General features: G+C 43.1%; 1 long non-coding RNA gene across 1 annotated transcript; it reads right to left on the bottom strand.

The window, feature by feature from the left end:
- Nucleotides 1–24,130: 24,130 nt before the first annotated feature.
- LOC118597645 lies at nt 24,131–47,036 on the bottom strand. Its single transcript, XR_004946877.1, has 4 exons — nt 46,713–47,036; nt 29,777–29,879; nt 26,721–27,034; nt 24,131–24,575 (listed from the first exon to the last, which is right to left on the bottom strand). It is a non-coding gene; the product is annotated as an uncharacterized LOC118597645 (long non-coding RNA).
- Between the last annotated feature and the right edge of the window lie 25,053 nt (nt 47,037–72,089).

Genomic DNA, 72,089 nt, shown 5'->3' with positions numbered 1-72,089 from the left:
AAGGATGTTCGATATCCTTAGCAATTATAGGAGTGTGAATTAAAACTACTTTGAGATTTCATCTTAATCCAGTCAGAATGACTAACATCAGCAAAATAACTAATAACAAGTGCTGGAGAAGATGTGGGGAAAAGTGAGCTCTTATTCATTGTTTGTGGGGTGGTAAACAGAGCAACCACTCTGAAAATCAGTGAGGGGTATTCTCAAAAAGCTAAAAATCGACCTACCATATGACCCAGCTATACCACTCCTTGGCAAACGCCCAAAGGCCTCAACACCCCACTCCACTGAGATACTTGCTCAGACATGATCATTGCTTCTCTATTCACGGTATATAGAAAATGGAAACAACCTAAATGTCCTTCCACTGATGAATGGATGATGAAGATTTGGTACACACTCATAATTAAATACTATTTATCCTTAAAGAAAAAATGAAATCATGGAACTTGCAGATAAATTGATGGAACTAGAAAACATGACACTGAATGAGGTAACCCAGACCCAGAAAGATAAATGCCCCATGTCCTCTATTATTTGTGGATCCCAGCTCGGAATCTTTAGATGTGAGCACATAACCTGGAGCAACCACAGAAACCAGCAAAGTAAAAATGTATCATTGGAGACAAGCTAGGAGCTCTGTGGAGAAGAATATTAGGACATGGGTGCTAAGAAAGAAGAAATGGAAAATTTAGGGGGTTAACTGGAAAGGGGGAAGGAGAGTAATACAGAAGGAGAGAGAGGGAAGAAAGGTAAATAACATTGGAGATAATTTTAAAAGCCTTAGGGAAATACTTTATATCTATGTATATATAGTACACACACACACACACACACACACACACACACACACATATATATATATATATATATATATATAAAATTTGAATAACATTAAGCTATTTGGAGTGATAATGCTTTCCCTTAAAAGCCATAGACTTTCTAACAAGAGCTCCAATGTCAGACACAGGAAACCTCCCTTGGAGTTGTTGATCATAAGAGTCAAAAAGACTCCCAAAATAATATAGGCTGTTGCCCATTACCCTTGGTTGCCCCTGAGAACTCAAAGGTAAGACCCTATTGCTGAAGAAGCCACATACTTCAGACACAGGTCTTGGAGAAAGTGAGTTGGAACTGACCCAGGAGCCTTCTCTAAGGACTAGCTCTCATAGTATCTGAAGGTTCTGTGGAAGCCTACAAGGGGGAAAGGCTATCAATAGTCCTATCCAGCTGTAAGTCCTACAAATCACAATGACAAGCCTGGCCAAGATATCCCCAAAGGTACAATAGTGGCATTTATGACTAGGAGGTAACCAAGAGCTATCTAATTGGACTTAAGACCCACTCAGTAGAATGGAATTTATGCCTGGTACTGTAACCTGGGCAGTTGGTGAGGCCATGAAACACAGAGAACCAACTACTGCCACTTTCCCAGACCAGTATAATTTCTAATGGCATCCTTAATGTTGATCCTTATGCCTAAAGACAAGAGTAGCTCTCACACCCCATCAAAGAATCATCTTTTTACAGCAGACAGTAACCATAATGGGAATCCACAACTGGTCAAAAGACAGAGAATAACTGACCATGGGTTGCTCAACCCAAACTGATAAATCTACAGTACAACCTCTACACCTAAGGATCAGGAACTATTGCTAAAGAAAGGAAGTAAATACTGTAACAGCCAGGGTGCCAGGACACCTACTGTGGACTAGTGTCTTCTATGTATGTCAGGGAAGATGGACTGAGGACATCTTTACTTTTTTTTTTCACAGTATTCTTTCTTCTTGTCTCTCAAGTGCCATCTCTAATATACTGAGGCTGTCTGTTTGCCTATTGTTTACTCCTCTGGTTGTCTGTAATAAACTCTGTAAGGACAAGACCACATCTCTTAGATTTAGTACTATATGGTTGTATAGTTGGGCATCTCTGAACCAACCTGAACTACATAGTGAGATCCTGTCTCAAAATATCAAAACCAAAAATGTCCAAACAAAATGCATGAAAAAAAAAACACAAAACAAACAAAACACATCATGAGCAAAGTAAAAACGACAACAAAATACAAGCTGGCAGAAAAATATCTGGAATATATACTACAAAAAAATGAATATAAACATGCAAGAACACTTAAAATTGAGGAGAATGTGGCCATAATCCTATAGATAAAAGGGCAAGGTACAAGAAGATGACACATCTGTGCATACACATACACAAGCACATGGGAAGTTGTCCAGCTTCACTCTTAAAAAGCATATATACTGTGTCAGCAAAGCTGCAAGGGAAGCAGGCATGCAGACTGTTGAACATCACCAATCTCACTCCTGTTTGATAGCCTCACTCCAGCATCTGTGGGGCCCACTGAGGAACAGCATGCCTCACAATGTCCCTCCAGCAGAAGAGCACCTCACAGGTTAGGTGCAGAAGCTCTGCTTAGCATTGCAAAAACCTGGGAATTCCATAAATGCTCACGTGTGGGAAGTTGGTTGAATAAGATCCCATACCCATACATTGGAGGTTGAAGAACCTGAGATAGAAAATTAGGAAGCTTTTCGTAACCTGAGATGAGACCAATTCTAAGATACTTTGTTAACGGCAAATACAAAAGAATGTGGAAGTTACATGATACTTTTGTATAGAGAAAAAGAATAGTAATATGGTCTGCTTTTAATTTTTATCTTGGAAATAACTTATACTTTACCTATTTGTTTGGGAAAATGATATTGAGAATGTTAGAATATCAGAAACTGCTGTAAAGAGTAAAAATGAAGTCAGCACCAGGATGACGCTTTTTGAGCATACCTTCCCATGCAGTTTTGATTTGGGGAATAATACTGTAGGATGTTTCCTTTGGGTTGGAGGAAGACTCTTGCTGTGTTGGGCAGACGGACCTATAAAGTGTTGGCCTTAAACTCATAATCCTCCCAGATCAGCCTTCTGAATATTGGGATTACAGATGTGTTCCACCATACCTGGTGAGTCACATTTTTGTCTGAAGTTTTAAAAATGAAAAGCTAAGGGAGGTGAGTGGAAGGACCAACACTGTTTGGAAACAGAAGGACACACTATTTTGTCTCAGTAGAGTTTTATGCCCACAACAAAGGGAAGAATTAATGGAGCTAGGTAAATTTCAACATAGCCCTGTGACAGTGTGTATCTTCTGAAGAAGAAGAACAAAAAAAACCATAACTTTTACTCTTCTTTGTCACTTTTTATAATAATATTAATGTAACCACTTCTAAATTTCCTCTTTGTGATTTTTTGGATCAAGAAAATGAGTACATCATTTGATTGTTTTATGAGCTAGGATTCTTACTCTGAAAGTAGAATATATATATATATGAAGAAAAAGACAGAAACAGCATTGAGGACTTGGACTAAAGTTGCATAATCAATAGAAGCAGACTATTGCAATAATATTGTGTTGAGCAAGTCTGTCTGCCCAGAGTCCTCTAACTCTGAGCCTTCATAACAACAGAAGACACCAAGACTTTGGTTTCTTGGGAAAGATCCTCGTGTAAACACACACACACACACACGCACACGCACACACACACGGTCACTGGAGAAATACTGGACAATTTGAGGGCATGCTTCCAGTCAACTCTGAGGCTAGCTGAGTCCAACCCGCAGTATCTCATAAGAGCAGAGCACTGTAGGCCATACCTGCAATCCTACAGCCTCAGTACTGGGGATGCAGAGACAGGGGGATCCCAGATCTCACTGGCAAGACCACCCAGCTAAATTGGTGAGCTCCAGGTCCAGTGAGAGACTCTCTAAAAAAAATAAAATAGTCTGATGTTGACTTCTGACCTCCATGGGCACATGCACTCCCACACACACACTAACACAGTGGCTAAAAGGGAAATCGACTGGTTGCTAAATCTGTAAGAGGGAATTTGTGGAGAACAGCTATCCATTTGACTTCACTATGTTTCTTGTAAATTGCTGCCTAATTACAAAAGGAAAGACAGAGATATTAAGGCAGAGAAGCCACAAGTCAGAGTTGCCGCCATCACTTAGGGCAAGCAGACTTCCTGCATCTCAGAAGTGGTACCCTAGGAAGAACACTAAATCTCTCAGACAGTGATTCAGCCAAGGGACACAGCCTCCATCTAACTGCCTGGAAACACCAGACTAATAAAATAGGAGGGCCATTTGAGTTTATCCTGTTTTCTGAGGTAGGGTCTCATGTCATCTAACAATGACTAGATTCTGTCAAGCTGACATGCAACCATCATAATGGTCTTGAACTCCTGACCCTCCTGCCTTCACCTTCTGTGTCCTGAGATGACAGGTGTGTGCCACATTACTCTGTGGAGTGCCACAGAGGGGTGTCATTTTGTGAAAGAGCTGGCCTGTGCTCTTCAACAGGGTCAGCTCCATGAAGGACTGAGGAGCTGTGTGGATTACAGCAGGCTATAGAGATGCGCTCACTGAGAGGAAGATGTGAACAGGCAACTGGGACCTGAGTGGATAACAGAGGACATTGTCAGACAATGGCTGAAAGCCAAACATGAGCTGTGGATTAGGAAGAAGTCCACAAAAACGTTAACTTCCCTGGATTTGAAATGAGAGTGCTCTGTATTTAACACCTTGCAGAAGTGAGCCAAAACAGGTTCCAAGAAATCTATTCACCTATGGCTAAAAACTCATGGTATATGTGTGTATACATGCAGATATAGAGAGATCATAAATAATGGTAAATATTCAAAAGCAAATTGGTCTAGGGGCTGGGGCTTAACTCGGTGATGGAGTGTTTTCTGGTCAAGTGCAAAAATGCCACCACCAGTACTGTCCCCCCAAAAAGTCCGAACAACCAAAAATAAATAACAACAACCAAAAGAAAAGAACATTCAAATCCACAAACCAGGTGATCCTTTGTACTATTCCATGTCTCCTATGAATATGAAAGTATTTCAAAATAGAACATTAAAAAGGTCAGACTTTGGGGCTGGAGAGATGGCTCAGTGGTTAAGAGCACCAACTGCTCTTCCAGAGGTCCCGAGTTCAATTCCCAGCAACCACATGGTGGCTCACAACCATCTGTAATGAGATCTGGTGCCCTCTTCTGGCCTGCAGGCATACATGCAGGCAGAACACTATACATAATGGATAAGTAAATCTTTTAAAAAATAATAAAATAAAAAAGTTTTTAAAAGGTCAGACTCTCCTTGTGGGGAATTGCTAGAAGGCAGTGCAAATGCTGGCTGGTTTATCCCACGGAGAGCCACCTTGAGCATTTTTTTTTTGGAGCGTGCGTTATTTACCCTGTGCCAGGGACTGTGCCCAGCTCTCTGCCTGCTGCTTCATTCCTCCCCACCCAGTAAGGGCAAAATGACACGGAACAATCCTTACCTCCTTTTAGAGGTCAAGCTGTCCCCACAACCCACCCTCCTCATTTATATCATGTATACAATGAACTAGATGCCTCCTAGTTCTAACAGAGTGCCTCTTATTCTTACTGTTTTCTTTCCTTGAGGTTTTTTTTTTTTTTTCCTTCTTGTTTCTGGAACGTTCTTTGCCTTCACTTGTAGCTAAATAGACATATTCTAGCTGCTTCTACAGTGAGATCAAAGAGGCAAACCACTATGTGGCTTCTTATGTATAAAGATAGCTGGCATCCACTCAAAGAGTGGTTTAAGCTGACAGAATCCCACCCGCCATGTCCTAAACCATTGTTTCTCTGAAGCATCCGACATCTCTGCAGGTAGAGCCTACAAATAGAAAAGTCTCCTGACATGTTACTTGTAAGCTTCTGATCACCCATGCTTATTCTAGGTTTGGGGAACTGAACCTCTCAGGTCACACTGTACCCCTTCACCACTGCAGATGGGGGAGCTGGGGCCCGGAAGCCCTGGAGCCCAAGGCTTGTAATGAAGATGACCAAATAAAACCAAAGCCCTACCCAGAAAGAAATTGGCACATTTCAGTTTATTTCTTCTATTCTAGGTTTAAGAGTACTGTTTCTGATTAAGAAAATCAGAGCAGGAACAAGGGACTTTAGAGAGAAATGTGCTGTCTTTTGGCAGACAGTCTTCATGACTGGGGGAGGAAAGTCCTTAGGTTTCAGAGGCCAGGCTGAGGCAGGTAGAGACTCATGCCGAAACTCTCCACCCGGTTCTTCCTGCTTTATCCAAGGAATAGGGGCCTCAAACCTTCCCATATAAACTAACTGGCTGTATTGAGTCTGAGATGAGACTTATTCCTTTTCCTAGACTGGAGCCAACCTGGGCTTGGTTAGCACACCGTCTAGAAGTACAGAGAGACAGTAGAACCAGGTGGACTTCTCTTACAGATCTGGGAAACAATTGTGGATGGAGGATACCTGTCCACCTTGTGGGGGTTGGCAGGGTAAATGTGGTGCTTATAGCATGATGCTCTCAGCTACTCATTTTAAAATTTTTAAATGTTCCTTGATAACCTTCTATCTTTCACATGTGGTTCCGGGACTAGGGACACAATGGTCAAGTAAGACCCACAAGCAATCGATGGGACAGGCCGGCAAATAGGCAGATATCAATCATGTAGTAGGTGCTGTTTTGAAGTCCTCTGGAAATGCAGGAAAGAAAGAAAGAAATCACCTCTAGTGAAGCTGGGATTGGATAAGGCAACAGAGTCTTTATTAGGGAGGTAATAGGACTGGGTCTAAAAGAATAAGGAAACACTTGTAGGAAAGAGGAGAAAGGACATTTCAAGCAGGCATAAAGTTAGGCATGAAAAACTGCATGTATTCAACTGGCTTGAATTACAAAGGAGTCTATGCAATGAGCCTACCATATTAATACAGGAAATGGAGATTGAAGCATGATTTGAGATGTCCTCATGTGCTGTGTTAAGGAGTCTGTCCTAATCATGCTCAAAGGTCATGGGATACTTGGAAGGACTATAAACCGGGAAGCTATGCAGTCAACTGTGTAGGAAGTGTGCAGGAGTGGATTGCAGAGGCTGTAAAGGGTTAAACCAGTAGTTATGAAGAGAAGGTATGAGGTTCTAAATAAGTGCGGTTTGCCTGGGAAGGGAAACATTGATCTTTAAAAACGTACATCTAATGATTAATTAGACATTAAAGAAAGCACAGGGAGCCAGGCACAGCTTCATAGTTTTATATTTTACTCTCCACAAAGGAGTGGAGGCACTCCATAGAAACAGAGAAGCCTGGATCTGAACCAGATTGGAAGACAGAATGGACAACTTACTAAAACAATATAGCAAAATTCTAAGGACCTCAGCTATGACACCATCTAGTATCTCCCTCCCTGTCATTCACAGGGCATGCATTCCAAGACACCTGGGGGATGCTGAACCCTGTGTATGCTAGTTTCTTCTGTACATTTGGAGGTATGTTTGGCCTTTAAATTAATAATAGGCTAATTTTAAACTCTAATAATACAAAACTAACACAATGGAACCATTGTAACAATGTACTGTAACAAAAATTAGTTGATAGCGGCACCGTTTTCAAAAAGTCTTATTGTATTCCATCTTTTCAATTAAAAGAATCATTTTATAGATTCTCTTCACCACATCCAAATTCCCAAGATCACTACATCTTTTGGGCCCACCTACTAAGCAAAATAAGGGTCACTGGAACATAATCATATGCTGTCATGATTCAGTCTAGTAACTGAGACGGTCACTAAGTGACTTGGATACACGTAACTTGGACAAAGAGATGATTCATGTCAAAGGAAAAATACAGAAAGATAATACAAGATGGAGTCATGTTACTCAACACTGCCAACAAATTTTAAAAGTACTATTTCTTTTTGGAGTTTTTCCATCTAAGACTTTTGAACCATACTTAACTCTAGGTAACAGAACCTGCAGAAAGCGGAACTGTGGGTCAGGACCTATGTGCATGTGCTGGTGGCCAGAAGTGGGCCAAAGATTGGTGCCAGCTGTGCCTTTCATTAGGACTTCACAGGGCCACTTCAGGGATCAGAGGAAAATTAATGCCTAACAGACCGCTCCTCGTCCCTGTAATTCTTAACCCTTTGTAGCCAGTCCAATAGCTAGACGGTTTCAGCACACAGTAGCTGGTCCAAAGCATTTAGCCCACACCAGACAGGGGCCTAATGTCAACAGGAGCAGCTTCTTCCACATCAGCCTTTTCCACCCTGGGACAGGCAGGTCTTTGGAAATAGCTCAGAAACAGGGGCTTAGATGGATTTTCCTTGCTGCTGGTCTCGGTTTCTATTCCAATGTGCTCACCCTGGTGTCTTTCTGTTGACCTCGCTTAGCGCCTCTGCACTGGGATTTCATAGTCTATAATGAATGACCTCCACTTAGACAAACCCAAACCGGCATGCTCCAAGGCCACACTGGTGTGAAAGCTGTTCATTTTACATAGCAAGTCATTTCCCATAAGTTGCCTATAAACTGCTTCTTGTGGCTTATTTTTGAAGGAGGCTGCCACCGGCTGCAGACCTGGCTCCCACATTATTCACCACCTGGTGACACACCTCCACCCTTACAAATGCTGATTTCCCTGCTGCAGGCCCTCAGGGAGGCATCCAAATAAATGCAGGACCCTGGAACTGCAACTTAACCCTGAAAGAACCATTTGCATTGTGAAAATTCTCTTGTAACTGTAAAACATTGCACATCTGTTTCATGGCCTCTCCCCGAGACTTTGGGGCACTGTCAACTGTTTCCACATCTGCCCTTCCTGTACGGTGAGGTCCTTTACCATAATTTCTTCTTGTCCGAGCACTATATAATGTCTTGGCTCTTATACACTCAATTTTCATCAGGTGGGGGCTCATTTAAATTGCGATGTTGGTTTTTATCTGAGGATTCTCCAGAAAATTCTAGAACACAACAGACAGATGTTTGCTTGCTTCTGCTGCAGCAGGGGGATCGACTCCAGGGCATATAAGAAAAAGTACTCAGAGACTGGGCTTCCCCCAGTGAGCATTTACACTAAGGTGAGTTCAGAAAATTGCTCTGCTTAGTTTGGTGTTCCAATTTCTTGATTTTATTTTTAAATTATATTTTTAGTATGAAAACAATACATAGTCATGATAACTGGGATACCTCTGTAGGTAACTGTCCAGAGGTCAATACTGTCAAATCTTTTATGTACCCTTTCAGAAATTAATTTAAATAAGTGTGTGTGTGTGTGTGTCTAAAAAAGTAGATTTTAGTGCACACATCTCGAGGTAGCATGCTTTTCCTCATCAGACCATACTCCTTTATGCCTTTCACCTTGCTAGAAATGGATACCTTGGGAGGTTGCTTCTGATTTCTTTCCCATGATCCCCTGTTGCGAACATCTCAAGCAGTCACTTCAGTGGTGCACACGTGTAGATCCTACGAGTGCTCTGGGGCAGGAAGGAGCATGGTTACATCTGTAGGCAAAGAGGCAGAAGTGGGGAAATATGCCTGGAACTGTTTGGAAGGTCCTAGTGGGCATGAGATGGGCACTATCACAAATCAGCTGTCTTAGCTCTACAGAATGCCTTTAGCTCACGCTGATCTTTCTTGTCCTTTGAAAAATCAACGTTAGGCAATGGGGTAACATACATACCAAAAAGTTGCCATCCCTTTGCCGTCTGTCTATCAGAAAACACTGATAGAAGACCTACCAAATACTCCACGCTGTATATGCATAATCTCAAGTGCCGCCGGGTAACAACGCGTCAGACACATTTCACAAAAACAAAACTCAGAGAGGTTCAGTGATTGGCCTGAAGGCTTGATCCTCATTCCAGGCAAAGCCCTACTTAATCACACACCATCTAGATTCCATCCCCTTTGTGCCATGCTACTTCAACTTCCATACTGGCAGTCTGCTTTTTAAATTAAAAATGCAAACTTTGTAAGGACAGAAATGGGGGGGGGCACTATTGGAAAGGTCCGGGAACACCTTTAATCCCAGCATTTGGGAGGCAGAGGCAGGCTTGAACTCCATGAGTTCAAGGCCAGCCTGGTCTACAGAGTGAGTTTCAGGACAGCCAGGGTTGTTACACAGAGAAACCCTGTTTCCCCCCTCCCAAAAAAAAAGAGAGAAAGAAAAAAAAAAAGAAAGGTCAGCTGAGTATGACATTTTGATCAGGCTTTGAAGCCCAACCATGATGTTTCCTGCCTTTTAACATGCCAGACCTGTAACAGTATAGGACATGAAGCCAGAGGCGCTATCATACAAGCCCCCTGCAGAAAGGAAGTCTAGAAGCCTTGATACATGGCGTTTTAGTTTTAGCTTGTCTTTGAAGGTTTGTTTTAATAGAAGACTCTTGAGACATGGCTCAGATTAAAATGGAGATTGGCAAACACAAGAGTCTCATCTTCCCAATCTATGTGATTTGACATTCCCCTGCCTGAGTTTTGATTTATCCAATCTCAGTGCATCCTTAGCATTTAACTGCTCAAGTTGTTTGTCGAGAGAATGTGGCCATATTTTAATATCTAAGGGAAACACACACTGCTTTAATGTCATAACTCATGAAACAGCTCAGGACATTTTTCTCAAGAAAGCAATATGTGCATATGCACAAAAATCTACATGGACAGGATGATTTGTGCCAGGACAGCCCCGCTGGGTGGAGACGGCGCGTCTTCCTTTCTGCTGCGGCGGAGTCACCCTGCTTCCTGCAGCACTGGGAGAATGTTGGGGACACCTGGCAGTCAGTGTCAGTGCACAAATTTCAGAGTGCCCTCACAACAAGGAGGGCATCAGGCTGGAGCCCCTGACGGTTCTCCACAGCTCCAGTATGGTAATGGGCAAGCCCAACGGTGAATAACCTAATCAAGCCATTAAAGGGAACAGAAGCCCTCTGCCCTGTTTGATTTCTTCCTATAATGATATAAAGTGCAGCTTAATGAAGTCAAAGGGTCCTGAGCCTCTCAGTGTGTCCAGGCCTTTGGAGGCAGCAATATTGAGTCTGCTCAAGGTGTTCATTACCCAGTTACTACTGCCCACCCTAGCCAGTGGGCCCTGCTTGCAAGCAGCATTACAGCTGGGACTTTCTGGGGCAGTTCTGGTTGCTATGGCCCCGCCTGCATTTTGTCTACATAAATTAGACCTTATGTAGCATATTGGCCTGTCAGGGGACTAGGAGGAAACTGTATATTGTTTCTGGCATCCCTGAGCCCTTCTGCCCCTGACATCTGCTGTGCCTGTGACAGGGAATACATTCTTGACTCATTATCCGAGCAAGTGGAATCCCACCCTGACAGGACCATTAATCAGAATCAAGCAGTCCAGCAGAAAGAGAGAGAGAGAGAGAGAGAGAGAGAGAGAGAGAGAGAGAGAGAACATGCAAAGAAGTGAGACACTTTCTAAGTTGGGCTTTGGTGTCACTCGGGGGTCTGGACAACTAGCAATCCATCTTTCTGAATGACAGCCCTGATGGATGGCATTATTTATGCTTTTGTGTATTAAAAGACAGCTCTGGCACTGGCTTGTCATTTTCACAGAGGTTTACAAAAAGTTGAAATTTAATTTGGAGGCAAAGGAGGGCAGAGATCAGAGGAGGCTGGTGAGCTGACAGTCTTCGAAGACGAGAAAGGGACCAAGGGCATCCGAGTGGGAGGGTCTACAGGGGTGAGGCTGGGCGCTGCACTGTGGACAGGTGCGTGGAGTCGGCTGCTGGTGTCTCTCATGAGCGTGGTTGGTTAGGGATCCCGGAGGCTTCCAGATTAAATTAAGCACATGTTAACCACTGTATTGAGATGAGATGTTAAAAAAAGAGATGAAAATGAAAACTGTGTCTGAGTTCTTAGGACCAAGTGTGCTTAGGACTTGAGTGCTTAGGACTTGAGTGTGAAGGAGCAATAAGCGGTTATTTCCATGACCAGAAATTGCACTGCCTGAAACTGCAATCTCAGAAGTAAAACCGGCGATGTTGTTACCTAGTGTATGTCAGGTATTAAACCATAAATGAAGGTAGGTATGTCTTCACATTGATTAAACTACTGCTATGAGCTTGTGAACCTGTATGGTGTGACTAAGGGTATTAGGTAAGAAAGAGATGGAATTACATAGTAAACATTTCTCATGCTCTGTCCTTCTCACTTAGAGTAGAACACAGGAGAAAGAGGAATAAAATATATAACTAAGATATGGCAGCAGCACACATTTATAACCTTTATTTATAACTCTATGCTTTTAAGTGAACTTACACTTCTACAGACATCTGCTTTGGGGCCCAACAACCAGAGTGCATCGTTTGCTTTAAATTAAGAGCATGGGGGGGGGGGGGAGAAAACAAACCCTTCTGTTCCTTGCTTTGCTCTTTCCTGTGATGCTGACATCCTCAAACCTTCTCCCCAAGGGAGCACCCTCCTCGAGCATCGGAGCTGCTGGAGCACTATGCCATTCCCTGGTAAGACAGCAAAGTCTAGTCTTGTTCATCAGCTACAGAGGAGATCTAGCCTGCCACTCATGTGGACCACGCATCAAGCTCCAGCCTCAACATTCGTTCTTCTTCCTTCTTGGGACTCTTCCCCCTTTCCTGGAAGGGGTATGTGGAGTTTTACTTAGCAGTCTGTTTTCCTGCAGATCCATAGCTACTGTTAGATCATGACCTTGGATGTTAGTAAGAAGGCAAGAGGATCGTTAATAAAACCTAAGCATGTGGCATGGCATCAGACTGCAAAATAGTCAACAACATAGACTATTCTAAGTCAGAATGAGATTAGTCTTAAAGAGAATGGCCAGACCAGGATAACCAAACATTTATGATGGCATCACATGCTCCTCAGCAGAATGAATCCAATGTCTAGATGAACAACAGTGGCCAACAAGTAGCCAAGTGAAGACACTGATGCCAGCCGCCAAGAGAAGCAGAATAAGCATGACCAAGAATTCTCTTAGAGGCTTTGCTAGGTTTTCTTGGCTAGAGTTTAGACCTCCTGAGCTACCCCCCATCAACTGTCTTTATTGTCAGTATGGGCTCCAATGTCAGCTCCGTCTCTTTTAGCCTTTCAAGTGTCAGTGTTCTTATCAATTAAAAAAGGATAGTTATAATTACTCATTCAAGTTGTGAAGATTAAATGTGATGACATATGTAAATTACATCACAGAAATTCTGGCACATATAGATGCTCAAAGAACATCTCAACCTTACAGGATCCAGAGCTTTAAAAAAAAAAAATCCCTGCTAGGGTTTTTCAAAAATATCATTAGTTCTCTGTGACTACCCAAGAAATAAGACCTTTGAAAAAGGCTTTGATCTTTCATGTATCTGCATAAAGTGTCATGTGGGGTTATAGACTATGTCTCAATTTAAGACTAGAAGATCAAGTATTGGAGGAACTGAGAAAAAAAGAAGGAGGCCCTTAAGATAGATATGGAAAGCAAAAACACAGTAAAGGCTTTTCCTCTGCCGGAGAGCTCCGACTCTTGCTATTTGTTAGATCACACAAGGGTGGGAGGTGGGCATGAGACAGAAGAGCGCGGCTGAGTATGGAGCATGGTCCTCAGTGTCCTACAGGGGCTTGAAAGTCTTCTCTCTAGGACAGCGAATGCTGTAGGGGTGCCCTGCAGATGTTGAGATCTAACTGTCCCTGGCATCTCAGTGTCCTCCTAACAGGAAGTTATCATATCTGTTTGACAGGGCCATCCGATTTCAGATATCACATGGAAGGTGTCTAACCCAGAATGGTGCTTGGAGCTCAGGACATCCACGGTTAGTGACATAGTCTGGTGCTTGGGAAACATGTTTGCACACATGGATGCAGCACTGACTTGGGGGGCGGAGGGGGGGGGTGGTGGCGACTCTGATCAAATGTCCTGTAAGAAAATCCTGGTACAGGTTGGATTTGCTTTCACATACTTTCTTTGCAAAGGAGTATTCCAATCTGAGTGTACTAAGAGTTTCAGTCACTCTTAAAGATGATTTTCAGAGAAAGAGGAAAAATGTCAGCTGTGGGGAGAGACTGGACAAAAAGCAGAGCAGATAATAGCAGGGGTAGGTTTCGCATGGTACTGCTTTACAAAATAAGGGGATGGAGGCAGACCAGCTTGGCCCTGGCACACATTCTTATATTCTTATATAGGTGAGGGGTAGGACTAGAGAAAGGCCAGGGTCAGGTCCTCGTGTTCTGCTGGGGACTTGCATGAACTCACCTAGGGTGGGGCAAGGCTACAGTGAGTGTGTGTGGCCAAGAAAGCCTCAGTTGTTCCCGTGCAGGAGTCCAAGTTCTGCATCCTCCCTAGCTCCATGGTGGGGCTAACAGGGAGGGAGGGGCCCCAGGAGTAGACAGCCAGTAACTCTGAGTCACCCTAGACAGTATCTGAACATCTGGATGGAAGAGCAGCCACAGGGAGGGGAAGGGGGAACCTCTTTCGGTATCCACATTAGAAGATGGTAATTAAAGGGCATTTGTATGCGTCTTGGTGTAACTGAGAAGGCAAACCTAAGGACAATCTAACATGGCGGTGAGGATCACTTGGATAAATTCCACTGTGGAGCAGCCAATTGTAATAATTAAGCATCTGCAAATGGTTTTTCAATAATCTCTTTAGTGAACTGTCTTCATTATTTTAGCAAATCCAAAAGTTCTCTTGGAGCTCTCTATTCATGCTTTGTTCCTCTTACTTAATCTTCCTTGTGATATTTTAAGCCTCTCATTTGTAAATTCTTCTACTATGTGGACATTTTGGTTTAAGTAGGAAATAGTATAGACATCGGTCTTTATTTTTTCCTGGTAGGAGAAGCAGGTGACTTCCTGTTAATCACGTGACCTCATTGTTGGTGAACTGGACAGGCGTGTCAACATCTAGCCTTTATTCCAATTTTGGATCTTCTCTGATCCCCTCCTATCCTAAACATAGTATCTAGATATTGGGCTAGAGTATAGCTTAGTGGTAGAATGCTGTAGACTCAATCCCCAGAACCACAAAGAAAGAAAGGAAAAAAAGAAGCAAGAGAGGAAGGAAGGAAGGAGGGAAAGAAGGAAGGAAGGAAGGGAGGGAGGAAGAAGGGAGGGAGAGAGGGAGGGAGGAAGGAAGGAAGGAAGGAAGGAAGGAAGGGGAGGAAAACATTTAAACCCTCCTATATGGCTTTTGTTGGAAAATGTATGTAAAGGGACAGGCCATAAATGTCATCATATTCCTATGGGCACACTGATCCAGTACAAGGAGAGCAAGGTCTAAAGTCGATGCATGGTATTGATGAAGAGTGAAAGAAAATCCACACGATGCTGGAAAATGAAGCAACCACCTCAGAAAGACACTCTACCAGAATGTATGCCCAGACAACAGCTCCTTTCTCAACAAGCTCTAGAGATACAGGGGGAAGGTACTCCTTGCTCCCATCCTCCAGCAAAGAAAGATGCACACAGAACCCAGGTGTTGGTGCAGACCCAGGAAAAAAAGCATCTGCAAAGGAACACTCCATAGAAAACTCTCTTGTGTCTGTTAGCTGCCCCCATGTGGCCAGCTCTCTGGACAGCTATGAAAGTCTCAGGCCTTTGCCATCAAAGGAACTTCTCCCTGCTTTCAGCTCAAATGTTCTACAGCCTTGGTAGCCCCCTAGGACCAACCTCAATTAGGCAAGCAGTTTGTTTCTGGGTCCCTGAAGTTCATTTGGTGGACTCAGCTGTTTACTGAGCCTCGGGAGTTATTCATTAACATCAGTGAGAAATGCCTGACAAACATCTGGCTTGTTGGGGGTTGGGCTTGGTTAATTCTACTTGGAACAGCACCAATATTAGTTCTGCTTGGATTAGCACCAGCACTAATGATGACATAAGACATTTACTTCATTAGCCTGATGAAGGGAAAATTTTGCATGTTCAGCCTAAGCCAAAAAAAAAAAAAAAAAAAAAAATAGAGCCCGGGTCCAAAACTCAGGAACTGAACCTATGGAGCGACTCAAGCTGACTGTACAGAGGTTAAGCACAGGGGCAGGCTGCAATAGTGTGCTACAAGGGAGACCCTGAGCTGACATAGGTGAGGACTAGACCTAGATGTTCCTGAAAGCTGAGGAGTGGAAAGCTGCTGTTTTGTTCCCAAGTTTAAACAACTAGAGACGTGTTTCCACATTAATACTGAAGATGCTCCAAAGCCTGGTAGGGGTGTGGAGAAATGGCTCAGAGATTAAGAGAAGTTGCTGCTCTTTCAGAGGACCTGGGTTCGATTCCTAGTACCCACATGGTGACCCACAACTGTCTGTAACCCCAATTCCAGGGATATAAGTCTCTCCCGGCCTCTGTGGACACCAAGCATACCAGTGGTACACAGACATACATATAAGCAAATTACTACTACATACAAAACACCAGAAAATGCAAATACTCCTATTGTGGAGTATTCACCAGAGAATACTGCTTGGACATGGGTTTAAGCCAATAGATAGTCTATATTAGCCAGCAACTGCACTGGGTATTGGGGATCCCACTGAGCCTTTCTCAGGGTGAGCTTTTAAGCACAAAAACCATGTCCTGGGTTGACATACTTCAGTTAACAAAAACAATTAGCAAGACATGGAACTACAGAAGCCAAAAAGCAAGGTTAGTGCATTTGAGACTTTCCCAGAACTATGGACTTTGTTTTAGTTTTGACAAGTGGTACTGCCTATGTGCTGAGTTTTATAGCCAGAATGGTACTTCCATCATGGAGTCAGTTGTGCTAAGGTCTGGGGCCCTGTTACAGAACCCAGGGAATGAAATTACCTGTCTCTGGTGCAGAGTGCCTTCCCTTCTCTCTGCCCACCATTGGCCTCAAGCACATACATAGTAGTTCTCTGTTACCTACCCAGACAGCAAACACTTACATTGAAAGGTACCAGGGATACAGCAGGGGATAGATAGGCATGGTTTCTGCGTTGCACAGTCTCTCTGTTGAAAGCTGCAAGTTGGAGAATGGGATACAGATGGAACTGCTCTTCCTTCAGAGGTTGCAAGGGAAGCTGGGTAGGCAAGACAACCCTTGTGGTTGGATGGATAGTAATAGGTAGTAGATTGAGTCTGAGGAAAGGATGGGCTCTGGGGGAAAGCATAGCTACTCAAGGTCCTTTGGGAGAGAAAGCCTAGAAGATGGAATGCTTGGAGACCACCAGTTTCACTAAAACCTAGAATAGAGAAAGTATAGACCAACAGGTAAGGGCCTCAACTCATGGTAGCTGCATGGAGGAGTTTGATAAGGTAATGGCTTTTTGAATGGTCTAACCTAGAACCACACGTCAGAAGTTCACGACAGGCAAACTTGTGATGTCCTGCGAGCCAACATGTCCACACCCCTCTTCTCATAATAAAGGTGCTCCATTCAGCCTGTGGCTCTGTGGTCCTTCAGATTCCTCTTCCCTTCTGTTTCTTCCCACCCAGAAATGACAAGTGTTGACAGCGAAGATTATGTCTCTACCCTCATTCTGACCGATACCTGTCTAGGTCACCAATCAATGCCGTCACTCCAAGAAGGCCACCAGTCCAGAGTTGTTGTTGTTGTTGTGTTGTTGTTGTTGTTTGGCTTCATCTAATACTCAACTGCCTATAGTTGCCCAAGACTCACCCCTAGTTCAAAACCCTCTCTCATCTCAACTATTTGAGAAACACTGAGGTCTCCACTGTGTGTTGATGTAAATGTACGTTGAGTCTGTTTAGACCCAGTCTGCATCAAACTTACTCTGTCTCGTCGGAAGCCATTAAGAATTCCACTGCCCTTGCCTCAGAAGGTGTTTGCCCTGGTATTTACATGTGGGATGAGGCCAGTACTAGTGTTAAATGCATCACGTGGGCCCCAGCCAATCAGCATTGCTCCAGATCTTTAGCATCCAGTGGAACGCATTAGAATAGTGAGAGTCTACCACCATCTTAAGGCTACAACTTAATTCCCCTGAATAAACAGAAAACAGCCCACTGGTGTGACTCAGTTGAATTTATTACAATTGACAATATTAAAGTTAAAAGGGGGGAAAAAAAGTTCTTCTCTGGTCCTGCTTTTCAGTGACCTAAGGAGATGGAAAGGGACAGTTGGCAAAATGGGTGATCTTGCTGTGTTTTTTTTCTCTTCGTGTTGGAAGCTGAGCCTGGAGGCCCACTGTGGCCTGTTAGCTCCGCCTGTTCCTTGGCAGCAAGAAAGGCTGGCAGGAGTGGTGGAGAGAGCAGCCACAAGATAAATTGTGGACTCTTTCCCCACTCTCCTGCCTCTGCTCTGCCGACAGTCCCTAACAGGGACTGCCCTGCCTCTATGTGAATGGCTACAGGGCATTCTGCAAATGTAAAATTTTGATAGAAACTCTAATGGAGAGGTTATGCGACCCAGTGTTGAATCTGGGATTTCTTGGAAGTCGGAAAAATCTGTTCCATGCGGTATAGTTCAGGATGTGATTGGGTAAGCTTAGGTCTGCATCGGGAGCAAGAGGTTCGAAGGCAGTGTTGCTGATGATTAAAAACAGCAGAGGCGATTCCGAGTTCTTCATTTAAAGGAAGGCCGTCTTGGGTATCAGCTGGGCTCTGCAGGTTATCCATGCCAATACTGCTGCTCTCAGTAGGCTTTAGCATTGACCGGGTGTCTCAATATTGAATGAACTGAATCATTCATTCACTTAGTTCCCATACTGTAGGGTGCTCACCATCTCTCCTTGAGAAAGGGGACAGTGGGAACAAGTAAACGTCAAGTTGCCCTAGAGGTAGGATTCAGTCTAAGTCCAGGGCTTGCTCTCTTTCTACTGATTATCCCCAAGAACAGACAAATTCGATGAACACTTGGCTCCCATGTAATCTATGAAAATGACTCTTCCGTGTTATTTTCTGGCAATGTCGAAGCACCAACCTTTCAGTCTCTCCCATTATATCACTCATTTTAAGTAGAACTCCCTCCCCACAGCCCCTGCCATACCCCTATGCTGCAAGCTATGGAGGGTTAGTACCCTTCCTATCATAGACACTGACTGGACCACCCTGGAGTGTGTGCATGTACATACACAAACCTTCTAGATGGCTAGGGTGGTTTTCACTCAGAGATACTGGTCTCAATGCTGCACAGAGGTGGGCCTAGGATGGGACCCGGAGTTGAAGGCCTGATAGATAGAGGCTTCTATTCCCTTTAGTGTAGGAAACAGCCAAGCTTCACTGTTCAGGTCCTAGATGTCTGACCTGACATGTCCTGAGCTTCCAGATGAAACAGCTGGATGCACACTCCTCCCCCAAGGACAAGTGCATCCTCTGATTGCCTTTTAAATGCCCCACACACAGAGAGTGACACCATCCTGCCCACCCTTACTTAACACTGTCCCTTCTTTGGAAGTCGTTAATTCCACTGTAAGTCTCTAGTGCTTGCTGTGAATCTAATATCTTTCCTCTTCTATCTAGTTTTATTGCTGCATGAGAGAAAATACAAACCTGTGTCTAAGGCAGGGAGGGGTGGAGCGAGCAGGGCCCACAGAGGACCTTTTTCTAGATTGTAGTTCATTTTTATCTCTAATGTATAAAAAAAAAAAAAAAGTCAAGTCTCATTGTGCAAGAATGAGTCCATTGCCAAAAGAACTTCAGTGTGTCTACATAAAGTAAGCCTCCTCCCTATTCATTTAATGTTGACCGTATTGTGCTAAGAGCATAATTACCTGCAAGCCTTGCCTATACACTGTGGATTGCATTTCGAATTCCCTTTTTACTAATCTGCATTGTTCAGGTTCCTGCACGTCTCTCCTAGTTGCCGAAGGGTATACAATATCAGAGGCTGCGTGCAGACGTGCCTACCTGAGTGGGGGGCAGGGCTGTGCAGACCGGAGTTTCATTATGTTCAAAGCCTCCAGAGCTTTCTGGTTACCTGGTAGTCTTTTGTTAACTGTCGCGGCTTCCGAACTGACCTGGTGTTTTCTACTCTCCCTTACAATTTCCCTGTGCGGCCCAATTTGAAATCATCTTTTGAGTCTGGGGTCAGTCTGGTCTTGCACACTGGATGGTCTTGCTCCCTCCACAACCTGGACATTGGCGAGGCTAGAGCCTCGAGGGTTTGTTTCTCTGCTAACTATCAATTCTGACTTAAAGTCAGTTGCCTAAGAGCTGATGTGCAAATTACCACCTCGGTAGCTTGAAACACCGGAAATGTATTCTCTCAGGATGCTGAAGGCCAGAAGTCAGAGATTTAGGAGTCTGTAGGGCTTTTCCCCCACCCCATAGGTTCTAGGGAAGAGTCCATTTGGTGTCTGCTCCAGCTTCTAGGAGCTGCCAGCTTGGCTTGCCACCCTGGTGTCTCTACCCTTTCTTTTTTCTTCCAAGCGCCTGCTTCTGGCTCTCACTTTACATGTGCATTTGGGGAATCCCCAAACAACCCAGCATAGCCTTTCTAACCAAGATCCTTGAATGAGTCAACTTTTTTTTTTTTTTTTTTTTTGGGGGGGGTTTTTTCGAGACAGGATTTCTCTGTGTAGCTTTGTACCTTTCCTGGAACTCACTTTGGAGACCAGGCTGGCCTCGAACTCACAAAGATCCACCTGCCTCTGCCTCCCGAGTGCTGGGATTAAAGGCGTGTGCCACCACCACCCGGCATGAGTCAACTTTTTAACATGTTCTGAGAATTAGAACCTAGCGGGGCCACCATTCAGCCTCTACACCATCTCCGCTCGTCCTGCCTTACCATGACGTCTGTCTCTGCCCCCTAGTAAGGCTTGCTAGTTCTTTTGAATTGAATGGCTAAAGGCATTTGTTATTTTTCTGCCCCCAAAGTGTCTTTAGTTATTGATTCCACACATGCGCCGACAGTCGTTGTGTTGTTTTTGGTTGGTTGGTTGGTTTTGTCTTTTCCCCTCCTCTGCTAGTCAAACAGCCAGTGGATTCCAACGAAGAATATTAGAGTATGGGGCTTTTTAAAAAGGTTTTTCAGTCTCATGGCTCTGACGTCTTCTGTCACTTTATTCTATCCACCCCAGCCTGTGGGCAAAACAAGAGTCTAGAGTCATGTGGGCAGTTAGAGGCTAGTCCTAGAAGTGCCGAGCCACTCTCCTGCCCACACCCTAATGGCCTGAACTCAATACTTGGCCCTCCCTGGCTTTAAGACAAGGGAGAAGTGCAGCCTAGCTGTGGAGTCAGCACGCAAATGAAAAGCTTACACATTGGTGAGCTGCAGCAACTCCTGCCAAAGCAGAATCCCTTAGGGTGATTTAGAGACATTTAAATCGGGATCAATTTTCCTTGGTCCTTAGCCAGAGTCAAGGGACTAAATCTAAGAGATAGTAGGCATTGCTCAAAGTGTGTGTGTGTGTGTGTGTGTGATAGAGAGAGAGAGAGAGAGAGAGAGAGACTGTGTGACTGTGACTATGAGTTTGTGACTGTGTGACTGTATGTGTGACTGTGTGTGTGTGTGTGTGTGTGTGTGTGTGTGTGTGTGTGTGTGTGTGTGTGTATACAGGCATATATGGTGCCTTATGAATGAGTGAGGTCCTTAAGGTTTAGCTGTGACTCAGTTTGAGTTTTTGTTGGTTGGTTGGTTGGTTGGTTTTGGGGTTTTTTCAAAGTTTAAATGCATTTCTTACAAAACCATGGACAGCTATTGAAGAGCTCTCTAAGAGACCCAAGCATTACAGACAGGTCTTACCCTTCCTTCAGTCCCTCTCTCTTGCTACAGACTGTTAGATTATATACCTACATTTAGTTCCCAAGGTACATTTCCTTATTTGGCCACTGGCTCATCCCTGAGACTAAACACCAACATCCAGCAATCAGAAGTCATTATTTGGCTACTCTGGTTAACCTGTCCAATCAGATCTTACCAATTCACCCTAGCACAGACTTCCCCTTTCTCCTTGAAAACCCACTCCTCCAGAACTGACTCAGAGGGATGCTCCCCTCAAACCCTTACAGTTATACAGCACAGTAGTTCAGGCATAAAGCCTGAAGTAAGCTGGGGGAATATAAACTTCAATCATCTTTTGCAAGGCCAACAGCCTTAACAAAGTTACTTCAACCGTTGGTTTTCAAACTTTTGAATAAGAAAACATGCACCACACAAACACATAATTTGAATACATGTTGATGTGTTTATAAGTATATACGTGTATGTACATGTATATGCATACATGTGTTCTATATACATAGATAGATTGGGAGCAACTTAATTTTCCACCCAGCAACAGGCCATGGCCTTCAGTTTGAAATCGTCAACCTAACCTCTTTGTGGTCTGTGGTGATAGTGTGTCCCCCAATATATTGTACACCCTAATAAACTTATCTGGGGTCATAGAACAGAACAGCCACTAGACAGACATAGAGGCCAGAAAATGGTGGCACACACACTTTTAATCCTATCACTTGGGAGGCAGAGATCCTTCCAGATCTCTGTGAGTTGAAGGCCACACTGGAAACCATCAGACTTGGTGACACACCTTTAATCTCAGGAAGTGATGGCAAGAGCAGAAAGGTATATAAGGCATGAGGACCAGGAAGTAGGTTTGTTAAGCTTTTAGGCTTTTGAGCAGCAGTTCGGCTGAGATCCATTCAGAAACAAAATCAGCTGAGGAGTTGGCGAGGTGAGATTGGCTGTGGCTTGTTCAGTTTCTCTGATCTTTCTTTGTTCTTATTAATAAGATGTTTTAAGATTCGTGTTACAGAGGTCTGTTTCCTCAAATGAGAAACAGGCTTATTGTAAGGGTCAATTAAATTAATTTGCATAAAGTAACCTATGCACTCACTATCTCACACATGTTGTTATTATGGTCAATGTGGTCAATGTTGTGGTTACAATGTCATTTAAAACCATGACTTGTAAAATTTGTACAGTGAGTAAGACACAGAGATAAAATTCAGACAAGGAACTATTCTCTCATCTTTGCACAGTAGGATCATTTCAATATAATTGTCCTCCTTTCTTTATTCAGTCACATAAGAAACAGTTAAGCAAAAAGACCTGTGGCAGGCACTATGACCACACTGGGGATTCAGGCAGCTTGATTATATAGAATGAGCTTGCAACCCAGGAGCCTAGCCATGTGTGGCCTTCTGAATTTACATTTGAGCTTACTAAAATGAAATAAAATTAAAATTTTACATTTTCTAGCACACTAGTTCAACAGCCATATGTGGTTGCCGCGTATAACAGCACAGATATGGAGCATTTCTCTAAGCATAGAAGGTTCTAGAAGAGAGAGAGAGAGAGAGAGAGGGAGAGAGAGAGAGAGAGAGAGAGAGAGAGAGAGCTTTGAAAGATGGATGCTCATGCTTAAAATCTAGATGAAGTGAAGAAGAACTCAGGTGGCCTCCCCATTTGGAAAAGACTCAATAATATTTCACATTCTTAAGCAGTGCCACCCACTGGCCTAGCTCACAGCTTCTTCCTTTCTTCACATACATGTAGGTATCCATCGGCATCTCCATCTAGTCTTATAGTTCTGGTTGTGAGCCTAGCCTTTAATGGCGGAGCCATCTCTCCAGCCCTCTTCTGTCCATTCTTTATGCTAAAGTATCCTTTACAGTTCTAAGTAGCTCCATAGAGGTTGGAGGAGGGGACATGTAATATATTCATGAGGAAACTAAGGGAGAACTGACTCCAAATGCAGACTTCAGCCCCATCTACACCCTCAAATTCCCATCCCTGCTCAGCTGCTGGGTAACAGTAACCTTTTTTGCAAAACCAGCAGAGGCAAGATGTGACTGGGCCCTGGGGCCTTTGGTCCCTGGAGTGGAGTCTGGGCAGCAGTGTCTACAGGAAAAGTGTTAATGTCACACTGGGACAGCCTGGTGAGCTACAGCCTTCTTTTCCCCTGGTGGAAACAGCTCCCTGGTCAGCCAGAGGCTTGACTTTCTCACAGATAACTGTCATCCCCTGGCTTCAAGGGCTTAGAGTCCACCTTGGCTGTTCCCTGACTAGACCTCACTTTAGCTTTCCCCATGGACAAGGGGTCTTTACCATTCCTCACACCTAACCCCACCAAAGCCTACCCCCCCCCCAAAAAAAAGGCTCTTGTGATGTATCTTACTCACTCACATGAAGGAAGAACGGTGACAAAGAAGAACTTCCAGGGAGCAGGGTGGGGTCTAATTTGTGGTTGCTGATTTAGCGTGAGTCGGATACATGATCTAGGATCTAAGGGACAAGTGAAAGCTTGGAAACTTGTACCAGCTGTCATCGTGAACAAGCTGTCCTTTTGCTCCCACCATTGGGTTCTTCAACCCGTGAAACGCGTTCAAAATGCCCATGTGTAGATGAACAGTCTTATGAAATAAGAAACACAGAGCCAAATGCAGAGTTAAAAGCCCAAGAGGTCAGAGCAGTAGCTGAGAGCTGAGACTAAAACCCGCCTTCTCATCCCTCGCTGCCACGATCTGAGATTCTCTGTCACACTACTTCTGCTGTGATGGGGTAAAAACCTCTGAGGCCATGAACTGAAGTAAATCTTTCCTCGGGTGGCTTGTCTCAGTTATCTCTTCACAGGCAGTGCTGAGTCCGACACTCTTGCCTTGGCCACCTTTCCATCTGGAGCTGCCCTCCGTGGGGACTTCCTCCTGCCCAGGATCTTCAGAGAATAAAGGAAAACATCCAAAGGAAGACTAATGCCAGGCCCAGTCAAGAAGGGGTTGGTGGAGCAGTCTCTGGTTGATTTGGGTGAAAGCCTTGAACTGGGTCAAGACAGATGGTGCTTTTCATCCCTAAAGGTAAAAACAAGCTCCATGGGACTGAGGAACTTCTTTTCCTAGGGAAGCAGATTTTGGGAAAAGAGTAGTCAACCATTAAACAGACTTCTTGGTTACAACTCTGTACAGTGCCTCTGCGTGGTCATGAGGAGCATAAGTGAACTCTGTTCTGAGTGGCAAATGTAGGAGGATTATTATCAGATGCATTCCTGGGGTCACACTGGCCCTTGTTTAGGTCTTCAAAGCCCCCAAGCCATCTAATCTTGACATAAGCTGCTCCAAGAATGCTCCCTTCCCTCCCTCCCCATCAGCCTCTGGTCAGTTCCTACCAAATGGTTATTTCTCAGCTGTTAGTGTGACCATCTCTGGCACCACACTATAAGCCCTGTCCCTTGCCCATTCTTATTTGTCACTATGTGTTCCTCACTCATAACTCTTAACAAAACATGGACTTGTGAGTGAACATTTGCATGAATGTTTGTTTAATATTGTCTCCCGAACAAGACTACAAATTCCTTGAGGGAAACAACCATGGCTGATGTTTTTCCTCCTGTGCATAACCTCAAGCCACTGGCATTGATTTCCTGGAATTCTAGCCCTGATAGCAGACAAGCTGTGGTCCAGATGTACATTTTTTCCCACTCACATTCTTCTGGGCCTAGCTCACTAAATCTTTGTTGAAAGAACGGCAAGGGTTTAGATAGCGTCAAATTCAAATAAAAGTAGGAATTAACAACACAAGTTACAGAAGCAGCCAACAGGACAGCAAGAAAAGAATTGAAGATTAAAGAGTAGATTCTTCCCAGACTAAGAATCTGTGGAGTGCCCAGCTGTGCTCTGTATTTCCACATACCGCGCTGCAGGGAGAAAGATACTGAGCCCTAACGTGGAAATCAACAGGACACATCCCCTCCAAGGTCTTGGAGGAACTGGAAAAGCAGAAGTTTCTTCCCCTCAGTGGGGAGCTCTGTGTAGGTGCAACTCTGTTTCAATTACCTCCAGTCCATTCTGAGAGACAAAACAGATTTCACTGGGCATAAAGGAAGGATGCACATGGAAGTGTAAGGAGCATGTCTGAAGATAACACGTTCTAGCCCCTTTCTCCCGCAGAGACATTTATGTGGTGTTAGCATGTCTAGAGATTTTCTACTATGTAGGAAGCATGAAGAAAGCACCATTACTTAATATGTGTAACTGTCAAATTCGCATTAGAACGCCTCTGGGAAACAAAGATGACTTCTGTGATGACTTCTGAAAGCACTCCAAACAAGGTGTCTTCTGTGACCTCTTGCTTCCTCACTGGCCCTTCATCACACATGGCCTGATGACATCGCTCTTGCCTGGGCTAAGTAGAGCTGGCCACAGTTCATGTCCCTTGAGACAGACACCCCAGACTATCCACATAGCAGGCAAAAAAGTGCTCCTTGAATGACATCCAGGTCATTATCCCCAGTACCTGGGTACCCGTGACCTGATAATTATGTCAAGGGTCTAGAGAGGGGAACTTTTCGTATGTCGTTTAGATGACTTTGATATAGTCACACAGGCCTTCTGGGGAGGGGGGCAAATGATCAATATGGGGGAGGGGAGTGTCAATGGAAGCAGATGTTGAAAATGTACTTTAATGATGGAAGAGGATACCAGAAGACCTAGTGCATGTAGGAAGCTTCTAGAAGCTGGAAAAGGCAAGAAACACATGGTCCCTAGAACTGCCAGAAGAAATCACCCAAGTTATAGCCCACATGACTCACTTTGGATTTCTGACCTCCTAAAGTACAAAGCTGAAAAAAAAGAAAAAAGTTTGTTGTTTTTGTGTTAAGCCGTGTCGATTTTAGGTAGTTCTACAGCCACAAGAGGCAGCTGATAGCCATGTTCAGAAAAATCTTTTGCCTGTGGGAAGGCTTGGTAGCACATTCTGCAAGCTGATAGAAGTTTGATCCTGTTTGGAACCGACACAAAATGGCCATGAACATATTACATCATCTGTAGGAAAGGGGTAGTTAGATGAGGCCAGGCCTAGAGGCTGGGGACACAATCCAAGCCCGCCCTAAAACCAAGCAAGAGGCGTCAGTTCTGCACCTAGTGCCAGGGAGATGTATTTACCCCTGGCAGGGTGATGCTCTGAGAATCTCTCTGGCTGCCAAACTTCTCCGAGTGCACTGGTTTTAATTAAGCTTAACTTGGGCATAACTTCTGCCACTGACCTCATGTGGCCGAGCCCAGCCAAGCACAGCAATGCCCTCTTCCTTCAAGGATCCTCTTTCTGCCCATGTGGAGGAAGAACTCCTCTGCTGTCTGCTTCATGGTTGAGATAATGGGAGTCAAGCAGATCGCCTCTGTGCCAAGGAACCTCAGGTCCGCCAGAGCAACCAAAGCAGGAAGGGAGAAGAACTGTACATTCAAAGCATCCCTGCTGCACGGTTCCTTCAGGTTGGCACAGGCCCTGTTCTGATGCTTTTAATTGGTGTGGATTGATGTTTTATTTAACTGTCCACTTCTGCTTGTCTCCTCATGCTGCCTAGAAAAAAAAAAACAACAAGATTTTAACATTTGTTTCTGGTTTTGTTGGCCAGGAGTCCAGGTTGTTCCCAGGGCTCCAGTCTCAGGAAAACACCAGGGGAAATTCTCATTTTCCAGAACTAGGCATTTCATTCAAAAACTGCTGAGTCCCTATGATTCACATTGGGACCATCTGCAGCTCCATCTTTGTAAGGGCAGGCAGGGAGCTTGCTTGCTTCTGCTTCTGTGGCATTCTTAATTTCTGTCTGCGTGGTTATAATTCTATCTAGATGTTCTCATTTTTGTTGAGATGTTCTTTGAAACATTTTCTACAAGATCTTGTGACCCATCTTTCTATTTTTACGAGTATAGTTCCATATTAAAGGTTTTGCTTTTGCCAATTGTTGAAAGCATAGATTAAATTTATTTTAACATGAAGTCATAACAATTGCATCTACTCAAGCATCATGTGATCTGGGGGTGTGAATACACTGAGTTATTTCATTATTAAATATGTGAGTGTACATCCTTTGCCATTATCAGTATTGTATATTTGCAGTTTATGAATGCATTGGAAGCAGTTTACCTGCTCATTCCTCAGGTCTGACGAAACCCTCACTCAAGTTTGGCTCTCCCGTGGGAATTTGTAGTTTTCCTTGTGTTTTTCTACTTCTCTTTGAATCAAATACTACTTAGACCAATTTTTGTTTGGTAACGACATAGTCCAAGGCTGGGGGCACCTTCTTGAACATACTTTGTTTGTGGAAGTTTGCTTCTTATTGACCGCTGTAGTTAGGATTTTGGCATTCTCCTTGATCTTTGATTAGCGTTTAAAGTGCTTCAGGTTGTCAGTTATTTGGACTTCTGTTAGTTATTTCTTTTACCATTGTGCTGTAGTTACAAAACTGAATTAGGGTTTTGTTTCTTTTCTTGAAATGTGCTTAAGATTTCTTCACTTTTTGGGTAACCGACTTTTAAAAGAATGTAGCTTTGGCACGTAAAAAGTCTATATCTGGGGGCTGGAGAGATGGCTCAGAGATTAAGAGCACTGGTTATTCTTCCAGAGGTTCTGAGTTCAATTCCCAGCAACCATATGATGGTTTACAACTATCTGTAATGAGATCTGACACCCTCTTCTGGCCTGCAGGGATGCAGGCAGAACACTGTATGCATAATAAATAAATAAATAATTTTTTTTGAAGTCTATATCTGTGTCTGGTTGTGTGGTGGAGCCATGCTGTCATCAACAGGCATTGGACCACCTGCGGCCATGTTCTTTTTGGTTAAGATTGCTTTGGATAGTCGTGCAATTTGATGTTGCCATATAAATTTTGTGATTGCTTTTCTTCTAGTTCTGTTGTTTCAATAAAAATGCTGAAATTCACCAGGCGGTGGTGGCACAAGCCTTTAATCCCAGCACTCGGGAGGCAGAGGCAGGTGGATCTCTGTGAGTTCGAGGCCAGCCTGGTCTCCAAAGCGAGTTCCAGGAAAGGCACAAAAGCTACACAGAGAAACCCTGTCTCAGAAAAAAAAAAAAAAAAAATGCTGAAATTTTGATGAGGATTGCACGAAGCTGTAGATTACCTTGGGTAGTGTAGCCATTTCCTCAGCATTAATTCTGTAAGAGCTGGATTATAGGACATGGAAATATTCTGGTGGACCCAAATAAAGAGCTACAGCTAAGAGAGAGAGAATCTTCTCCAAGAACAAACTCCCTGGTAGGTTATCCAATCACAAGTGGTTAGTCCTAAACAAAAAAATACAAACAACACTAAAGGCACTCAGGAGTTTGTGTGTCTGTGTATTTACACATACACATATATGCTTATGTATGCTATATATTTAAATATATATTTATTATTATAAATATCCTGTATATAATATATAAATACATTTATATTATGTTATAATGTATAATATATAAATCTATAATAAATATGTTATATATAGGCTATACAGTATATATTAAATATATTTTATATTTATAAATATGTTATATAGGCTATATAATGTATATCAAATATATTTATATATTGTATATAAAGAAGAGATCATGAATTTGAGAGAGTGGGGGGCACTATAGGACTTGGATGGTGGAGTGGAAGTGATGTAAATATATGCATTTACTTATATATGTATAAATTTATACACATATATATATATATATATATATATATATATATATATATATATACATGTATGAAAGTCTCAAAAATTAAAAAGATAAATTTAAAAAAAGGTTTTATCTGGTGGATTCCAGAGTCTTCCAAGTGTGGAATCATGTCTTTTGCAAATAGGGATGGTTTGTCTTCTTCCTTTCTGTCTATACCCTCATGGCTAGGACCTTGAGCACCATGTTGAAGAAGTGTGGAGAGTGTTAGATGCCCAGTTTTCATCTTAATAAATTTGAATTAGGAGGGCTGGGGAGGTGGCCCAGCAGTTAAGAGCACCTACCGCTCTTGCAGAGGACCTGAGTTTGATTCCCAACATCCACATACTCCAACCACCTAGCTCCAGGGGAACCAATGTCATCTTCTGGCCTCTGTGAGCACTGTACAGACATGCACACATATCACACATCTCACACACACACACACACACACACACACACACACACCTATACATAATTAAAAATTAAAATTAAAAAGTCTTAAACCTGAATTAGTCTTTTAAATACCATTGCCCAGAATTTCCCCAACCACCCGCAGCACTATGTTGCTCTCTGGGAAGCAAACATGAGCTGCCAACCTTTTACACTTACCGTACACGTATTTCCCGGAGTTTGGTGTATAAAATAACAACCATCCCTGAGTCTGGACACCCAAGGTTTGTGTCTCTCCATTCTTTCTGTTTCTTCTGTCAGACTGTAGGAGGAAGAGGTTGTAAATCACTTAGTGCTGCATCTTACCCAAAAGTTCCCCCAGGAGCCCCCCATCACTTGGCCAAGTAGCTATTAACCCAGGAGTCTCCAACACCCTCTTCTCTAACCCACAGGTTCCTTTCCTGAAATTATCAACTTCCACTATGTCTTTCTGAGCTCAACAAAACACACAGATCTGGCTAGGGTCTCACCAACCAGGTGAACTCTTTCTTGACCCACATCCAAGGTAATGCCTCCCTCTCCCCCATTTTATGTTGTCCTCAGGCACACCACTGGGGCCCCCAGAGCATCTAACGTGTAATGTTTCCGTGTGCTCTGTGCTTTATCTGCCTCCAACTCTGTTTTTTATCACCCCGTATATCATTTTGCACATAATAGGTTGCTATAACTTTCTGATGGTCTCTTCAAGAGAGGAAAGAAAAACTGGCATTTCCCACCCCAGCAGTGACCGCAGTCCTACCCTTAACCTGGCCACCTGGAGTGGAGTCTAAAATAGATTTTGCTCCATTTGATTGCTCCAACGTTTATTTGGTTTTAAAATTTTCTCTAAAATCTTAATTTTTAAAGGTCATCAGCAGGCCAACTGTTTAACTATCTTAAATATCTTCATGGGCAGTACACAGAGTGAGTCGAATTTCGCTCCTCCCACCCCCCCCCCCCCCCTTTTATTGTTCACACTCATTTTATCCCTTTGGCAAGAAAAGTTAAAAGAGACTGGGGGAAAAAATACAGCTGATTAAGGCTGATGAATGAGCATGGGGGACTGTCTTCCTAAGCCAAATCAAGTCCACAAAACAGATCAATTCCCCAGTCCAGGGACAGCCTGGCACCTGAAGTGTGACTAACTGAATTCCCATTTGCTTGTGCTTTCTGGATGAGACTTCGGATTCGGATGCAAAAAAAGGAAAATAAAAAATATGACTGGCGAAGAGGAGGGAGTGCATTTCTAAAAGTGTTCATATTTTCCTGATTTTTTTTTCTGGCCTCCCTTAAAAGATCTCTTGGTAGATCATTTACACGGGGTGCCTGGTGTGGCAGCGTGGTGACGGGGTGACAGTTCATCACATAATGAGTGAGAAGGGGTTGAAGCTAGCTCTATACTTTGCCTGCAGCAGACACACCCAGAGGAGATTCCTCTTGGACCAAAAAAAAAAAAATTCCTTAGGAATCTATATCCCTTTTGTTTTGGTTTCTGTCTGTCAAGAGCCTGCATTAGGGCCTGGCACCCTTTCAAAGATGATATGCCCAGGATTTTGAGCAATAGCCTTTCCAGGTGAGAGAACAGGGTAGGGATCTGTGGTTGATCAAGCCTGCAGGTGGAGATGAGACGCGTGGGCTTCTGGCAGGGGTAGCTGGGAAGCTCCCTGGCCCTGTGGACGGAGTATGCACAGAGTCTGGGGTGGGAAGAGGGGGTTCCCTAACCACGCTCAACACTGGGCGGTGTACTTAAATCCATGGAAGCTCATTGGCCAGAGGAGAGAAAATGTATAAATATAAGCAGAGTAGCAGAGAGCCAATAAGTGAAGCCAGTTTAAGATAGTGTGGAAAATCATGCTGGAAAGCGGGGGAAAGTGAGAAACAAATAGAGAAAGCAAGCCCGAATATCAAAGTACTTGCTCCTCCGACCAGAACATACAGTTGTCCTCTGAAATCAGCGGTTCGAGGTTTCTGACTTATCATCACTGGATGCCCCACAAAAGGAAGCTGTCACCATTACGGAGCTCTGCAGAAATGACAAAGGAAGCAGAGCTCCTCTCCCCCAACTCCTGACCCACCCACCCAGGTGACTAATTTCAGGAGTGTTGCCAAGAAGAACCTGATTATGTCCCTTTCCCCATCAGCCTTTCCCCCACACGGGAAACCTGAGCCAAATCATCGAAGCAGGTCAGAGGCCAACAATCCCCTACGGGGCTGCAGAAGAAAGGAAGGAACCAGATCGCAGCAATTTGGAGGAATAAAGCGTGGGCTTTGTCAAGCAGGTCAGGTCACAGTCACACCCAGAACTCTTGAGCATTAGCATCTGGGTTACACCGTGTGCCAAGATGTTCTGGAATACTACAAGGCCATTGCAGAGGCTTAACGGGCGGGTTAGAGGTTCCGAGTTGCAGAATTTCCATCCACGTGGTTTCATATTATTTCTGTGAACTCTATTCTCTGTTGCTTACTTCATCATTTAATCATTAAATGCACACTTAGGATTTCTAGCCCTTTTTCTTTTCTTTCTTTTTTTTAAATTTATTTATTTATTTTATTTCCCTCTTGTTCCATTTGCTTGGGATTGTCATTACTAGGTGTGGTTCCCAGCAGAGCCATCACCTGGGAGCTTCTCAAAATGCAAACTCTCTAGTCCCACCTCAGACCTACCAAATAAGACACTCCAGGGACTAAAGCAATCTGTTTCCACAGTCCTCCGGTGATTCTGATACACGCTGAATTCTGAAAACTACTTGCCACGAATTAGGGTTCTCCTGGGCAGCAGAATCGGTGACAGCTCTCGGGAAAGGAAACAGGCCCGAAGGAGTTGTCAATGAGCGCTTCCTATTTTTCTGATTCTCCTTGTAGGATGGTTGCCTTTGAAAATATCCAATCACAGAAGAGGGGGGCGGGGCAGAAAGCATGGCGGAGCCAGGTGACAGGGAGAAGGTCTGCAAAACCCTGTCTTCTGGGCATAACTCACCCATTGCATCTTGAACTCACACACCCTGCAACTAGGCCAGCCAATGGTTAATTAAAGAGGAAGATTTCATAGACCCTACGTTTCCCTGGGGCAGAACTGGCTATTGAAGGATGCCAAGAGAAACAGAGTCATTGACCTTAACTGTGTACCCACCAGTGAGCCTACCGGGCTCCAGTGGGTAGGTCTACAACCACGGTCATACTGATACCGCTTTTTAAATGCACTGCATCACAAAACAAGAGCATGGGGAACGGACTTGCAGGAAGGGGATTGGTGGAGTTGGGGAGAAGACAAGAAGGGATGGAAGGGGGCTGGAGAGATGGTTCAGAGGTTAAGAGCACTGGCTTCTCTTCCAGAAGTTCTGAGTTCAATTCCCAGCAACCACATGGTGGTTCATGACCATCTATAATCATACGTTCCGGTGCCCTCTTCTGGCCTGCAGTGCAGGCATACACACAGGCAGAATGCTGTATGCATAATAAATAAATAAATCTTTTTATTAAAAAAAAAAAAGGAAGGGATAGAAGATAAAAGTAATCAGAATGTAGGAGCTGGAAAGATGGCTTAGCGGTTAAGAGCACTGACTGCTCTTCCAAAGGACCCGGGTTCAGTTCCCAGCACCCATATGGCAGCTCACAACCGTCTGTAACTCCAGTTCCAGGGGACCCTCACACAGACATACACACAGACCAAACACCAATACACATAAAATAAAAAATAAATAAACTATTTTTAAAAAGTAATCAGAATGTATTATATATTCCTATGAAATTGACAAAGAATAAATTTACATATGTACGTTGTGTGTGTGTATATATATATATATTCACTACTCCAGTTTTCCTTCTCTCAAAGGTAACTTTGTAGTTGGAGTTTTTCTGCCTGACCCACAGTCAGGACAAATCTCTCTTACCCACCAGTCCCACAGTCACTTAGACCCAACCCAACCAAGAAAGCACACAGAAACTTATATTGCTTACAAACTGTATGGCCGTGGCAGGCTGCTTGTTATCTACCTTTTCTATCTTAAATTAACACATTTCTGTTAGTCTATACTTTGCCACATGGCTTGTGGCTTACCAGTGTCTTTATATGTTGCTTCTCATGGCAGCGGCTGGCAGTGTCTCTCCCTCCAGCCTTCTACTTCCCAGAATCCTCTTCTCTCTTGTCCCACCTATACTTCCTGCCTAGCCACTGGCCAAACAGCATTTTATTTGTACAGAGCGATATCCACAGCATAACTTGAAATTTAACACATCATCCCTCAACTAACTCCTCAGTTCCCTGCCTCTCTTGCCTCCAAGCGTGGCCATGCATGCCTGTTTTGACTGATGGATGCACGTGGGTTGACCATGTTCTCTTGGCTCTCTTTGTTTTACTTCTAGGAACGAATGTCCTGGCTGCAGTCATGGCAACTGCCTGAACCAAGGGAGCAAAGAAAGTTAGAAGGGGCTTGATTCCATGATGACAGCTTCAGAACTCCCATGGTACTCCTGGATTTATCCACTCTCACCTCTTCTGACATAGAAGAACATCTTACCTCACTTGGAGGGAAATTACTGTCTTCTGGGTCCCTGTTACATACAACTCTCAATTCTAAATGACCTAATGTTTTCGAAACAATACTCCTGTATTTCTACCTTAAAGATCTAGCCTCTTCTTTTGTATCTCTTAATCCATTCATATATATTCACATTAATTTAGGTGTGTGTGTGTGTGTGTGTGTGTGTGTGTTCAAATGTACATGTGCATACCACAGCATGTGTGTGGAGGACAGAGAACTTGAGAGTCAGTTCTCTCCTTCTACTTGTATAGGTTCCAGGAATCAAACTCAGGTTGCCAGACTTGGCAGCAAGATCCTGTACCCATTGAGCCATCTTACCAGCCCGAGACCTAGCCATTTTCTTAAGGAGAGGAGGAGATTCCATCACATTATATGTTAGTGGTCTCTCAGGAATTCAGAGCATTTGCTAGAAAATTGCCTAATGCATCCAAATAGTTTAGATCTAGCTTATTGACTGCTAAATGAAGCAGTGTATAAAAGGTAAAGACAATTTCCCCATGGGTTCCTTTTCCTACCGCAATGCAGCACGGACTGCCATGACACCAGTTGGAACTGTTGTCCCTCTCCAGAGAGAGCTCTCTGATTGACAGGTGAGCACGTGGGGCCAAACATGGGGCAGGGAAGTCACTTTTCTTTGGATCATGCATTTGCTCTGTAAGCTCTTTGAGGGTAGTGTCTACATCCTGTATACTAACACAAGACACAGCAGGTCTTCAGGAAATTCTGTTAAGCCATTAATTAGACCAGAGAGAACAAGGGAAAGAAGAGAGCAGCTCCCTCAGTGGGTCTATCTCAGTGAAACCGATCAGCTGGAGAGAAGTTCTGGGTCCCGGGTGATTTTTTTTCTGGCTGAATTCTAGCCTTAACTTTAATAGGGAATGTAAGAGAATGGGCACGGGGAGAGGAATACTGGTAAACATAGAATTTCTGAGAGGAAGCCTATGTAAATCTTTTTACTCCCCCCCCCCCAAATGTTCTTATGACAGCTGAAGACCACTTTGTGCTACTAATTTTGTCCATGGCCAGCTTTGAGAATGGAGCTGATTCAAGAAAGTTAGTCTAGATTTCGCAGTCCTCTGGGAGTGTAGATGACTCCTAGGGTATTTCCGTTTCTAGATTTCTGAGACACCGCCACACTGATTTCCATAGTTTACAGTCCACCAACAGTGAAGAAGACTATCCCCTTATAATCTCACCAGTATCTACTCTCATTTGAATTATATATGTATGTATGTATGTATATAACTTTATATATTATTAATAGCATTGTTATATAATAGCAATTATATTTATTAATATAATTAATAGTTAAATAATTATATTAACATATAATTTCAATTTGCACTTCCTTGGTCAATAAGGATGTTAAACATTTTAGAGGTAGCTTATTAGCCTTTAGTTAGTCCTTGTTCTAAATACTAATTAATTTTAGATACAAAAATCAAATAAACTCACATTAATAAAGTAGGTTCCTCTAATAAATGGGCAAATCAAGATTTAGCACCAAAACAAGGTGCTAATATTATACATATTAAATTATAACTTTTTTGGGGGGGGGGGGTTTGAGACAGGGTTTCTCTGTGTAGTTTTGCGCTGTTCCTGGAACTTGCTCTGTAGCCCAGGCTGGCCTCGAACTCACAGAGATCCACCTGCCTCTGCCTCCCAAGTACTGGGAGTACAGACATGTGCCACCACTGCCACCGGGCAAATTATAGCATAATTTTAAAATAGACACCACTGAATTAATAAATGCTCAGGGGAGATGAGGCAAATCACCCTTTAAGGAGATATTCCAGTCAGTATATGTAGATAAGCCACTCAAAACACAGAGTTTAATCCTCCCCATATTTGAAAGAGTGATATATTTAATGACTTACTTTCAAAGAATAGACTAAAAATAACAAAATACAGTAATCTGACAGTGGAGAAACCTTGCCCAAGACTTTAGCCAAAGATGAATGTAAGTGTGCAGTGGTGTAGCGTAGGTGACCTGTGTGTGGTGTGGTAAGAGGTATATTTTATCTATGTTTTCAACAAACACCAAGTTCATTCTAAATACAAGAAAGATATCAGGCAAATCCAAGTGGGAGAATTCTATGGGATTCTGCCCATGCTCTGTAAGACCATTAGGAGAAGGAGTGGGGGGTGGAGATAAAAAGCTGCCACAACCAGAAAATGCTAAACAGATGTGACAACCAAATATCAAGCAGTTCCATGGACTATCTGGAATATCCTTCTATCTGGAATAGAAGGAGATGGAGACAGAGAAACTACTAAAATCCAAATACAGTCTGGACTTCAGTAAACAGTCACATACTGATATTACTTTATTAGGTACTTCTCAGTGTTAGAATTGAGCCTAGGACCTCTTACATGCTAAGCGGGGGCCCTACCACTAAGCTACACGCCCAGTCATACAATGAGAAAGAATGATATTAACAATGAAGAAACTCAGTTGACCGAGAGGATGCAGAGGAAACTCCATGCTATTTTGCAACTGTTCTGTAAGTCTAAAATTATTCAAAAAATATCTTAACAGTGATTTTCAAAAAAAGTCACGAGATTTTGTCAAAGGCTTTTTCTCATGGGATGAGATAATCATGAGTTTCCTGTCTTTGAATCTGTTTATATGGTAGATTACATTTCCTAATTTACATATGTTAAACCATTCCTCTATCTCTGTTATGAAGCCAACTTGATCACAGTGGATAATCGTTTTGATTATCCTTGAATTCAATTTGCGAGTATTTTATTGAGAATTCTTTTACATCCACATTCATTAGCAAGACTGGCTCATTATTTTCTTTTTTGCTGTTGGATCTTTGTCTGGCTCAGCGTCAAGGTAATCCTGGCTTCATGAAAATAATTTGGAAGTGTTCTTTTCTCTCATGGAATAACTTGAGGAATATGGGTGTTAAGTTTTTCTTTTAAAGATCTGGGAGCATTCTATGTTCAATCCACCCAGCTCTGGGCTGTTGTTGTTTTTTTTTTAGTTGGGAGATTTTTAATTACTACTTCTGTCTCAATGTATGTTATGAGTGGTGGTGGTCTGAATACTTGGTGTCACTGAGAGGTCTCAGGAGACATGGCCTTTGCTGCAGAAAGTATTTTGCTGGGGGGTGGGCTTTGAGTGTTTAAAGACTCCTGCCATTTTGAGCTTGCTCTCTCTCTGCTTCCTTTTGGTGGCTTGAGATGTGAGCCTTCATCTCTTGGATCCCAGCTTCAGTCTCCAAGCCTGCCTCCGCTGCCATGCTCGACATGTGATACAGATGGACTCCTACTCCTCTGGAACCGTAAGCCCCAAATAAACTCTTCTTTCTATAAGTTGCCGTTGTCATCATATTTCATGACTCAAAGTTGGGTGGGTAAAACAGGAGGGATGGACAGAGTGGGAGGGGATGAATATGACCAAATACATCGTTCGGAATTCTCAAAGAACTAAAAAGAAAATTTTTTTTTGTTTTTTTTGTTTTTTGTTTTCAAGACAGGGTTTCTCTGTGTAGTCCTGGCTGTCCTGGAACTCACTCTATAGACCAGGCTGGTCTCAAACTCACAGATCCTTCTGCCTGTGCCTCCCAAATGCTGGGATTAAAGGCATGCACCACCACCACCTAGCTAAAAAAAAAAAAATTTAATTGAAAAAATTTGCAAGAGAGTCTTAAAAGCCAATTGAAGATGACAGAGAGTGAATAAAACTGAGTATAAAGCACCTACCCAATAGGAATAATAGGGAAAATAAAGACATAAAATAGAATTTGAGTGATGTTTAAACCAAGATCTTAACAAAATTAAGGAACCCAAACATGAGAAAATGGAGAGGGGCAGAAAATGAATCTGTAATGGAAAAAAAAAAAAAAAAAAGACAAAATATGCAAATTTAAATTAAGAAGCGGAGTGACCTATGCTCCCAGCAGGAGATATGAAAACAAGGCAAACAAAAATAACCATATTTTACATTTCAATTGCTGAAGTCAAAGGGAGAGAGAAAATGCTGATAAAGGAGGCTGTTAGTGTCCAGGAGTATTAGCTTGGGGAAATCCCACTGTGGTGATGGAGAGGAGGGATGAGCGCAAGGATGAAGCATCAGCCTCTGTGCAGACCCCCACCACCCTGGCCTCTCGCTGCACAACGCTGGGTGTTCAGTGCTCATCAGGCATCATAATTAAGATGGGAAAGTCAGAATTCAGAGGCTGAGAGGAATAACATTCAGGTGCTTCACCATACACTGGAAACTGAGTTTATCATCAGGATATAGGGAATACCTGTCAAATTAGGCTCAGACCAGGAAGTCTGAGCTCTGGCCACACTCCACCTTACTCCAAACCTTTAACCATCCGTGTGTTAACAGGAAGCTTTGAGAAATACAGGATACCATAAAGCTCACTCCACTGTTCCTGGTAGTCTTGACCCCTCAGGACATTAGTTCTCCAAATACACTTTGTCTATCAACATTTGCTTTCCCATATGGGTACAGGGTGTTGCACTGCTATGCATAAGTGTACTGAAAAGGCTCTGAGATACAGATGGGAGTCTGGGCAGTAGACTGAGCCAGAGATGGGAACCAGGGAGTGATGGGTTTTGTGAGAGGAAGAAAAGGAAGTGAGAAACGCAACACAGGGATTCCTGGTTTTCTTAAGCATTCTTATCACCACTGGGTATTAGAGCCAAAGCTCGGCCTCTTTGACTATGCCTGTGATTAATTCCATCTCTCAGTGTTGTAATGACAGATTGATCAGCCCTTGGCCATTGGCTGTTGGGGCTTGCATAGGAGAGGAGACCTTTCACCAAGGAGGCATGGCCCTGCCAAGTTGGACTGCAGCTCCCTGTGCAGAACACATCTCTCAGCAGCACAGGCTGTGTCCACTTGCTTCTCTTCCCAACTTGTCTGGCCCACCCCTCTCCTGCCCAGTGGCCCTTGTTCCCCCACCCAGACGTGGATGAATACATCTTTCTTTCAGCAAAGGAATTGCCCCCACCTTGTTGACTTGATGAAAGCTTTGAGTCAATCTTAGGTTTAAAAAAAAAAAAAAAGAACAAAGTGAAGTCAGAGAGGGAGAGAGAGAGAACATGCAGGGGCAGAGGTTACAACAGCTAGAAAAGAGATGCTGAAATTTTTATTACAAACTAAGAGAGGTGAGGAGCAATAAATCACTCATGTCTCTGCCATAAAGACTAGCAAACAAGGCTGGTATTCAGGAAGAATTGGACTTGTGTGTGCCTCCTTTGAACTTGAAGCAGGCCAAGGCACTGTTGCCCACTTCATCCTCTTGCTACTTTTTCCTCTTTTCTCAACCCAAAGAACAAATAAAATCACTTAAAAGGGTGGAATAAAAGAAAAAGCCATTGATAGCCTGAGGGGTGTGGCCCTTGGCTCCGCCCCTCCTGCAGAGAGAAGGTTAAGAAATTAGACACTAGAAGCAAGCTTGTCCCATTGGATGTATTTTTTTTTTTATTTTAAACTGTGTCTGTGTCTGCATGTCTGTGTGAATGTGTGCATGTGTCTGTGTGTGTGCATGGGTGTATCTCTGTGTGTGCATGTGTGTGTATGCATGCATGTCTATGTGTCTCTGCATGTGTGTCTGTGTGTGTGTGCATGTCTGTGTGTGTGCTCATGTGTCTTGTGTGTGCTTGCATGTGTCCATGTGTCTGTGTGTATGAGTGTGTGTGTTTATGTTTCTCTGAACATGGGTGTGTATGTGTGTGCATGTATCTGTGTGTGTCTCTGTATTTGTGTGTGTACTTGTGTCTGTGTGTGTGTGTGTGAGAGAGTGTGTGTCTGTATATGTATGTTCTTCTTGGGGGGTCTTTTTTGATTTTTTAATCGAAGTTTAAAATATTTTGCCCTTACATATAGAACCCCTTTCAAAGAAAATATATGTTCTTCAAGAAGAGCATAGACTGTAAAGAGATTACACCAAAAATCAAGCCTATTTCATCACACACTGGTACCACTGTGTCTCCACAACACACGCCTATAATAGTTACAATATTTACACCTCCAGTGGAATTGCAATTATTTTTATTCAGCCTTACAGCACTATGACCATTCCTTCCTTCGCCTTTTGGATGCTCTCCGGAGATGTTTTTAAAAGTAAGAAGCTCCATGGAGACTGAGTGAATGATTCTTCATGTGGATGATTCCAAAGGTTTGTTTGGTTTTGACAATGGCATTTGCAACAGTGACTGGAACGCTCTTAACACAGCCAGCTCCACAGAGAGGGGCCTTCAAGGAGAACTACCGTCAGACCAAGGACAATGCTGAACTTTTGGGAAAACATGGCCCATTTCCCTTCAAAAGAAAATTCTTACTGTTATTCCCCGCCCCTACCTCTGCTTCTCCCTGTCAGCACTCTACAAAGACAATGTCTCTACTGGTTTGGAGCTGGAGAAAAGGTGACTTTAAGAACAGATTACAAGGTCTCCTTGGGGCCTTGTGGAGAGTCTTGTGGAGAACTTGCCCGAGTTCTTCTGTCTAGGGGTCATTTCTTCCTTCTGTTTCTCCCATCTTAACTACTCTGGCTTATGGCGGCTTCTAATTCCTTTTGCTCATTTTCTCTCATTTTGTTCTTGCAAACATTCTGTAAAGTGTGCATGCATTCCTTATCCTAAATTCCATCCGATGGGGGTGATTGAGGTCATGTTATAGGAAGAGGAAGGGTGAGCTGATGACCTTCCATTTCCTGTCAAGAAGACTGCTCCCCCATGTGTTTGGTTTCTGTCTTTTGTCTTTTTTTTTTTTTAACTAATATACTCAAATCACGGGTGAGTGAACTATTTTCTGCAATGAAGTAGCTGAGGAAACTAGCTTGCTCTCTCCATTGAACATAGCTCTCTACCAGACCTAACAGATCTAAATTAGGCCGAAACCGTTAGAAGAATGCTCTTCCACCATTATTTTACATTCATGACCCACCCCATCCTTCCCATTACTAGCATAGCCAAATGGTCATGCAGAGCTGTGTCTAATCAATAACCAGCGCTCCGCCCTGCTCCAAGCCACACTGCTATGCTTGCTACTGGATGCTCCTGGTCTCAGGATGAGACTCTCGGGGATGCAATTTACAACATAAGCCATTCACCTGCTTTGTGAAGGAAGGTGAAACGTTGTGTGAAGATGTGTCACTGTGATTGGTTTAATAAAGAGTGGAATGGCCATTAGATAGGCAGGAAGAGGTAGGCATGACTTCTGGGGACAGAGATCTCTGGGAAAAAGGAGGAGGAGGAGGAGTCGACAGCCAGAAGCAGAACCAGCAGGTTGGGCAGTACCTGGAGATGAGGTAATAAAGCCACAAGGCAGAAAGCATACCAATAGAAATGGTTTAATTTAGGTTATGAGTTAGTTAGAAACAAGCCTAAGCTAAGGCCAAGCTTTCATAATTGATATAAGTCTCCATGATCTTTTTTTTTTTTTTTGGTGAGCTGGTGACCCAAAGAAAAGCCCGACTACAGTGAAGAACTGAAGTCAATCCTGAACTTAGAGGTGCCACAATGCTAGGATTCATAGAATCAGAGAAAAAAAAATTTTAAGTTGGAAGGGACCACAAAGATCTTTTCAACCTGATGAATTTACATAATGTTGAAGGTGAAGAGGAAGAGGATGCAGAGGCATGCTTAGAGCCTGAAATGCCTATGGCTGTGATGGGTGAGCATTCAGGGTAGAAAGAACAAGGCAGACATGTCAAGGTTGCTTAGAATGTTCTAGCCAAAATCTGAGCGTGTAATGCTCTGTAAAAAATGACTTTGAAAGGGCAAGATGTTTTTATAACTAGAACCCAAGGCACCTTGTTCGTTGCTCATCATCTACCATTTTCCTTGAAATAAATTTGGATTTATTCTTCAGCTCAGAGCAGGGAGGAGAAATGTCCCTGAATATCACAGCGCAAGATTGCCTTGTTTAATGACGTGGGGTGGGGGGTGGGGGCTCCCTTTCTAACTTTCTCTCCTGAGACTTTGGATGGCCTATGTCCTCTGAAAGTGTCACCTGAATGTTATATTATCTTTCTCTTTCAAAATCATCAACCAGTTTCCCAAGATCTTGAGACATTTGGAACCACAGACATACCATGGAAGGCCTGAATGGTTTATAACATCTATGTGTGAGTGCACACAATTCCCAGAGGGTCTCTAGCTTCCAGCACCTTCTAAGTGGTTTCCATTGGTTGCTGTTGTTGTTTTTCTGTTAGTTTATTTATGTGAAGAATGTGTTGCCTACAAGGATGTAAGTACACCATGTGCATGCCTGGTGTCCACAGGGGTCAGAAGAAGGCCGGCTTCAGATTCCCTAGACCTGGGGTTACAGGTGGTTGTGAGCCACCATGTGGGTATTGGAAACTGAACTGAGGTCCTCCACAAGAGCAGCAAGTGCTCCACCCACTGAGAACTACCTCCAGCTCCCCTTCTGAGTGTGTTTCACAGGATGCAGCTCACTCCTGCTGAAGGAGCTCAAGCTCCCAGCACTGGGTATCAGCTGCTGAAGCCACTGAGCCCTAAGAAAGGGGAAACAGCAGAGATTCATTTTCTTACAGTCCTAAAGGCTGTGAGTCCAAGCCCAAGGTGTCCTCAGGTTTCTACTGAGGCTCCTTTCCTTGACTTGGAAAGCATGACCCCTCCTTCTTTCATGGTCTTGTGGTCTTTCCTCTGGATGTATATGAGTCCTTGTTCCCTAGTTGTCAAATGGTGCTTCACTTGCTCACAATAACCTCTTCAATGAGCATATCTCTAAATGTCAAATACAAGGTGCCTGGGAATCAGCATTTAAACATGAATTTTAGACATACAGAATTCAGCCCAAGCCACTTTTTTTTTTTTTAATTGTGTAGAGAATTGAGTTGTGGAAAGATATGAGGGCTGGCCTTGAGAATAAGATGATGAAGCCAGCTCTTGGACCCAACCATAGCCAATGCTCCTGCCCTTAATAGGTCTTTAAGGGGCCCATGGTTTAGCCAAGGTAGACCAACAAATAACATTGAGTCAAGTTCTATGTGCATTGGTGTTTTGTCATGGGTGTCGGGACCCCTGGAACTGGAATTACAGACAGTCGAGAGCTGTCATGTGGGTGCTGGGAATTGAACCTGGGTCCTTTGGAAGAGCAGTTGATGCTCTTAACCACTGAGCCATCTCTCCACTTCCTCCGAGTCAAGTTCTACACGTTGCCAAATGTAGAATGCTGAGATGGGTCACGTCTTGATTGCAAGAGGAGCCTTTCTTCCATAGGGGCACATGTTTGGAGAACTTCTGAAAGCCCTGCACCCGAGACCCCTGAGCTTTCTAGACTCTGCTTTCTGGGGGTGAGCTGTCCCTGGTGAGGTGGGTGAGAAAGGAACATAGGGAGGAGTGAGGCGCCTCAACTCCCCAGCTGGAGGCAGTGCCTCCCTTCCCTTGGAGCTGCTGACAGCCCCTTGATGCTGCAGGCTGATCTGAGGAACTTGTGTTCTCGGCTTTCACTTTCTGGGGTAATAAGCTTTCAGCCTCACGCCCGCGAATGCTCCCAAACGATTGCCGCTCAGCTGTGGATCACCTTTCAATAGCTGGTTGACAGGAAGAACAATGCATGTGTTTGCTGCTGTGGAGTCTTCGGGGGAGGATCTGTCAGCGTGCAGTGAGTGTCAAAGGGGTCCAGGCTTCCTGTGACTGTCAGAATAGTCGAGAGAAAGAGGAGTTCAAACCTGCTGACACTTCTGGGTAGAACTCAGCCACCTTCTCTCATGAGTTTCTGCAGAAATAAACTTTGTCCTAGTTAAAGGGGGCTTTTAATTTCAACAATAGCATACTACCAATTAGGGTTTTGCTTTCTTTTCTCCTGAGAGTAGATAACCTATACAACACATACACTCATGGGTACATAATGCAGGAGGATAATCTGCTCTCTTTACAGAAATCCACATTTACATGGAGCAGAGCTTCTGTGCTCCCCCCTACCCCCACCCCCATTGACATTTTCTGGGCTGAAGGCAGTCCCCCAAGCTTCCCAGAAGATCCATTCCAGCCATTTGGAAGGCGATAAGCCTAGCATTGTTTACCGCTGACCTCTAGTGAAGCCAGCCTTCTGTTAATTGGCTGACCAGGTGGGAGGGTGGGCAGAGGTCTCAGTTACTAGGAATTCACCCCGAAGCACCAGGCACCACGGTTGACAGGAGCAATCCTCTGTGTTTCTCAGGGGCAGGTGCTGGATAGATGGGTTTGTACGGAGCACTCTGCCCCGTGGACACCTCCACCTCACGTTACAGATTGACAGCCAGCCGCTGTGAAAGGCCCAGGGAAGGTGCTTTGAAGTGTCTGTGACATTGCTCACACAGGTTGAGTGTTACGCCACCACCCCTGCTTTTAGATAGATCTGTCAGATTTCTCTACATCTTACTTTTTTGCAAAGCAGTTACCTTGAGTGTCTCTCTGTTCCTATCCAGCTTGGCCCTGTTTGGAACTCAGAAATCATGGCATCCAAAAAAAAAAAAAAAAAAAGAGCGAAATTCAAGAAAACACAAAATACACCATTAGAAGTCGTTTTATAGCACAGTTACCTTCTCAATGCCATGGAGAGGTCCCCAGATAAATCACCTTTTTCTTTTTTTCCTTTTGAGATAAGAGACCCTCAGAACTCATGGATAAGAGATTCTACCATATGAAAAGATGAATAAAAACACACTTCAGGGGTTTATGGGAGAGGCTGGAGAGATGGCTCAGTGATTAAAGGCACGTTCTGCTCTTATGGAAGAGGAGGACCCACGTTGGTACTCACAACTGCCTCTAACTCCAGTTCCAGGGGATCTGGTGCCCCCTCTGGTCCCCATGGGCACTGCATGTGCATCACACACACACACACACACACACACACACACACACACACACACACACACACGCAAACACTGATATGCATAAAATGAAGTTAAGTAAATTTCTAGGAGAGAAAGGCCTGTGGGAAGGAGGCACTCAGAAGAATAAAAAGGCTCCTCTTTTGGTGGCAAATGATCTGCATCTCACAGTCCAATCTAGAGGTTATTTATACTGACAAAGTGCCCTAAACCTGGAGATTTCTGTGGTTCCATTAGTCAAAGGCTGAAACTGTCCAAATTTTACCGCAGGGCTAAAACTCCCATTTTCCTCCTTCCATCCCTCCAAGGTCCTGTGAGCCAAGCAGCACTTCGTTTTAAAACACAGTGAAGGACACAACTTCACTCGAGATAATTTTTTTTTGAGCTGAGGATCGAACCCAGGACCTTGTGCTTGCTAGGCAAGTGCTCTACCACTGAGCTAAATCCCCAACCCCTAGAGATAGTATTTTTATTACACTTATTTTTACGTGCTCATGTTGTACGTGCGTGAGTTCAGACACTCCACAGTACTCACATGAAGGTCAGAGGACAAGTGAGAGTCAGTCTGTCCGTCCACTATGTGAGTCTTAGGTATCAAACTCAGGTCATCAGGCTTGTCTGCAAGGCCCTTGACCAGCTAAGCCTGCTCACTGGTCACTCTTTTTTTTTTTTTTTTTTTTTTTTTTTTAAAGGGGAATTACATTGAAATGAAAGAGACTTGCTCAGTCACCAACTCACATGATACAGACCGAAAATGTCCCCAAGACTCATATGTTGAAATGGACTGGTCAATGTGATAGCTAATAATTAGGAATCGGGGCATTTGGGAGGTGACGAGGCCATGTGGCCTCCACCATGATAAACAGAATATAAATCTCCTACATAAAGGTCTGAAGGGGCTGTATTTGCCCCCCTCCCCCCCCACACACACACCCTTCCTGCTCTTTCTGGACTATGAAGACTCCATAAGGAAACACCATGTATAGAGAAGAGCTCTCCCCCAGTCCCTGAATCTTCTGGCACTTTGGTTATGGATTTCTCAGTTGTTGGTACTATGAGAAACCAATGTACATTGTTTATAAATATCAAAAGTATTTTGTCATTGTTGTTAGATGAGGGTAAGATATTGCTATAATGAATGAATTAAATGATCCAGTAATTTAGGGGTTTTTCTTAGCATACAAACTCAGTTAATAGTCCCCACTAACTAAACATCTTGACCCCTCTCTTTTGCTCAATTGGACTTCTGCCCTGTTAACTTGCCCAGTGAATGTGCTCTTGGAGCCTTCTTTATCTGGTATAATCTTTTCTGTTTGACCCATGCTACATCGCTCTATTACCTATGCACGTCTAAATATCTATCCTGATGGACCATAATCCCGGTGGCCCCTGGAACCTTAGAGCTCTTCTGAACATGACTTTGGAGTAAATGATGTCACAGCTGGCCCTGTGCAGGCTGGTGTTGGTGGCTCATCCGCTAGCATCACCCCAGCTCTTCATTGTCATTCTCTGTGTTCGAGGCCAGCCGTGGCTACAGAGCAAGTTCTAGGACAGCCAGGGCTACACAGAGAAACCCTATCTCAAACTATCAGGAGGAGGAAGAAGAAGAGGAAGAGGTGGGAAGGAGGAGGTAGAAGAAGAGGAAGGAGAAGGAGGAGCAAAAAGGAAGAGGAGGAGGAGGAGTCCTGTTTATTAAATATTGTTAACTAAAGGCAGGTAGAAAATAATTAGGACCTATGTCATCCCTAAGCTGGCCATATCTCTTACCTGGGACAGTAACAGTGAAGGGAATCCCAGTTGATAGCCTGTGCCAACTTCTGAAAGCTTGAGATGTTTACACTGCGTTTTGGAACTGCCCTAAGGCCTGTTGGGACCTGGTGAACTTCCCTCCAGTGACTTGTGAAACCAGTAGCTCTCAGAAGTAGGCAGCTTGCCCCTGTGACACGGCAGAGAACCCGTTTTCCATGCTTTGAGTCTCAACCAAGGCCACAGTTTTGTCTAGAAAATTTCTTCAGGAATTTCCCGATTTCCAGTTACTTTTCTTCTTGCGTCGGAAATGCTAGTTTTAATGGTTGGGCTGAACCACTCAAGTTTCTCTGTAAAGATCAAAAGAGCAAATAATTTAGGCCTCCTGAGGCCACTGAGGTGCAAGAATGTGGTAAATAACATGTAAACAAGTGGACCTGAGTACATTTTTTAATATAAATATAATAAAATAAGAAAACTTTAATTATGGTCCACTGATGCTAAACTTTGGAACATTTCCACGTACCAATTAGTACATAATAGTCTTACAATTTTCTAAGTTATTCTAAAGTATAAACACACTCCTTGAAGCTCCTTTCAAAGCTCAAGGGACAGGTCAGGCTTGGCCTCTGTCCACAGCTTGCTGGCTGACCTCTGCTACAGAAGAAAACTGTCTTCTGGGCATCTGCTCCTCCGAGTGCAGCCTGCTTCCTGTGGTGCTCACTCTGACAGCTTGATTAGGGTGTCTCATCAAATCTGTGTAGTGAAATAAATGAGGGCAGGTCCCTCTCTGCACCTCTGTGCGGTGCGTGGAGCCGGGTGTTACTTCACGTATCAGATGCGGGTGCGGAAAACGCTGTCGGGCCGTTAATAATTTTCAAGGGGACGCCTTGAGACTCGCTGGGCTGCAGGCGCGCTGCAAATGGGCTCTAATGGCTTTTATTTCTCTTTCTTGTCACCTCAGATCTAATCAGCTGTTTTGTCATTTTTAATTCCGATTTGGCAGGATTCTCCAACTTCCCCCGCCCCAGCCTTTTTAGATGGCAGCTCAAAGAGGAGCCAAGCCCTGGGCCTTTGGGGACTGGGAAGAGCCTGGGGCCCAGTAAAGGGCTGACTTGGACTTTGGCTAGATGGTAAGGCCTGAGGAGCTACAATTGACCCCAACCGACTCCCCGTCTTATTCCCAGCCTCCCTAGTAGGATGCACTGATGTTCTGAAATTATTTTCTCTGCACATAGAGTCTTTAGTCCCTCATCAGAAATGAATTGCAAAGTGCTTAACATTCTGTGTGGCCTTGAAAAGGAAAAGCACCTAAGGGCCTCCTAAGATTTAGGGATTTTTCCCACGCTGAGGAATTGAACTCTGACCTCGTCCCTCTAGACTGGAGCATCCAATGCACTCTTCTGACTTTTTCCTGCCTTTGGCAATGGCCCCACCTGCTGAAGACAGCAGTAAGGAATTGTGACCAACAAATCAATCTATTAAATAAATATAAGACTATACTGAAATCCAAAAGCCTTTGAAATAAATGAATAATGAAATTAGTAAGAACTTAGCGATTGTCATTGTCTTCACATCCTGGGTATCACACTGGATGTCTCAGATGAATCTTGACCTCAAGGATGCTACAGCTTTCCTTTTTTTTTTTTTTTTTAATCTGTAGAAGATGCTCAGCAGTTACTCAACTAGAAAACAGCAGACACAGTTAACAAGCGTAGACAGGTAATGCCTGTTATCTTAATTACCCATTAGGTGGTTGCAAGGCTTTGCCCACCTCTTTACTGCTCTGAGCCTCAGTGCCCTTGGCTCATAAACAAAGCTTAAGGCTATAAAGACCCCCTTCCTTCCTTCCTTTCTAGTCTAAACCCCAAAGTATCTTCACTCCCCCACTTCCAGGAAGAGAAAAAACTTACAAAATCTGTAAGTAACTTAGGAGAGGAAAAAGAACCCTAAATTTCCAGGATTTGGATTTAATAGGTTTATTTTTTTCAGTTGCTGGAGGTAAAACCCAAGGCTCTCAGAGTGCTGGGGAGGTGTTCCATCCCTGAGCTACGCATCCAGCCCTGCATATCACCTTTACATACGCCAGAATGCAAGCATACAACAACAATCTATAATAAGCCCGAAGGCTCCAGCCCCTAGACATGGCAGAGACATAATGAGGACCTGCTTTGAGCATGTTTGCAGAAAGCTTGTAAACTTTCTCATTGAGTTGGTATAAATCACAGTAAAGGACTTTTTCACTCAAAACCTTGAGGTTCTGAATTATTAAAAAAAAAAAAAAAAAAAAAAACATTATACACTTCACATTTGATTTATTGAGACAAAAAATAGTTACTTGCAAAATTTTTCAGCAAGATTGGAGTTCTGGGCATGTGGGGATTTAGGGACATATCTTTAATGCACTGCTTAATATGGAGGACTGCTATTTAATTTTGTAACCAAAAATAACCTTTTACCTAACACTCCTCCCCTGTTCTTGCTATGGACAGATACAAAGCAACAGAGACAGAGGGGCTGGAACTGTGAAATCCAACATCTTTTCTTGACCATTTCCAAACTGAACACACCACTAAATACATACATACATACATACATACATACATACATACATGCATATCATATATACATACATACATACAATCTCTTACCATCCAATCAAAACCAGAAACTTAAGACCTACCCCAGCAGAAGCATGAGGAATTGGAGGAAGATGAAATCTCCACATGAAACCCAATTGTAGCAATCCAGTAATATTATCCAGTCAGCTCAAGTAGAAAGACTATTGCCCTCGGCCCAAAGCACACCAACTGTGGCTTTAAAAAAAAAAAGTCAAGAGCAAGGATCTGGCAACAAGTGTATTTCCTTCCCCGCCTTCCAGGCTTAGCTGAATAACCTGTTTCCAGCCTTGTTTATATACTTCAACGTCTCTCAAAACATTGACTGTTCAAATACTCCAGAAGAAATCTATTTGAGGACCTTTAAGTTGGGGTTCACAAATGATGCACACCCGATATATTTATAGCAGGATGTAAATGTAGACATTTCCCCCCAGTCCTTATTTCCCTCTTCCTAAGTATCTCTTTATTCATTACTTTAATTACCTAATTGTAAATTTCTTTAGGGGGTTACTTAGAAAGAAAATTAGCATCAAAGCTTGGCAGTAAATTCAGGGGCGTTTGGAGACAGTCCAAGCTGTTTCACCTGTGATTAATTAGATGCTTTCTTCCCCCTTAAGTGCCAGAAGGCTGTGGAGGTCTTTACACAGTTACATGGCTGCTGGCAGTGCGCAATTATGATTGATGCGTGTGTCTAAAGTCATAAGGCTACCTCCCAGCTTTTATGATGTGACACAGTGTGTGTGTGTGTGTGTGTGTGTGTGTGTGTGTGTACAGACTTTGAGAGCAAAACTCCAAGGGTTTTGAAGATACAAAAAGAAGCCTCTTTAGTATTCTTGTACGTATGTATCTATGGGCTACAAACCCGGAACTCCTATCAAAATATTTCAGCCATGTTGGTTTATTAAACATCTTCCTCTACAAAAAGAGGAGGAGGAGGAGGAGCAGCAGCCAGAACCTATGTCTCTAACATTTCACAGTGTGGGAAAATAAGAGCAAAGAAAGTAGTCACTTCGAGTAATTCGCTAGTATAAAATTATTCCCAATATATGTCAGTAAAATGAAAGCGACCTTTTGGTATAGTTAGAAATGTTATATTCCTCATCTCAATTACCCTTCCAAGCATGTCCGGAATAAAACTGATGGCTGCTTTCTTACTAATGCCAGCTTCTCATTTTTCTTCATTGTAGGAAATAGATTGAAAGGACATTTTAGATTTTAGCATTTGACTCAGTCCTAGGAGGAAGTTGAAAGTTTTTGCCAGCCTCCACTGAAGTCCGAGTCACCTGTTCTAAGTTCCTGCAATTGAGATCATCACCAGGTAACACCCACTTCCCCCTGAGTCTACAGTATCTTTGAGAATATTGAGACAAGGTGTAGCTGGTGCACACTGTCCTCGGGGGAAATATCACCTGAACTTCTATACAAGCTACAGACCAGGCCCTCAAAACTTTTTCTGCAAAGAGCAATCGTTTAGGCTTATGGGCCTTGGGTCACCCTTGCAACGTCTCAGCTCTGAGAAAGGAAGCAGCTGTGGCCACTAGGCAAATGCCTGGACCGCTGCTTTCCAAGGAAAGCTCTCTGTGGCTGCAGGGCTGGAATGGGCATGGGGAACACCTGGGGATCTTGTGACACGGTAGATTCTGATTCAGCAGACTCAGCTTTGCGGGGGAGGGGGTGCTGTCCTCTGCATTGAATAGGCTACCAGAGAATGTGGCTGCTGCTAGTTGGCGAGCCTCACTTTAAAAATCTAGGAGCTACAGGGGGCTGTGGGGGAGGGGAGTGTCTTCTTGTCCTTCCTTTCCAGGGCATTTTTCGAAGAGGCAGGAAAACTAGAAATGGGTTCTTAGTTCATTGTGAATGTTGCGGGTGACTAATGTTAAGTTTAAACCCTTCAAGCACGTCACTTTCAAAGATTCCACCCCTTTGAGAAAGGCCCGACTTGGGTCTCCTGAACATTGCCACCCTCTTTTCACCTACTGAAGGACGCAGGCTCCTCACCAGACAGATGGCTCCCCTGCAATCTGCAGCCCTGCTACCTGCTGGTGCATCTTCTCAGCTTGAGTAGGAAGGGCTCTAACCGCAGCTCCTCCAGCCCTCTGGCCCCTGCCTAATTGGTTACAGCGCAAGAGCTAATGTAGGTTGAGAGACCAATTAACGGAGCTTGTTTCTACTGACGCTGCATCTGAACATCAATTATGCTAACAACGCTCTAAATTAAGACATTTTCTGCCACTGTCATTTGCTGTGGGACACTTCAGAGAGGAGCAGAAAGGAGCAGCTTGCCTGAAGGTTCTTCTGTGCTCACTGCTACAGGGGGGGGGGGGGGGGGGGCTGGCAGAGAGCAACTTCAGGACCACAAAAATCAGAAATCTGGGCAACAACACTAATTGGCTACTTTATCCCACCCTCAGAAAGGATTAAGGCTCAAGCAGCGAAAGAATATGTTGAGCGGAAGAATCTCTTTTCAGGATCTGTTCATTGCACCGAGAAAGGGAAAGCATCAGACTCCAGGACGTTAACTTAAAACTCCAATCAACCCATCAATCATCGGAAGATTATTGCATGGAACAAGATACTTGTATCTTCTTCTTTACATTCAGCTCATTTTGAACTCACCTCAAAACGTCCGGCCCATCTGAGGAGTCACGACTTTTCCAGCAACGTTTGGTCTCTATGTAGCCAAATGTACTTTAATGTGTCCCCTATGAACTGAGCAAGTTGAGTAACCAAACTGAAGACACAATCCCCCACCCTGGAGTTAACAGTGTAGCTGGAGAGAATGGACTAGTTCATGCACTGAGTCACTTACTAATCATTCACCCATTCATCGGCCATTTATTAATCATCGGCCATTTATTAATCATCGGCCATTTCAGGTGGCTTGCTGGGCTAAAGGTATGTTCCCACTCTCAGTTCGATAGTCATAATGCTGTAGGAGCTTTCTGGTCAGAGCTTTCATAACACAGCTACAAAGAGGTCACAGAATAAACCAAAAAGGCCGTGCAATAAAAGCCTGTGATGTATTATAGCACTCCAAATTAAAAGGTCATGTAGGGTTACTTATTTATTTACTCTCCAACCTATTTTGACAAAAGGTCTCACTGTTACCCACCCTGGTCTGGAATGCTCTGTGGGTAGGGGGTCATAATGACTTCAAGTTCACTATCCCCCTGCCTCAGCCTCCAGGGTGCTGGGATTACAGTCATGTACCACCACTCTCAACTTAATATAAGTTTGAGACAGAGGAGTATGCTGCCCCCCTACTCCTCACACCACTTCTTTCAAGCTCCTATCACCATGCCTGTTAGTTTTTCTTGTCAACTTGACACAGCCTCGAGTCACCTAGAAAGAGGAGACCTCAAGTAAAGACCTGTGGGCATGTCTGGGAGAAATCGTCTCGATTGATGATTGGTGTGCAAGGGCCCAGCAGTACCATCATCCATAAGCAGGTGGGCCTGGCATATATAAAGAAGCTAACTGAGCATGAGCCAGCCAACCAGCCAGCCAGTAAGCAGTATTTCTCCACGGTTTCTGCTCCAGTTCCTGCTCCAGTTCCGCCCCTGATTTCCCTCAATGATGGACTGTGAGCTTGAAGTGTAAGATGAAATAAAATCGTTTCTTCCCTGAGTTGCATGGCGTTTATCACAGCAACAGAAACCTAACAGGGACAACCACTCTTGCTGAACTGGTCAAACTCCAAGCGAAAAGGGGACACTTTCCTTCCATTTCTAACTAATTAAAACCTTCCCCTTTGCATTATTCTCAGCCCTTGGCTTAGCTACTTCTCTAGAGCTGTGATGAAACACCGGCCAAGGCAACTTAGACCAGGCGGTTTATTTGTGGTTCCAAGAGAATAAGCATCATCACCATCATAGTGAGGAAAGCCTGGCAGCAGGCAGGCATGGCGGCTGGCACAGGAGCTGAAGGCTCACATCTGAAACCACAAAGCAGGAAGCAGAAAGAAGGAACTGGAAATGGCGATAGCCTCGAAGCCCACCCCCAGTGACATTATTCTTCCATCAAGGCCACACCTCCTAGACCTGCCCAAACAGTGCCACCACTGAGGACCAAGTCTTCAGACATTCTGAGCTCATGGAGGATATTCTCGTTCAAACCACCACATTCACCTCCTCTTTCTTAACCCTGTGTTTTACACTGAGCACCATCAAGTCTCTCAATACCCTGACTAATCATCCAGAGCTCCTCCCACTGTGCCAACCAGCCCTTCTGTCCTCTGCTGACTCTTCTTTCTCTGTATGTCCTTTAAATACTGTACTTCTGATGTATGTTTCTGCAGTCTGTCTGCATGGTGATACCTTCTAATGACCAGTGTCCAGTGTTGTGGAATATTACTTTAACTGTAAAGGTGCATTACATTTGTTTATGCTGCATTTATTTAATTATGTAAAAAAATGAGTTGTTGCTTCACCTTGCCTGCCTAAGGCACTGATTGGTCTAATAAAAAGCTGACCGGCCAATAGCTAGGCAGTAGAGGGATAGGTGGGGCTGGCAGGCAGAGAGAATAAATAGGAGGGGAAATCTAGGCTTGAGAGAAGAGAGAATGAGGGAGAAGGAGAGGGAGATGCCCAGGACCAGCCAGCTAAGCAGCCACCAGCCAGCTAGACTGAGTAGGACACACAGAATGAAAGAAAGGTGAAATGCCATGAGGCAAAACATAGATGTAGAGAAATAGGTTAAATTAAGTTATAAGAGCTAGTGGGACAAGCATAATGTAAGGCCAAGCATTAATAATTAATAAGTCTCTATGTCATGATTTGGGAGCTGGGTGGTGGCCCAAAAGAAAGCCTGCTACAGTCCAGCTCCATTCAAAACACACTTTGGTCAACTCTGCTTTGTTTGTTTGTTTGTTTTTCGAGACAGTTTCTCTGTGTACCTTTGCGCCTTTCCTGGAACTCACTCTGCAGACCAGGCTGGCCTCGAACTCACAGAGATCTGCCTGCCTCTGCCTCCCGAGTGCTGGGATTAAAGGCGTGCGACACCATTGGTTTCCAGCTTGATGCTATAAGGAAGCTCACAGGACCTCTAGGAGCTAGGCCTACTCCTCTGGGCAGCCATAACTAGACAAACTTATTAGAAACTGCTAAATGCTCTGTCATAATGGAACTTGGATATCACCCTCATGAGGCTTGGGAAACCTTGAAAACGATGGGGCAGAGAGAAAGAACAGAAGAGCCAGAGGAATGGAGTGAGGCAGAACACCACCTTCAGAACATGACATGGCTGCTGCACACTTGATCTCACAAAGGCTGTGATTGGTAATCACACAAGACCTGAGCTATATTAGGCCTGCCAAATCTTGCCATGAGAACAGAAGGGCTTAGGAGTCACCCCCAAGGACTTGGAAGCAGATAATGGCGGCTAGTAGTGGGGCACAAGTTCCCACCCCTCCCTGAGTATCTAGGCAGTAATGGTTGCTAGGGGAGTAACAGACATTTTCCTCAATGATACAGCTCTGCTCAAAAGCCCATACTTCTATAAACAACTCCTCACTCAGGATCCCAAACGCAACCCTTGTGAACCTCATTGGGTCATCTCAATCAATATGCACATCAATAAACAATAAACAATGGTATGAACATGGAAAAAAGAGGAAGTGGGAAGGAGAAGAGGGCCCGCAAAAAGGGAGGGGAGCAGGAAAGGTTAAATACATCACATATATGTGTGAAAGTGTCATAATGAAACCCAAAATTATGTAAGATTAACATAACTTATTTTAAAAGAGTGCTTGTATCTTTACAAAGAGTTAAGGTTTTTTTTTTTTTTCTTTAAAAAAAAATTGTTGGGTTGGGATTTAGCTCAGTGGTAGAGCGCTTGCCTAGCAAATGCAAGGCCCTGGGTTCGATCCTCAGCTCCAAAAAAAAAAAAAAAAAAAAAAATTGTTTTTCAAGGAGAGAGCGTGAAACAACCAGTCTGCCATTTTTTTCTTTTTGAAGTCCTCTTTCCTTTAGACCAGTCTCTCACCTGGTCTTTGTCATGGAAAGACCCAATGTGGGTAAGTGAAGCCAGAGCCATAACATTTCCCTAGCCACCCCTGGGCCATTGGAAGAGACTCTGTTGGTAAGGCCCCCCTCAAATCAGGAAAGTCAGGGATGAGTACACTTTGCTATGGGAGGACTGCACTGGTCTCCAGGAAGAGGCAAGCCGGCCAGAAACTCAGGGCAAACTGATGAGATACCTGGACTCTGTAAACAAATGAGGTGGAGTCAATGCTCTTAGTAACCTAATGAGTGGACACCCATTTCTGATACAGAGGACCAGAAGGCACAAGTGTGTGCTCTGACACATGGATTTCCCACTGCTATGTGGATAGGTGGCCTGTGCTTCACTTGCCTTGAGGCAACATCCCATAGGAACTACCTCTGTTGCAGAGAGCAACACTACACACACACACACACACACACACACACACACACAACTGTATCTAAATGGATTACTCCTTTCTGCATAGGAATGCATGTCATTGTCAACATCAAAAACTCGCTAGCTTTGCTCTGGCGGCACCTGCCTTATTGATTGGCATCTTCTGAGCAAGTCACTCACAGAAAGCCTGCATGACTTCAAACGCAAGGTAAGACAAGCCACATCCAGCAGGACAGCACACACCTAATATGATTATTTCTCCTCTTCCTGGTGATAATAGAATTATGCAAAAGCAGCCTTGACCCAGTAAGAATTTTCTCTTCAGCGTCAAATCTCTGCCCATCCCTAACTCACAGCCCACCTCCTCCTGTTTTGCTTTCTAGTCACAGCAGCATGCTGTTATAGATCATTTCGGTCCATAACATCTCAGGGAAGATCGGTTTTCAAAATCCACCAAGGCATGGGACCTACACTCTGCACCACCCCAGATGCTGCAAGCACCCTGAAAGTGAGGCACTGGTAGCCATCTTTCTGTGGTGGAGAAAACAAAAAGAAAGAGAAATCAAGCTTCTTTTCCTAGCTCACACTCAAGAATCCACAGAGCAGGGAGCTGGAAGCTGATGTCTCTGCTATAAAGTAGTTTCTGTTTCCACCCTGTGATTCACCTACAGGGGTCGCCAGAGCGTCTCAATGCCCCAGGCAGAAGACAAGCACTCTCCTAGCTCAGTTCCTCTGTCCCTTCCTCCTTACCTCCCTCCCTTCCCCCTTCTCTCCCTCCCTTGTTTTTGATGCTGTTGTTTTGTTTTGTTTCTTGAGATAAGGTCTTCCCTGGAATTTAGCAATTCTGCTTCTGCCTCCCAAGAGTTAGGATTACAGGCATATGCCACCACCTGGCTAAGATATTTTTCTAATGAGGCTGGGTTTGGTTATTTGGTTAGGATGGTTACTAAAAGGCAGGATTAAAAATAACAATGCAAACCATGCAGTGAGGATAGAGTTTGGGAAATGTTGGAATAACTTTAAGTAGTAAATTCCATTAACTACTCAACTTTTAATGGCCTGCTCTAAATGCATGGATTAAGAAGGGACCTACTTTCTAAAGAATCTTTTCAAAGGACAATATTAATATTTTTAAACTTCTTAGAGTGTTAATTCCTCGGCAGGAGGCTACAGAGATTTCTTCTGAGTCTCATATTAGAGTGTTGCTCATGAAGATATTTAAAGGCAGTTATCTTTGATAAAATAATGAGCTGCTGTTATTCAGAACTGCTTTTGTTCACATCTATGGTTCAAAACTGCAGGATACATTCTGATAGAAAATGTATAAATTTATATGTGACTCAGTTAAGAGAGATTTTATAAAACGATTAAAAGATTCCTTTACTATAAGAGTTCACATTTGTTCTTTATTCAACTAGTATCCATTTAAAATTCAGTATCTGTACTATTTTGTGCATCGAGAATACTGGAGCAATAACAAACAAAAAGAATAAAGTAGTATACAGGGTGAATTGTTTTACAAAATCTCACTCATAATAAACTAAAAGAAGACCTGTCAAGGGTCAGGAAAATAATCCAGTGGTGAAGAAATGAACCAGAGTGAGCAAACTGATGTTGATTAAGCAAAGGGCAGTAAGTAGATGGAATGGATAAGCTTCAGAGGCAAACTGTCCAGACTTGCTAATGACCTGGATACTGAGCTCAGTAAAGAAGCAATACTGTCACTTTCTGGTGATGTGGTACAACTGGATTCAAAAAGGAGGAGGGCATGAACAGAGATGGGAAAGAGCTGGACAAAGGAAGGTGGGATCCACTGTTCTTTCTTAGTTTCTCAGTGTTAATGTCATCAGACACATGGCACTCAGTCTAGAGATTAATTATGGAGTCATCTATATCTAGAACATATTCAAATGGGGAGCCTTTGGATGAGACGGCCAAGGAAAAACAATAAGCATGGAGAAAAAGAAACAACTTTAGATAAGCCCTGGAAAATTGAAAAACCAAAGACTGGATAAGAGAATGTGCCCACTGTACCCGGGAGCTGCATGTGATGAAAAAGGATAAATCAAACAGCTGAATGCCGTAGTGTGAACGTGAAAAACAGGTTTTCAGAGTATGGTGATGGTGTATGGAAAATCCTACTGAGAAGTTAAGTGACCCACGGTGAGAAAATTTACCTCTCCCTTGAAGGACATGGAAGAGAAGTATCTCTATGGAGTTAGGCAATAGAAAGATCAACTTGAGTTGTAGAAAGACAGTAAGAAATAAGGAATTAAGCCATCAACTAACTAGGCAACATTTTCATTTGAAGATGCTTGGGCTCAAAATAACCTTAGCCAAGTGACGGCAAAAACATCGTCTGGAAAGTAACAGGAAGGCTAGCAAACCCTTCAGTCACCTCCATCTATCTCGTCATACAGTGGTAACTTTGCTCTAAATGAGAGGTTCTCAACCTTCCTAATGCTGCAGCTCTTTAACACAGTTCCTCATGTTTCATTACTACTTCCCAACTGGAATTTTGCTACTGTTAGAATCGCAATGTAAATATCTGACATGTGACCCCTGTGGGGGTCGTGACCCACAGGTTGAAAACATCTATTCTAAGTGACAAGTAGACACCTAAGGACCAGATCTGACATAGACTGCTAAGCACTTGTATGGCAATACCAGTTGATGGCTTAGGAAAACAGTTGACTGTCCACATCTGTTCTACACCCACAGATTTAGTAGCTAACTGCAGGAGGAAAATACTAATTGCCTCTACAATGAACACACACAGACTGACTGTGCTAGGTGTTGTAAGTAAGCTAAAGATCACTTGAAGTAGACAGTAGGATGTGAATAGGTAATATACAAATGCCATTTATGTGTATTATTGGGTCCAAGATGGAAGACAGAGAGGAAGCAGGACAGAAGGAGTTTTGACAAAGTAATGGATAAGAAGGTTAAATTTTTAATGAGTAACAACATCCAAGAATTCCAGAGAATGATAAGCAGAGTACACACACACACACACACACACACACACACACACACACACACATACCTATACCTACACATGCACACACACCTATACACACATACACAGCTACACATACACACACACTCACACCATAGAAAACTGCTGAAAATCAGTGGCTGGTTTGGGTTTTTTTGGTTTTGTTGTTATTTTTTCGAGACAGGGTTTCTCTGTGTAGTTTTGGTGCCTGTCCTGGATCTCACTCTATAGACCAGGCTGGCCTCCCAACTCACAGAGATCTCCCTGGCTCCACCTCCCAAGCACTGGGATTAAAGTCGTGCACCACCGCTGCCCAGAAGGTTTGTTTGTTTTTTAATAACAGTAACCAGAGGGGGAAACACCACAGGCTGCAGATTGAACACAAGGATTACAGCAGGCTCCCCATCAGAAGCCATGACATTCAGAAGATAGTGAAGCAGTTCTTCAGAGGACTGTAAAGGAAGCTAGACCATGCTACTGACTTTGTGAGCTGATCAGAGGCTGCTGGGAAAATGGACACATCAAAAGTAGGGAGGAAGTAAGAAACCTTTTCTTCATGGATGAGATAAATGCCTAAGTAAAAAAGTTGAAGAAATTTGAAAAAATACTAACATCACTAAGAGATGAATGTGAAAGTTCCCAAGGTTAAAATATGCAAATCACTGGTATCAGCCAGCAGAAGACAATGAGTAATTAAATTTTTAAATGTGCTAATTATCATCCCATGAAGTCATGAAGTATGCAGGAATTAGTGTGTGCATGACTTTTTTTTTAATTTTTGTAACTTTATTTTATATGTGTGTCTGGGTATTTAACTTACACATATGTCTCCTACATGTATGCCTGTGTACCATGTACATGCAGTGCTCACCTAGAATTGGAGTTGTGGGTGGTTGTGAGCTGCCATCCGGGTCCTGGCCCTCCGAAAGAACTTCAGTGCACTTAACTGTCGAGTCGTCTCTCCAGTCCCAAGTGATTTGATATACGGAAAACCATTTAAAAATCAAAGGGAAATAGATAATATCCACGTAAACAAAGAGATATACCAGACTTCATGAAACATCAATAAGCTTAAAGCATATAGAATAAGCATCCATGAAGTGGGGTAGGTGCAAGAAATTGACCACATGAAGTTTTATAAATTGGAAGACACAGCTGGGCAGTGGTGGCACACGCCTTTAATCCCAGCACTTAGGAGGCAGAGGCAGGCAGATCTCTGTGAGTTTGAGGCCAGCCTGGTCTGCAGAGTGAGTTCCAGGAAAGGTGCAAAGCTACACAGAGAAATCCTGCCTCAAAAAATCAAAAAAAAAAAAAAAAATTGGCAGACACTTCTAAACCCACATATTCAAAAGCCCAGTGAACCACTAGTTATAAAAACACACAAAGAAAAATAAGCAAAGAGAAACAATAATGGACTATTGAAATATCTGTGACCCAGAGAGAATTTAAAAGCATGCATGGAGGGGTATATTAATAGCCAGGCATATAGTCAATAACTCCACAATTACTTTTTTATTCCTGTATTTACATCCTTATACTATTTCATACATGTATTTTATCATACAAATATATAAATATATAATTGCTTGAAATGATGAGCACAACAAAAAGTCCATTGACATAAAAATAGTCTTATTGTGCCAAATTTATCCGATGGAATGCCATAAAGAGATTGACCTGAGTGAAACAGAAGCATACCACCATGAATTGGTCTTAAACACATGCTATTAAGAAAAAAATCCTGACGTAGATAGATGGTTCCATGAATGAGAGCACTTGCTGCCCAAGCGTGAGGACCTGAGTTCAAATCCCTAGTGCCCACATTAAAAAATAATAATAATAAATAAATAAATAAATAAATAAATAAATAAATCAGACATGGCTGCCCACAGCTGTAACCTCAGCATTGTTGGGGAGAGAGACGGGAGGATGGCTGGGGCTCGCTACTTAAGCTCTGGTGAAAATCATTAGACATAAACTCACTTGTCTGCAGGTTGTACAGACATGAGATGTACACTCAGGCTAAAACACCCAAACACATAAGATAAAATTTTTAAGATTTCACCGTGATCAGAAGGCAAGCAAAAGGATGCTAGCAGGGAACTGTGAAGTCGAGCAACCAACCCAAGTTGGTCATCCTTGTCCGTCCCCTGCATGAACTGGCCTTTCCCGACTTCTTTATGAGGTGATGAGCAGTACAGGCATTTTCTTGAATACAAGATAGGGTGAAAGGACGGGTCAGCATTGCCACAGTTTAGAAAAGAAGGAGACAAGGCTCGCTGGCCCATCTGGAAGCTAATTCAGGTTGCTAGAGACAAGAGTAAATTAAGACAGAGAAATTCACTTTCAACGGTTTGCCTGGCCTGAGAAGTGACCACCTTGTATGAAGTCATTGTGCCTTTGGAAGAGACAGTCTCCAGACAGCACTTGAAGGCACCCTTATTTTCTCCTTTCAAAACAAGCAGAGAGCTGGGAAATCCTCCCCTACCCCCACCAAGCTACAGGAGCTGTTAATTGGCTCCCCAGTAAAATTACAGAAGCAGCCTGCCTGATAATGATTGTAAATGACAGGGACTATCAGGTTTACCTTGTGACTTTCCCCAGGGACTTGCAGTGAGTTTAGTCTGAACTTCGCATCAGCTGCTAGGGTTCCTGTCTTCTCAGCACGCCACGGCTGGACCCAGCCGGCTGTCTTTCAAACCTAATTAGCGTTAAGGCCTTTCTTCCCTCCTACCCTCCCTCTCTCAGCCCAGCAGCCCTTGGTTTTCTTCCCTGCCAGCACTCCTTAGGCATGCAAATCAGAAGCTGAAGGAATGTAACCTTTACAGGTCTTTTGTCACTGTTCCTTGGAAGAAACAATCCTTAAAATCTGAGCATAGGTTATTGCTCTCCGAGGAAAGCATACGCCCATCTCCCTGAACTTCTTCACAGTTTGATGATATACACCTTGGGTTTATAATTAAGTAGACCATATTTGTCTGCATTTTTAACAATTTAATACATGTATACAATAGGAGAGATTTTTAATAATTCCATGCACGTATGTGGTAGACTTTCATCAGGCTCACCCCTGTGGCTCTCATAGACTCATATGTTTGAATGCTTGGCCTATAGGGGGTGGCACTATTAAGAGGTGTGGCCTAATGGAGTAGGTGTGGCCTTTTTGTGTCACTGTGGGGACAGGTTTTGAGGTCTCATATACACTCAAGCTATGCCCAGTATGGGACACAGTTCACTTCCTGCTGCCTGCAGATCAAGATATAGAACTCTCAGCTATGCCTCCAGCACTGTGTCTGCCTACAGGCTGCCATGCTTCCTGTGATGATGATAATGGACTAAACCTCAGAAACTGTAAGCCAACCCCAATTAAATGTTTTCCTTTATAAGAGCTGCTGTGGTCATGTATCTCTTCACAGCAATAAACACCCTGACTAAGACACCTCTCCTTCTGATCTCCTTCTTTTTTTCAACTAGTCCCCCTTCTACTTTGATGGATTCATTCTTTTTAGGGACTAGTTTAATTAAGGGTTCCTGTATAAGCATTAGGAGAATATTTACAGGAGTTTGAGCACCTTATTAGTGGCTACATCATATAGGAAAATTAGTCTCTTCTGGGAACCCATCAAGGGAACCCATCAACTGCCAATAGCTCCTCAAAGAAGGGTATGGTATCAGGAGCCTCTCCCCTACCATGCTGATAGGTTTGATCTTGTGCAGACAATCATAGCTTCTATGGGTTCATGACTGCAACAGCTGTGTCATATCTGGACCACAGCATTTCACAGTGCTTCTTCTTCTAACTCTTATGGTCTTTTTTACCTTCTCTTCTGTGATAGACCCTGGGCATTGGAAAGGGTTATATGATGGACCAACCTGACTCCATCTTAAGATGAAAAGACATCTTATTGCAAGATCAAAATCAGATCATTCTTGTTTTGATATGTTCCATACCCTATACCCACCTCCACCCTGATAAGATGCTTGCCAAATAATTTTGAAACCATCTGCCAAGTTCCCACATAACCAAAAACCCTTGGAAATCCTCTAGCCTTGCAGTTTGGAGGCTAAAATAAACCCTATCTTTTCCTGTGTTCAATGCTGTTCTTTCAAGCCCCATTTTTGGGAGTTATTCCTGTCTGACAGAAAATAAATCTTGTTTAATTCAACTAAAAGAATTTAGATAATGGTCTTTACTCTCATTTGTTGGGATTAGCATTTGGAGGCCCCAGCAAGATTAAGACCACTCATCCAAATTCTGAAGCCAGACCTTCACTCTAGGACTCCAGGACCAGAATGCTGCCTAGGAGATGTTCACCTTGAAGATGTTCCATGGCTCCAGGGCATGTTTTCAGTTTGGGATTCTTGGGGCAAACTGCCACACTAAAAAGAAACCAGCTAGGCCTCCATCAGTAAGTCACAGTAAGGTATTTCCTTCTATAGCATCTGTTTTTGATGGAGTCCCTTCTATTGGCAGAGAGGTCCCTGATGAGGGACACAAACTCCTATGCAGGGCATTAGTAAGATGGTGCACTGCCTACCTATTGTTTGTTTGTTTGTTTTTTATGCCTGGTTTTTGATTCCCTGTGTCTTATCCTGTACTTTATTTGTCTCCTACCCAGGGCACTAGCAAAAAGTCACTCTGCCTGACTGGTTCTTGGATACTGGGAGCCAAGACAGAAGTCAGTCAAGCCAAGTTAAATGTATGAGCGAAACTGGCCACACCATGCTTTGTTTTTTACCTGTCTTTTCTGACTTTGTGAACATTCAGTGTTCTATGTTTATCGGTTTCATTTTTTTCTTGTCTCTATCCCTTTAAATCCCCAGCCTGCCCCACCTCAGCCACCAAAAAAGCCTGAAAACTTTCCAGCCAGTTCTGAGTTGGCTGCTAGGTGCTGGCTTGTACAAAACCCACATTGAAACAAACAAACAAATTCAACAGGCAGGTGGGTGGCTGGTTGGGAGTCCTCTCAAGGGCAGAAAATAAAGTGGCCCAAGAGGGTTGAGGGGAGTGAGGGTTGGGGGAAGGAAACATACCCTGTGGAGGGTGGGGGGAAGGAAACATACCCTGTGGAGGGTGGGGAAAGACTGAGGTTGCTTTGTCCTCATTGGACAGTTTTGTGATCAGGGCTCCAAATTTCTATCTCTGAGTCTTCTCTGTTCTCAGGTTGCTTCATATGGATAATATTGTTTTATGCTATTGTACTTTATTGAAAAGCTGACTCCAGAATTGGATACAGCTTCCCTCACCTCTAAATTCAAGCACATTTGTTCAAATTTTTCTGTCCTATGTCAGGCAAGCCACCTAATTTTGTTACCTTCTGTCAAAAGAGTGTCTCCTCTGAAAGTCCTGTCCCCAACTGAAAGAAACAGTTGGACTATACAGCAAAGATTCCTAGGTGTGTGGACAGAAACCAACCCCCAAGGACTGGCCCAACACCAAACTCCTATAATTGTTCAACTAACCACTTCAGCTATATCTGTCCAGACTAAATTATACTTGTTTAGTAAAATATTAAAGCTGCACCTCCATGTGTTTATATTTTAAAAACATGCCTCATGCTAGCAGCCATACTTTGTAATATAAGAATTACCTAGATTATGCTAGTTTTAAAAGCATGAAAGGGTCATGGAGAGCAGCTAAACCTTAGCACTGTATGGTCAGGCCTGGAATTACTGAAGAGAACTCAAAAAAGGCTATCAATGAAAAGGCAGCCCAATTGCAAAAGGAACCCCAGCAATTTTGAAAATACCAGTGTCATATAATGACTGACCCCCAAGAACAGCAGCCACAGTAAAATGTAGCTAGTAGAAGCCTAGGGGACAGGATTTATATGTCAGAGGGGAAAGCCAGAGAAGTGACCCAGACCCCTTAGAGGAGCCCAAAGGGTCATAAATGAATCTCACATATTGAGCATTGAATGTTTACATTGTTGAAATGATCTTACCTTGTCCAGGTTATGATTATGCCCTGTTTCTTCCCTCTTGAGATATATAACAGGGCCCCAGGACCTTAGCACAACTGACTCCATGATGGAAGTACCATCCAGACTATAAAATTCATCAGCCAAAATGAAAACAAAAAAGCTAAACAATTAGATAAGTAATCCTATCATGTCAGTCAACAACCTAAGCTTCCCTGCCTACTGCCTATTCCTAAAGGGGAAGCTCCTAATGTAAGACTTTCCTTTAAATTTCTTAACTTTAACTTCTGTTCCTAGTCTATATCTGTCCCAGCAGATTTCCACTTGGCAGGCAGACACCATCCAGGAATCAGATATGGACTACTAATTGTTCCAAAGGTGATCTACACGATGCCAGACCCAAGTAGTCCTACAAAATTGGAGAGCCCTGGACTTACTGAAAGCTGATATGAACCAATCCAGCTGACATAGTTGCTCCCTGTTTCTTCAGCTGAGTTAGCAAACCAGATGCTTCTGATGAATACCCAATGCCTAAATCCCTTCCTGGGTCCTACAACAACATCTTAATTTCAACTGAGAAGCAGTTACAGAAGATAATATGTTGCCCTTTATCCTCAACATAGGCTGTAATGTGAGGTCCAAAGAAAACTCCCTGGCAAGGAGGACAAAATGATGCCTATTGGCTTACTGGGTTCCCTCATTGTTAAAAAGGTACCTGTTAAAAACAAAACAAACTACCACAGGTAAATTCATTACCTGAAAGAGTTCTACAATACAATAGGGTACTTGACCTGTCTATGTAAAAACAAAGAGAATAGATTTAAGAAAATTTTATTCTTTCTATGCTAACCAATCATACATAATAAAAGATACCCTAATCACCAGATAAAAATTGCTAAAATACTTGCCCTCTGCTGGCATTACTTATGCATACAACAGACAAAAATGACCATTCCCTACCAAGGATTTGAAAGGGATATATAAGACAAAAGGGGAAGTGATAGACCAGACCGACTCCATCTTAATATTAAAAGCCATATTATTACCAGGTCAAAATAACTTTATTCCTGTTTTCTGTAAAACTTAACTTTGACCACATCTTGACCTATTTTCTGGAGTTTGTCATGTTCCACATCCTATGCCCTGACATCCACCCTGATAAGATGTTCTGCCAAGTTCCCACATAACCAAAAACACTTGGAAACCTCCTATCCTTGCACTTTAGGGGCTATTATAAACCCTACCTTCTCCTATGTTTGATACTGTTCTTTCAGACCCCATGGTAGGGAGACATCCCTATCTAACAGAAAATAAAGTTTGAATAATTCTACTAAAGGAATTTGGGTAATGGCTTTTACTCTATTTTGGTGAGATTAACATATATAGACATTTCATACTCAACAGTCACTATCCTCAACACTTTGACTAGTTATGAGTTTACATTGACTGTTGCCCACTGCGACACTTCTCAGACAAAGGCAGAGAGCAGCACAATCTATGGGTATAAACATAAATACTTAAGACATCTTGACATGTCCACTTAGTAAAACGACTGTAGTAGATTCACTACTGGGGTCTGTGCTTTCCCCAACCATGAGCTTTTGACCAGCTTTGTGGTACCAGGCATGAATTCCTTCCTATAGAGCAGACCTTGATTCCAATCAGAAAGCAATTGAGTTGCCCCTATAATGGCTATGTCACTATTATACCAGGAGCTATATCTAACCTAAAAGGTCCATATTGTACAATGCAGGATCCACAGCTGAGTAAGAACATGGATGACATTTTTGTCCTAGCATCCTGCATGGCACCTTTGAGCAATATGAATTCCAGTCAGTAGGAAGGAAGATTCAGTTCTAGCTTGAGTTTTCTCTGTCCTGTGTATAGTTGCTGTAGAATATTATTTTAAGGTGTGTTACATTTGTTTATGCTGTGGAACATTTGTTTAATGATGCAAAGGTGTGTTGCCTTCTTTTATGTTGCCTTTGTTTAACTCTGTGAACCTGAGTTACTTTGTCTAAAACACCTGATGGTCTAAAAAAGAGCTGAACGGCCAACAGCAAAGTGGGAGAAAGAATAGGTGGGGCTGGCAGGAAGAGAGAATAAATAGAAGGAGAAGTGTGGGAGGAAAAGAAGGGGAAAAAAGAACAAGAGAACAAGGAGTGGAGGATGCTAAGGGCCAGCCACCCAGCCACCCAGCCACCCAGCCAGCCACAGAGTAAGAGTGAAAGTAAAATATATAGAAGTAAGAGAAATGTAAAAGCCCAGAGGCAAAAGCCAGTCAGGATGATTTAAGTTAAGAAAAGCTGGCAAGAAACAAGCCAAGTTAAGACTAGGCATTTATAAGTAAGAGTAAGCCTCCATGTGATTTATTTGGAAGCTGGGTGGTGGGCCCCCAAAGAGTAAAGAGTAAAAGAACAACCAACTACATATAGTGTCTTCAATGATAAGGTCTTGTCATCTACTTTTGGTGGGCAACCAAGAGAAATGGCAATAGTCTGTATTGTGGGGGTGACCTCTGGGGTCTTACTGACCAACAACTCATTGGGAGGTGACTCACATGTGGCACTGGGGTGTTCATGGAATAACCTTTTGCTTATGATAGGAGCTTATGACTTTTAAAAAATAAATTATATATTGGTTAGCTTATAAAGTAGTAGGTTTATATACATCCTTATTTTTGATGACCCCTGTCTCCCACTTCCCTTTCCTACCCCATCACTCTGCCCCCATGTCCATCTTAAACCTCCCACCTAGTAGTCCCAGCTGCTTTCACAGTGTATGTTTTAACCCCACACCTCCTTCCATGGCTCCTTTCTTGCTTCCTGGCTTCTGTTGACTCTGTCAAAAAAAAAAAAAAAATTCTAGAACTTCAAAACCAGGAAACACATCTCTGAGAAAGAAAGTATAATGTTTGTTTTTCTAAACCTGGGTTACTTTACTCCATATATTTTTCAGTACCAATACTTTTCTTTAAATGTCATAATTTCATCTTCCTTTACATGAAATAAAAGTCCTTTGTGTATATGTTTCACCCATTTGTCTATTTTCTGTAGCACTTTTAGAGTTTTGGATCTCACATTGAGATTCTTGACCCAAATAGAGCTAATTTGAGGGATGGGGTGAAAATTAAAGATTTAGTTTCATTATTTTCCATGTCGACATCCAGATCTCCCAGCACCATTTGTTGACAATGCTGTCCTTTATCCTTACATTGTTGGCATCTTTGCCAAAAGTCTGGCGATTACAGTTGCAAGGACTTTTTTGTAGATGAGTCTTTTATTCTGTTCTGTTGATCTGCACGTCTGGTTGTGTGCCAGAACCATGTTGTTTTGATTACAACAGCTTCTGCGACAAAACCCGAAATCAGGTATAGTCATGCCTCCAGCAGGAGACTTCTCGCTAAGAACTGCTTTGGCTGCCTGTGTTCTGCGGTGCTTCCACGGAATCTTACAAATTGTTTTTATTATTTCTTTGAAGAACGGCATGGGGCATTTTTATTGGGGTTTCATTGAATCTGTAGATTGCTTTTGATCAGGTAATTATTTTCACAGTATTTATTCTCCTATTTCACAAGCATGAGCTATCTCCCCAATTTGTAGTGGCCTCCTCTCTTTCTTTCATTAGTGTTTTAAATTTTTCATTGTTGAAGTCTTCCCCTTCTTGGTATCATTTATTCCAAAGGTATGGTTAGGCCTCTAGGAACGACAGTCTTGCCCTGATTTCTTTCTCAGTGTGATCAGTATGTTTTATCATTTATTTATAAAAAAAGACTACTGATTTCTACGTGGTCATTTTTTTTTAATATGATAGAGTCCTGATAGAGACCTGTGTGCCATAAATTGTAGCAATCTTTCTTGCAAAGGATTATTCATTTGTCACATCAAAATGTCACTGGTCTAGGGATAGTGAGGTGGCCCAGTATATAAAGGTGCTTGCTACACCAGCCTCATGGTCCAGGATCAATCTTTAGTACCCATGTAAAGTGGAACTGGTGAACTCACTCCACAAAGTTGTCCTCTGGCCTCTCTACATGTGCACACCCAAACATACACACAAAATTACTATTATTATTTTTTAATTAAAATGAAACTTATCTATAATTATATTTTCCCCTTTGTATACTTACTAAGTTTTAAATCACTAATGTATACAGTGAAAACTTGGACACTACATCTGCACATGGGGATCCAACTTCTCATTACAGGTATTTTAGTGTACCTGGATTCTTAAGCAAAGATAAATGCCTTTGTTTTCAATGAAAAGAGTCCATTACTCTTTCCTCATGGACTGGTCCTTCCAGTCAATGGCTACTTTCAGTCTTGGCTCTCATCTAAATGTGATAGCTACTACAATCTACTCACCAGTATCATTCACCATCTCTGGTCATAACATCATTTTTGCTTCTAGCGAGGCGCTTCCATTATTTTTATTACTGTTCTTTTTTTAAGTCTTGTTTTATAGTTTACTTAGCATTCTGGAGTGTTTGTAGAAAGAGGAATTCAATTAGTCATAATACTGAAACCATAAATGCCAGAGCAATCTCTGGGAACACAAATTCTATTACTCACTCTGCTACTTAAATTGTTAAGGAGGTTTTCGCTGCAGTTAGACTAAAATGATATCTGTTTCTCAGAGTCTGTCATGTCACTTGTTTGTATATAGGTTTTTATGACATAGGATCTCAATATGTACCCCAGGCTAGTTTGGAACTCACTGTGTAGCACAGGCTGGCACTGAACTTGCAATGATTCTCCTGTCTGTCTTCCAAGAGCTAGACTTAAATGTATGCTCCATCACACTGAGCTATAGCACCTTTCTTAATCAGGTCCTGTCTTCCCAACCTCATCCCCTATGATTTATTGATTAAGCCATAACCACACTGGCTTTCTCTTTTGTTTCCTTCTTTCTTTAACTCAAGTGTGTGTTTGATGGTTGTCAGACATTCATGTTAGTCCCTGCCCCATCCTCAGCTTTGAGCACAGTGCCTGATCTACAGGAGCTAGAGTAAAATAAACAAAGATAGAAGCCATGTTCCAAATCTTCGTTCAGTGTTCTCCTCCTACAAAGGGTAAGGTAAACTGAGCAAGATTTAAAAACTTGCCCAGGATGAAGCATCTCTACAGGACAGCCCAAGTGACACTCGGGGCTTCTGACCTTCCTTCCACTTATATGATAAATTTTGTGCAATATATGCACATTTAAATGTTTCTGAGGAGAAAAAAACCTGTAGGCTTGTCCAGTTTTGAGGGTTTTTTAATTTTGTTTTTTAATGGCTTATTTTATTTTATATGCATTGGTATTTTGCCTGTAAGTATGACTGTGTGAGAGTGTCAAATCTCCCTGAAGTCAAATCCCCTAGAGCTGGAGTTACAGACAGCTGTAAGCTTCTATTTGGGTGAGGGGATTGAACCTGGGTCCTCTAGAAGATCAGACATTGCTCTCAACTACTAAGCCATCTCTCCAGCCTCCCCAATTCTGAAAAAGAATTAAACCTCAAAAATTATTGGATATTGGTTATAAGCTGTTTGAATTCCTATCAATTATCCACCTATCCTTATACCCATTCTACTATTAGTGAACATTAGACAGTTACCATGACCTAATTATCTAGCATATTTGCAAGGCATCTGGTCTTATGACTTGCATAAAAACAACACCATTTGTAAGAGGAAGGCTTGGCTCTGGAGTCAGGTAATCACTAGAGATGAGTTGCACAGGGGGGCAGGCAGACTGTTTAATGAGGCTGACAGTATGAGCATTTACATTGGATTCTGGTACCCATCCTATAAGACATTGGACAAAAGGATACTTCTCTTTCAAACCTCTCTAGTCTGCAGGAAATTAGATCATTTATGTATGGCTTGAATTTTCCTCGGGAGAACTGAGCTTGAGATCCTAAAGCTTGGTCAGTGTGTGCATTAGCTATGGTGTATGGCTTTAGAACATCAGAAAACTATACCAGGATTTGTTTCTCAGCAATATTTTATCTTTACTAAGGCTGATATACATCTTAACAGACAGGATGTAAACATGGCTAAACAACTATGTTGGGGCTATGTTTTCCTGGGCTGTGAAGCCTCCTCCTGTCCCTGGGACAGTCTTCCATTCAGAAGCACTCTCTTTTATTCTTTGAGGATTTCATATGTATATACAATGAAACATGATCATATTCATGCCCATTTGATCTCTCTCTCTCTCTCTCTCTCTCTCTCTCTCTCTCTCTCTCTCTCTCTCTCACACACACACACACACACACACACACACACACACACACACACACACTCCTAACTTCATGACCTCTTGTTTTTCTTTCCTAACAACCCACTAAAGTCCACTTGTTGCTGCCCATATATGCATGAGGATGAAGCCATCCACAGGAGTGTGGGCATCTTCCAATGGTCACACCCCCAAATAATGATTCTCTCTCTCCCACAAACGGCCTACTACCAGTAGCCCTCAGTTAGGAGGAGGGATTTGTGGGTTCCTCTCAAACCTATGCTGGAATTTCAGCTGGCTTCATTCTGTGTGAGTCTCGTACAGCTGGTGTCCATTCACGAGTGCAACAGCCCAGTCCTGTCTAGAGACAGCATCTCACAACCCATGTCCCATCCTCCAGCTCTAACATTCTTTCTGCCTCCTCTTCTTAGATGTCCTCCAAGCCTTGGTTATTGGAGGGAGGGGTATTGATAAAGATGTCCCATTTAGGGCCAAGCACTCACAGTTACAAATTCTCAGTACTTGACCTGTTCGGAGTTTCTGCTGCCCATGGAAATTTTTTGGTCAAAGTTGAGAGCAGCCTAGGTCTATGAGGAAGACTTCTTTAGTGCACCTCCAACTAATCCTTTTTCTTCTCAAAGGAAACAGAAATGGGCTTTCCTGTTGTCAGACCAGATTCAGCAGAGTAAGATTAAAAGTTTGGCTTGTCCAGAACTAAATGGCTTACTTTTCTGGTCAATTATTAAGCCATGGGAACAATTTTGGCATGCTTCCATTTTTCCTTGTTCAAAATATACAACAGAGGTTTACTCCAAAGGATGGGCTGGTGAGTAGGGATGCTGAGACAGTCCCTCCCCCTGTGCCAATTGTGTGATGACAGTTTATGTCTGGGTGTCTCTCTGGTGATGGTGGCTGTACATTTGTCATTTCATCCATCAGCTAAAGTAAACAAACATCATTCTGTTTGTAGACGATGTTAATGAGAGGAATGGCATAAAAAGCTTCCAGAGTGCAGCAGCCTAAATTCAGAGGCCAGCTACTTACGAGAAAATGCAAAGATGAATTCCTAGCCTCTGTAGCTGGAGTGGTGTGGCTACAGGCCACGTGGTCACAATAAATATGTCATTTTGCTAAGTCAGCATAGGAAATGCTTTGGTCTTTCTTTGCTTCGTTGGTTTCTAATTAATGGGAAAGGTCTCTGGCACATTAGATGAGGTTCTAGATTGGGAATTAAGAGACTGACTTTTCTCCCAGCTTC

Source organism: Onychomys torridus, chromosome 17 (genome assembly GCF_903995425.1).
Source record: "Onychomys torridus chromosome 17, mOncTor1.1, whole genome shotgun sequence".
In the NCBI taxonomy this organism is placed as follows: domain Eukaryota; kingdom Metazoa; phylum Chordata; class Mammalia; order Rodentia; family Cricetidae; genus Onychomys; species Onychomys torridus.
This window is presented reverse-complemented; position numbering and strand designations above follow the sequence as displayed.